Genomic DNA, 72,089 nt, shown 5'->3' on the forward strand with positions numbered 1-72,089 from the left:
CCTCTGATTCCATGCCTCTGATTCGCAACCTCTGATTCCCCACCTCTGATTCCCCATATCTGATTCCCCGCCTCTGTTTCCCCGCCTCTGATTCCCTGCCTCTGTTTCCTCATACCTGATTCCCCGCCTCTGATTCCCCAACACTGATTCCCCGCCTCTGATTCCCCAGCTCTGATTCACCACCTCTGATTCACCGCGTCTGATTCCCCGCATCTGATTACCCATCTCTGATTCCCTATCTCTGATTCCCCAATTCTGATTCCCCGCCTTTGAATCCCTGCCTCTGATTCCCAACCTCTGATTCCCGACCTCTGATTCCCCATATCTGATTCCCCGCCTCTGTTTCCCCGCCTCTTATTCCCCGCCTCTGATTCCCCATATCTGATTCCTGGCCTCTCATTCCCCAGCTCTGATTCCCCGCCTCTGATTCCCCATATCTGATTCCCCGCCGCTGATTCCCCAACTCTGATACCCCGCCTCTGATTCCCCAGCTCTGATTCCCCGCCTCTGATTCCAAGCGTCTGATTCCCTGCCTGTGATTCCCTGCGTCTGATTCCCCACCTCTGTTACCCCTCCTCTGATTCCCCAACTCTGATTCCCCGCCTCTGATTCCCCAGCTCTGATTCCCTGCCTCTGATTCCCCGCATCTGATTCCCCGTCTCTGATTCCCCATCTCTGATTCACCGCCTTTGATTCGCCACCTCTGATTCCCCATCTCTGATTCCCGGACTCTGATTCCCCACCTCTGATTCCCGGCCTCTTATTCCCGGCATCTGATTCCCGGCCTCTGATTCCCAGCCTCTGATTCCCCGCTTCTGATTCTGATTCCCTGCCTCTGATTCCCCATCTCTGATTCCACACATCTGATTCCCTGCCTCTGATTCCCCACTTCTGATTCCCCGCCTCTGATTCCCCACCTCTGTTTCCCCACCTCTGATTCCCCACCTCTGTTTCCCCATATCTAATTCCCCGCCTCTGATTCCCCAACTCTGATTCCCCGCTCTGATTCCCCAGCTCTGAATTCCCGCCTCTGATTCCCCGCATCTGATTCCCTGCCTCTGAATCCCCACCTCTGATTCCCTGCCTCTGATTCCCAACCTCTGATTCCCCTCCTCTGATTCCCCATATCTGATTCCCCTCCTCTGTTTCCCTGCCTCTGATTCCCCGCCTCTGTTACCCCATATCTGATTCCCCGCCTCTGATTCCCCAACCTCTGATTCTGCACATCTGATTCCCTGCCTCTTTTTTCCCACCTCTGATTCCCGGCCTCTGATTCCCGGCCTCTGATTCCCGGCCTCTAATTCCCGGCCTCTCATTCCCCGCCTCTGATTCCCAGCCTCTGATTCCCCGCCTCTGATTCCCCGCCTCTGATTCCCTGCCTCTGATTCCCCATCTCTGATTCCGCACATCTGATTCCCTGGCTCTGATTCCCCACCTCTGATTCCCCGCCTCTGATTCCCTGCCTCTGATTCCCAACCTCTGATTCCCCACCTCTGATTCCCCATATCTGATTCCCCGCCTCTGTTTCCCCGCCTCTGTTTCCCAGCCTCTGATTCCCAACCTCTGATTCCCCACCTCTGATTCCCCATATCTGATTCCCCGCCTCTGTTTCCCCGCCTCTGATTCCCCGCCTCTGTTTCCCCATATCTGATTCCCCGCCTCTGATTCCCCAACTCTGATTCCCCGCCTCTGAATCCCCAGCTCTGATTCCCTGCCTCTGATTCCCCGCCTCTGCTTCCCCATCTCTGATTCACCGCCTTTGATTCGCCACCTCTGATTCCCCATATGTGATTCCCCGCCTCTGTTTCCCCGCCTCTGATTCCCCGCCTCTGATTCCCCATATCTCATTCCCAGCCTCTGATTCCCCATCTCTGATTCCCGGACTCTGATTCCCCACCTCTGATTCCCGGCCTCTTATTCCCGGCATCTGATTCCCGGCCTCTGATTCCCGGCCTCTGATTCCCCGCTTCTGATTCTGATTCCCTGCCTCTGATTCCCCATCTCTGATTCCGCACATCTGTTTCCCTGCCTCTGATTTCCCACCTCTGATTACCCATATCTGATTCCCCGCCTCTGTTTCCCCGCCTCTGATTCCCCGCCTCTGTTTCCCCGCCTCTGATTCCCCGCCTCTGTTTCCTCATATCTAATTCCCCGCCTCTGATTCCCCGCCTCTGATTCCCCATCTCTGATTCCCGGACTCTGATTCCCCACCTCTGATTCCCCATCTCTGATTCCGCACATCCGAATCCCTGCCTCTGATTCCCCGCCTCTGATGCCCCGCCTCTGATTCCATGCCTCTGATTCGCAACCTCTGATTCCCAACCTCTGATTCCCCATATCTGATTCCCCGCCTCTGTTTCCCCGCCTCTGATTCCCTGCCTCTGTTTCCTCATACCTGATTCCCCGCCTCTGATTCCCCAACACTGATTCCCCGCCTCTGATTCCCCAGCTCTGATTCACCACCTCTGATTCACCGCGTCTGATTCCCCACATCTGATTACCCATCTCTGATTCCCTATCTCTGATTCCCCAATTCTGATTCCCCGCCTTTGAATCCCTGCCTCTGATTCCCAACCTCTGATTCCCGACCTCTGATTCCCCATATCTGATTCCCCGCCTCTGTTTCCCCGCCTCTTATTCCCCGCCTCTGATTCCCCATATCTGATTCCCGGCCTCTCATTCCCCAGCTCTGATTCCCCGCCTCTGATTCCCCATATCTGATTCCCCGCCGCTGATTCCCCAACTCTGATACCCCGCCTCTGATTCCCCAGCTCTGATTCCCCGCCTCTGATTCCAAGCGTCTGATTCCCTGCCTGTGATTCCCTGCGTCTGATTCCCCACCTCTGTTACCCCTCCTCTGATTCCCCAACTCTGATTCCCCGCCTCTGATTCCCCAGCTCTGATTCCCTGCCTCTGATTCCCCGCATCTGATTCCTTGTCTCTGATTCCCCATCTCTGATTCACCGCCTTTGATTCGCCACCTCTGATTCCCCATCTCTGATTCCCGGACTCTGATTCCCCACCTCTGATTCCCGGCCTCTTATTCCCGGCATCTGATTCCCGGCCTCTGATTCCCAGCCTCTGATTCCCCGCTTCTGATTCTGATTCCCTGCCTCTGATTCCCCATCTCTGATTCCACACATCTGATTCCCTGCCTCTGATTCCCCACTTCTGATTCCCCGCCTCTGATTCCCCACCTCTGTTTCCCCACCTCTGATTCCCCACCTCTGTTTCCCCATATCTAATTCCCCGCCTCTGATTCCCCAACTCTGATTCCCCGCTCTGATTCCCCAGCTCTGAATTCCCGCCTCTGATTCCCCGCATCTGATTCCCTGCCTCTGAATCCCCACCTCTGATTCCCTGCCTCTGATTCCCAACCTCTGATTCCCCTCCTCTGATTCCCCATATCTGATTCCCCTCCTCTGTTTCCCTGCCTCTGATTCCCCGCCTCTGTTACCCCATATCTGATTCCCCGCCTCTGATTCCCCAACCTCTGATTCTGCACATCTGATTCCCTGCCTCTTTTTCCCCACCTCTGATTCCCGGCCTCTGATTCCCGGCCTCTGATTCCCGGCCTCTAATTCCCGGCCTCTCATTCCCCGCCTCTGATTCCCAGCCTCTGATTCCCCGCCTCTGATTCCCCGCCTCTGATTCCCTGCCTCTGATTCCCCATCTCTGATTCCGCACATCTGATTCCCTGGCTCTGACTCCCCACCTCTGATTCCCCACCTCTGATTCCCCATATCTGATTCCCCGCCTCTGTTTCCCCGCCTCTGTTTCCCAGCCTCTGATTCCCAACCTCTGATTCCCCACCTCTGATTCCCCATATCTGATTCCCCGCCTCTGTTTCCCAGCCTCTGATTCCCCGCCTCTGTTTCCCCATATCTGATTCCCCGCCTCTGATTCCCCAACTCTGATTCCCCGCCTCTGAATCCCCAGCTCTGATTCCCTGCCTCTGATTCCCCGCCTCTGCTTCCCCATCTCTGATTCACCGCCTTTGATTCGCCACCTCTGATTCCCCATATGTGATTCCCCGCCTCTGTTTCCCCGCCTCTGATTCCCCATATCTCATTCCCAGCCTCTGATTCCCCATCTCTGATTCCCGGACTCTGATTCCCCACCTCTGATTCCCGGCCTCTTATTCCCGGCATCTGATTCCCGGCCTCTGATTCCCGGCCTCTGATTCCCCGCTTCTGATTCTGATTCCCTGCCTCTGATTCCCCATCTCTGATTCCGCACATCTGATTCCCTGCCTCTGATTTCCCACCTCTGATTACCCATATCTGATTCCCCGCCTCTGTTTCCCCGCCTCTGATTCCCCGCCTCTGTTTCCCCGCCTCTGATTCCCCGCCTCTGTTTCCTCATATCTAATTCCCCGCATCTGATTCCCCAACTCTGATTCCCCGCTCTGATTCCCCAGCTCTGAATCCCCGCCTCTGATTCCCCACATCTGATTCACTGCCTCTGAATCCCCACCTCTGATTCCCTGCCTCTGATTCACAACCTCTGATTCCCGACCTCTGATTCCCCATATCTGATTCCCCGCCTCTGTTTCCCCGCCTCTTATTCCCCGCCTCTGATTCCCCATATCTGATTCCCGGCCTCTCATTCCCCAGCTCTGATTCCCCGCCTCTGATTCCCCATATCTGATTCCCCGCCGCTGATTCCCCAACTCTGATACCCCGCCTCTGATTCCCCAGCTCTGATTCCCCGCCTCTGATTCCAAGCGTCTGATTCCCTGCCTGTGATTCCCTGCGTCTGATTCCCCACCTCTGTTACCCTCCTCTGATTCCCCAACTCTGATTCCCCGCCTCTGATTCCCCAGCTCTGATTCCCTGCCTCTGATTCCCCGCATCTGATTCCTTGTCTCTGATTCCCCATCTCTGATTCACCGCCTTTGATTCGCCACCTCTGATTCCCCATCTCTGATTCCCGGACTCTGATTCCCCACCTCTGATTCCCGGCCTCTTATTCCCGGCATCTGATTCCCGGCCTCTGATTCCCAGCCTCTGATTCCCCGCTTCTGATTCTGATTCCCTGCCTCTGATTCCCCATCTCTGATTCCACACATCTGATTCCCTGCCTCTGATTCCCCACTTCTGATTCCCCGCCTCTGATTCCCCACCTCTGTTTCCCCACCTCTGATTCCCCACCTCTGTTTCCCCATATCTAATTCCCCGCCTCTGATTCCCCAACTCTGATTCCCCGCTCTGATTCCCCAGCTCTGAATTCCCGCCTCTGATTCCCCGCCTCTGATTCCCTGCCTCTGAATCCCCACCTCTGATTCCCTGCCTCTGATTCCCAACCTCTGATTCCCCTCCTCTGATTCCCCATATCTGATTCCCCTCCTCTGTTTCCCTGCCTCTGATTCCCCGCCTCTGTTACCCCATATCTGATTCCCCGCCTCTGATTCCCCAACCTCTGATTCTGCACATCTGATTCCCTGCCTCTTTTTCCCCACCTCTGATTCCCGGCCTCTGATTCCCGGCCTCTGATTCCCGGCCTCTAATTCCCGGCCTCTCATTCCCCGCCTCTGATTCCCAGCCTCTGATTCCCCGCCTCTGATTCCCCGCCTCTGATTCCCTGCCTCTGATTCCCCATCTCTGATTCCGCACATCTGATTCCCTGGCTCTGACTCCCCACCTCTGATTCCCCACCTCTGATTCCCCATATCTGATTCCCCGCCTCTGTTTCCCCGCCTCTGTTTCCCAGCCTCTGATTCCCAACCTCTGATTCCCCACCTCTGATTCCCCATATCTGATTCCCCGCCTCTGTTTCCCAGCCTCTGATTCCCCGCCTCTGTTTCCCCATATCTGATTCCCCGCCTCTGATTCCCCAACTCTGATTCCCCGCCTCTGAATCCCCAGCTCTGATTCCCTGCCTCTGATTCCCCGCCTCTGCTTCCCCATCTCTGATTCACCGCCTTTGATTCGCCACCTCTGATTCCCCATATGTGATTCCCCGCCTCTGTTTCCCCGCCTCTGATTCCCCATATCTCATTCCCAGCCTCTGATTCCCCATCTCTGATTCCCGGACTCTGATTCCCCACCTCTGATTCCCGGCCTCTTATTCCCGGCATCTGATTCCCGGCCTCTGATTCCCGTCCTCTGATTCCCCGCTTCTGATTCTGATTCCCTGCCTCTGATTCCCCATCTCTGATTCCGCACATCTGATTCCCTGCCTCTGATTTCCCACCTCTGATTACCCATATCTGATTCCCCGCCTCTGTTTCCCCGCCTCTGATTCCCCGCCTCTGTTTCCCCGCCTCTGATTCCCCGCCTCTGTTTCCTCATATCTAATTCCCCGCATCTGATTCCCCAACTCTGATTCCCCGCTCTGATTCCCCAGCTCTGAATCCCCGCCTCTGATTCCCCACATCTGATTCACTGCCTCTGAATCCCCACCTCTGATTCCCTGCCTCTGATTCACAACCTCTGATTCCCCTCCTCTGATTCCCCATATCTGATTCCCCGCCTCCATTTCCCTGCATCTGATTCCCCGCCTCTGTTTCCCCATATCTGATTCCCCGCCTCTGATACCCCAACTCTGATTCCCCGCCTCTGATTCCCCAGCTCTGATTCCACGCCTCTGACTCCCCGCGTCTGATTCCCAGCCTCTGATTCCCCATGTCTGATTTCCTGCCTCTGATTCCCCGCCTCTGATTCGCCAGCTCTGATTCATCACCTCTGATTCCCCACCTCTGATTCCCCATATCTGATTCCCCACCTATGTTTCCCCGCCTCTGATTCCCCGCCTCTGATTCCCCATCTCTTATGGACTCTGATTCCCCACCTCTGATTCCCCATCTCTTATTCCGCACATCCAATTCCCTGCCTCTGATTCCCCGCCTCTGATGCCCCGCCTCTGATTCCATGCCTCTGATTCCCAACCTCTGATTCCCCACGTCTGATTTCCCATATCTGATTCCCCGCCTCTGTTTCCCCGCCTCTGATTCCCTGCATCTGTTTCCTCATATCTGATTCCCCTCCTCTGATTCCCCAACACTGATTCCCCGCTTCTGATTCCCCAGCTCTGATTCACCACCTCTGATTCCCCGCGTCTGATTCCCCGCCTCTGATTCCCCATCTCTGATTCCCTATCTCTGATTCCCCAATTCTGATTCCCCGCCTTTGATTCACTGCCTCTGATTAACAACCTCTGATTCCCGACCTCTGATTCCCCATATCTGATTCCCCGCCTCTGTTTCCCCGCCTCTTATTCCCCGCCGCTGATTCCCCAACTCTGATACCCCGCCTCTGATTCCCCAGCTCTGATTCCCCGCCTCTGATTCCCCATATCTGATTCCCCGCCGCTGATTCCCCAACTCTGATACCCCGCCTCTGATTCCCCAGCTCTGATTCCCCGCCTCTGATTCCACGCGTCTGATTCCCTGCCTGTGATTCCCTGCGTCTGATTCCCCACCTCTGTTACCCCTCCTCTGATTCCCCAACTCTGATTCCCCGCCTCTGATTCCCCAGCTCTGATTCCCTGCCTCTGATTCCCCGCATCTGATTCCCCGTCTCTGATTCCCCATCTCTGATTCACCGCCTTTGATTCGCCACCTCTGATTCCCCATCTCTGATTCCCGGACTCTGATTCCCCACCTCTGATTCCCGGCCTCTTATTCCCAGCATCTGATTCCCGGCCTCTGATTCCCAGCCTCTGATTCCCCGCTTCTGATTCTGATTCCCTGCCTCTGATTCCCCATCTCTGATTCCACACATCTGATTCCCTGCCTCTGATTCCCCACTTCTGATTCCCCGCCTCTGATTCCCCACCTCTGTTTCCCCACCTCTGATTCCCCGCCTCTGTTTCCCCATATCTAATTCCCCGCCTCTGATTCCCCAACTCTGATTCCCCGCTCTGATTCCCCAGCTCTGAATTCCCGCCTCTGATTCCCCGCATCTGATTCCCTGCCTCTGAATCCCCACCTCTGATTCCCTGCCTCTGATTCCCAACCTCTGATTCCCCTCCTCTGATTCCCCATATCTGATTCCCCTCCTCTGTTTCCCTGCCTCTGATTTCCCGCCTCTGTTACCCCATATCTGATTCCCCGCCTCTGATTCCCCAACCTCTGATTCTGCACATCTGATTCCCTGCCTCTTTTTCCCCACCTCTGATTCCCGGCCTCTGATTCCCGGCCTCTGATTCCCGGCCTCTCATTCCCGGCCTCTCATTCCCCGCCTCTGATTCCCAGCCTCTGATTCCCCGCGTCTGATTCCCCGCCTCTGATTCCCTGCCTCTGATTCCCCATCTCTGATTCCGCACATCTGATTCCCTGGCTCTGATTCCCGGCCTCTGATTCCCCGCCTCTGATTCCCGGCCTCTGATTCCCAGCCTCTGATTCCCCGCTTCTGATTCTGATTCCCTGCCTCTGATTCCCCATCTCTGATTCCACACATCTGATTCCCTGCCTCTGATTCCCCACTTCTGATTCCCCGCCTCTGATTCCCCACCTCTGTTGCCCCACCTCTGATTCCCCGCCTCTGTTTCCCCATATCTAATTCCCCGCCTCTGATTCCCCAACTCTGATTCCCCGCTCTGATTCCCCAGCTCTGAATTCCCGCCTCTGATTCCCCGCATCTGATTCCCTGCCTCTGAATCCCCACCTCTGATTCCCTGCCTCTGATTCCTAACCTCTGATTCCCCTCCTCTGATTCCCCATATCTGATTCCCCTCCTCTGTTTCCCTGCCTCTGATTCCCCGCCTCTGTTACCCCATATCTGATTCCCCGCCTCTGATTCCCCAACCTCTGATTCTGCACATCTGATTCCCTGCCTCTTTTTCCCCACCTCTGATTCCCGGCCTCTGATTCCCGGCCTCTGATTCCCGGCCTCTCATTCCCGGCCTCTCATTCCCCGCCTCTGATTCCCAGCCTCTGATTCCCCGCCTCTGATTCCCCGCCTCTGATTCCCTGCCTCTGATTCCCCATCTCTGATTCCGCACATCTGATTCCCTGGCTCTGATTCCCCACCTCTGATTCCCCGCCTCTGATTCCCTGCCTCTGATTCCCAACCTCTGATTCCCCACCTCTGATTCCCCATATCTCATTCCCCGCCTCTGTTTCCCCGCCTCTGATTCCCAGCCTCTGATTCCCAACCTCTGATTCCCCACCTCTGATTCCCCATATCTGATTCCCCGCCTCTGTTTCCCCGCCTCTGATTCCCCGCCTCTGTTTCCCCATATCTGATTCCCCGCCTCTGATTCCCCAACTCTGATTCCCCGCCTCTGAATCCCCAGCTCTGATTCCCTGCCTCTGATTCCCCGCCTCTGCTTCCCCATCTCTGATTCACCGCCTTTGATTCGCCACCTCTGATTCCCCATATGTGATTCCCCGCCTCTGTTTCCCCGCCTCTGATTCCCCGCCTCTGATTCCCCATATCTCATTCCCAGCCTCTGATTCCCCATCTCTGATTCCCGGACTCTGATTCCCCACCTCTGATTCCCGGCCTCTTATTCCCGGCATCTGATTCCCGGCCTCTGATTCCCGGCCTCTGATTCCCCGCTTCTGATTCTGATTCCCTGCCTCTGATTCCCCATCTCTGATTCCGCACATCTGATTCCCTGCCTCTGATTTCCCACCTCTGATTACCCATATCTGATTCCCCGCCTCTGTTTCCCCGCCTCTGATTCCCCGCCTCTGTTTCCCCGCCTCTGATTCCCCGCCTCTGTTTCCTCATATCTAATTCCCCGCATCTGATTCCCCAACTCTGATTCCCCGCTCTGATTCCCCAGCTCTGAATCCCCGCCTCTGATTCCCCACATCTGATTCACTGCCTCTGAATCCCCACCTCTGATTCCCTGCCTCTGATTCACAACCTCTGATTCCCCTCCTCTGATTCCCCATATCTGATTCCCCGCCTCCATTTCCCTGCATCTGATTCCCCGCCTCTGTTTCCCCATATCTGATTCCCCGCCTCTGATACCCCAACTCTGATTCCCCGCCTCTGATTCCCCAGCTCTGATTCCACGCCTCTGACTCCCCGCGTCTGATTCCCATCCTCTGATTCCCCATGTCTGATTTCCTGCCTCTGATTCCCCGCCTCTGATTCGCCAGCTCTGATTCATCACCTCTGATTCCCCACCTCTGATTCCCCATATCTGATTCCCCACCTATGTTTCCCCGCCTCTGATTCCCCGCCTCTGATTCCCCATCTCTTATGGACTCTGATTCCCCACCTCTGATTCCCCATCTCTTATTCCGCACATCCAATTCCCTGCCTCTGATTCCCCGCCTCTGATGCCCCGCCTCTGATTCCATGCCTCTGATTCCCAACCTCTGATTCCCCACGTCTGATTTCCCATATCTGATTCCCCGCCTCTGTTTCCCCGCCTCTGATTCCCTGCATCTGTTTCCTCATATCTGATTCCCCTCCTCTGATTCCCCAACACTGATTCCCCGCTTCTGATTCCCCAGCTCTGATTCACCACCTCTGATTCCCCGCGTCTGATTCCCCGCCTCTGATTCCCCATCTCTGATTCCCTATCTCTGATTCCCCAATTCTGATTCCCCGCCTTTGATTCACTGCCTCTGATTAACAACCTCTGATTCCCGACCTCTGATTCCCCATATCTGATTCCCCGCCTCTGTTTCCCCGCCTCTTATTCCCCGCCGCTGATTCCCCAACTCTGATACCCCGCCTCTGATTCCCCAGCTCTGATTCCCCGCCTCTGATTCCCCATATCTGATTCCCCGCCGCTGATTCCCCAACTCTGATACCCCGCCTCTGATTCCCCAGCTCTGATTCCCCGCCTCTGATTCCACGCGTCTGATTCCCTGCCTGTGATTCCCTGCGTCTGATTCCCCACCTCTGTTACCCCTCCTCTGATTCCCCAACTCTGATTCCCCGCCTCTGATTCCCCAGCTCTGATTCCCTGCCTCTGATTCCCCGCATCTGATTCCCCGTCTCTGATTCCCCATCTCTGATTCACCGCCTTTGATTCGCCACCTCTGATTCCCCATCTCTGATTCCCGGACTCTGATTCCCCACCTCTGATTCCCGGCCTCTTATTCCCAGCATCTGATTCCCGGCCTCTGATTCCCAGCCTCTGATTCCCCGCTTCTGATTCTGATTCCCTGCCTCTGATTCCCCATCTCTGATTCCACACATCTGATTCCCTGCCTCTGATTCCCCACTTCTGATTCCCCGCCTCTGATTCCCCACCTCTGTTTCCCCACCTCTGATTCCCCGCCTCTGTTTCCCCATATCTAATTCCCCGCCTCTGATTCCCCAACTCTGATTCCCCGCTCTGATTCCCCAGCTCTGAATTCCCGCCTCTGATTCCCCGCATCTGATTCCCTGCCTCTGAATCCCCACCTCTGATTCCCTGCCTCTGATTCCCAACCTCTGATTCCCCTCCTCTGATTCCCCATATCTGATTCCCCTCCTCTGTTTCCCTGCCTCTGATTTCCCGCCTCTGTTACCCCATATCTGATTCCCCGCCTATGATTCCCCAACCTCTGATTCTGCACATCTGATTCCCTGCCTCTTTTTCCCCACCTCTGATTCCCGGCCTCTGATTCCCGGCCTCTGATTCCCGGCCTCTCATTCCCGGCCTCTCATTCCCCGCCTCTGATTCCCAGCCTCTGATTCCCCGCGTCTGATTCCCCGCCTCTGATTCCCTGCCTCTGATTCCCCATCTCTGATTCCGCACATCAGATTCCCTGGCTCTGATTCCCCGCCTCTGATTCCCCGCCTCTGATTCCCGGCCTCTGATTCCCAGCCTCTGATTCCCCGCTTCTGATTCTGATTCCCTGCCTCTGATTCCCCATCTCTGATTCCACACATCTGATTCCCTGCCTCTGATTCCCCACTTCTGATTCCCCGCCTCTGATTCCCCACCTCTGTTGCCCCACCTCTGATTCCCCGCCTCTGTTTCCCCATATCTAATTCCCCGCCTCTGATTCCCCAACTCTGATTCCCCGCTCTGATTCCCCAGCTCTGAATTCCCGCCTCTGATTCCCCGCATCTGATTCCCTGCCTCTGAATCCCCACCTCTGATTCCCTGCCTCTGATTCCTAACCTCTGATTCCCCTCCTCTGATTCCCCATATCTGATTCCCCTCCTCTGTTTCCCTGCCTCTGATTCCCCGCCTCTGTTACCCCATATCTGATTCCCCGCCTCTGATTCCCCAACCTCTGATTCTGCACATCTGATTCCCTGCCTCTTTTTCCCCACCTCTGATTCCCGGCCTCTGATTCCCGGCCTCTGATTCCCGGCCTCTCATTCCCGGCCTCTCATTCCCCGCCTCTGATTCCCAGCCTCTGATTCCCCGCCTCTGATTCCCCGCCTCTGATTCCCTGCCTCTGATTCCCCATCTCTGATTCCGCACATCTGATTCCCTGGCTCTGATTCCCCACCTCTGATTCCCCGCCTCTGATTCCCTGCCTCTGATTCCCAACCTCTGATTCCCCACCTCTGATTCCCCATATCTCATTCCCCGCCTCTGTTTCCCCGCCTCTGATTCCCAGCCTCTGATTCCCAACCTCTGATTCCCCACCTCTGATTCCCCATATCTGATCCCCGCCTCTGTTTCCCCGCCTCTGATTCCCCGCCTCTGTTTCCCCATATCTGATTCCCCGCCTCTGATTCCCCAACTCTGATTCCCCGCCTCTGAATCCCCAGCTCTGATTCCCTGCCTCTGATTCCCCGCCTCTGCTTCCCCATCTCTGATTCACCGCCTTTGATTCGCCACCTCTGATTCCCCATATGTGATTCCCCGCCTCTGTTTCCCCGCCTCTGATTCCCCGCCTCTGATTCCCCATATCTCATTCCCAGCCTCTGATTCCCCATCTCTGATTCCCGGACTCTGATTCCCCACCTCTGATTCCCGGCCTCTTATTCCCGGCATCTGATTCCCGGCCTCTGATTCCCGGCCTCTGATTCCCCGCTTCTGATTCTGATTCCATGCCTCTGATTCCCCATCTCTGATTCCGCACATCTGATTCCCTGCCTCTGATTTCCCACCTCTGATTACCCATATCTGATTCCCCGCCTCTGTTTCCCCGCCTCTGATTCCCCGCCTCTGTTTCCCCGCCTCTGATTCCCCGCCTCTGTTTCCTCATATCTAATTCCCCGCATCTGATTCCCCAACTCTGATTCCCCGCTCTGATTCCCCAGCTCTGAATCCCCGCCTCTGATTCCCCACATCTGATTCACTGCCTCTGAATCCCCACCTCTGATTCCCTGCCTCTGATTCACAACCTCTGATTCCCCTCCTCTGATTCCCCATATCTGATTCCCCGCCTCCATTTCCCTGCATCTGATTCCCCGCCTCTGTTTGCCCATATCTGATTCCCCGCCTCTGATACCCCAACTCTGATTCCCCGCCTCTGATTCCCCAGCTCTGATTCCACGCCTCTGACTCCCCGCGTCTGATTCCCAGCCTCTGATTCCCCATGTCTGATTTCCTGCCTCTGATTCCCCGCCTCTGATTCGCCAGCTCTGATTCATCACCTCTGATTCCCCACCTCTGATTCCCCATATCTGATTCCCCACCTATGTTTCCCCGCCTCTGATTCCCCGCCTCTGATTCCCCATCTCTTATGGACTCTGATTCCCCACCTCTGATTCCCCATCTCTTATTCCGCACATCCAATTCCCTGCCTCTGATTCCCCGCCTCTGATGCCCCGCCTCTGATTCCATGCCTCTGATTCCCAACCTCTGATTCCCCACGTCTGATTTCCCATATCTGATTCCCCGCCTCTGTTTCCCCGCCTCTGATTCCCTGCATCTGTTTCCTCATATCTGATTCCCCTCCTCTGATTCCCCAACACTGATTCCCCGCTTCTGATTCCCCAGCTCTGATTCACCACCTCTGATTCCCCGCGTCTGATTCCCCGCCTCTGATTCCCCATCTCTGATTCCCTATCTCTGATTCCCCAATTCTGATTCCCCGCCTTTGATTCACTGCCTCTGATTAACAACCTCTGATTCCCGACCTCTGATTCCCCATATCTGATTCCCCGCCTCTGTTTCCCCGCCTCTTATTCCCCGCCGCTGATTCCCCAACTCTGATACCCCGCCTCTGATTCCCCAGCTCTGATTCCCCGCCTCTGATTCCCCATATCTGATTCCCCGCCGCTGATTCCCCAACTCTGATACCCCGCCTCTGATTCCCCAGCTCTGATTCCCCGCCTCTGATTCCACGCGTCTGATTCCCTGCCTGTGATTCCCTGCGTCTGATTCCCCACCTCTGTTACCCCTCCTCTGATTCCCCAACTCTGATTCCCCGCCTCTGATTCCCCAGCTCTGATTCCCTGCCTCTGATTCCCCGCATCTGATTCCCCGTCTCTGATTCCCCATCTCTGATTCACCGCCTTTGATTCGCCACCTCTGATTCCCCATCTCTGATTCCCGGACTCTGATTCCCCACCTCTGATTCCCGGCCTCTTATTCCCAGCATCTGATTCCCGGCCTCTGATTCCCAGCCTCTGATTCCCCGCTTCTGATTCTGATTCCCTGCCTCTGATTCCCCATCTCTGATTCCACACATCTGATTCCCTGCCTCTGATTCCCCACTTCTGATTCCCCGCCTCTGATTCCCCACCTCTGTTTCCCCACCTCTGATTCCCCGCCTCTGTTTCCCCATATCTAATTCCCCGCCTCTGATTCCCCAACTCTGATTCCCCGCTCTGATTCCCCAGCTCTGAATTCCCGCCTCTGATTCCCCGCATCTGATTCCCTGCCTCTGAATCCCCACCTCTGATTCCCTGCCTCTGATTCCCAACCTCTGATTCCCCTCCTCTGATTCCCCATATCTGATTCCCCTCCTCTGTTTCCCTGCCTCTGATTTCCCGCCTCTGTTACCCCATATCTGATTCCCCGCCTCTGATTCCCCAACCTCTGATTCTGCACATCTGATTCCCTGCCTCTTTTTCCCCACCTCTGATTCCCGGCCTCTGATTCCCGGCCTCTCATTCCCCGCCTCTGATTCCCAGCCTCTGATTCCCCGCGTCTGATTCCCCGCCTCTGATTCCCTGCCTCTGATTCCCCATCTCTGATTCCGCACATCTGATTCCCTGGCTCTGATTCCCCGCCTCTGATTCCCCGCCTCTGATTCCCGGCCTCTGATTCCCAGCCTCTGATTCCCCGCTTCTGATTCTGATTCCCTGCCTCTGATTCCCCATCTCTGATTCCACACATCTGATTCCCTGCCTCTGATTCCCCACTTCTGATTCCCCGCCTCTGATTCCCCACCTCTGTTGCCCCACCTCTGATTCCCCGCCTCTGTTTCCCCATATCTAATTCCCCGCCTCTGATTCCCCAACTCTGATTCCCCGCTCTGATTCCCCAGCTCTGAATTCCCGCCTCTGATTCCCCGCATCTGATTCCCTGCCTCTGAATCCCCACCTCTGATTCCCTGCCTCTGATTCCCAACCTCTGATTCCCCTCCTCTGATTCCCCATATCTGATTCCCCTCCTCTGTTTCCCTGCCTCTGATTCCCCGCCTCTGTTACCCCATATCTGATTCCCCGCCTCTGATTCCCCAACCTCTGATTCTGCACATCTGATTCCCTGCCTCTTTTTCCCCACCTCTGATTCCCGGCCTCTGATTCCCGGCCTCTGATTCCCGGCCTCTCATTCCCGGCCTCTCATTCCCCGCCTCTGATTCCCAGCCTCTGATTCCCCGCCTCTGATTCCCCGCCTCTGATTCCCTGCCTCTGATTCCCCATCTCTGATTCCGCACATCTGATTCCCTGGCTCTGATTCCCCACCTCTGATTCCCCGCCTCTGATTCCCTGCCTCTGATTCCCAACCTCTGATTCCCCACCTCTGATTCCCCATATCTCATTCCCCGCCTCTGTTTCCCCGCCTCTGATTCCCAGCCTCTGATTCCCAACCTCTGATTCCCCACCTCTGATTCCCCATATCTGATTCCCCGCCTCTGTTTCCCCGCCTCTGATTCCCCGCCTCTGTTTCCCCATATCTGATTCCCCGCCTCTGATTCCCCAACTCTGATTCCCCGCCTCTGAATCCCCAGCTCTGATTCCCTGCCTCTGATTCCCCGCCTCTGCTTCCCCATCTCTGATTCACCGCCTTTGATTCGCCACCTCTGATTCCCCATATGTGATTCCCCGCCTCTGTTTCCCCGCCTCTGATTCCCCGCCTCTGATTCCCCATATCTCATTCCCAGCCTCTGATTCCCCATCTCTGATTCCCGGACTCTGATTCCCCACCTCTGATTCCCGGCCTCTTATTCCCGGCATCTGATTCCCGGCCTCTGATTCCCGGCCTCTGATTCCCCGCTTCTGATTCTGATTCCCTGCCTCTGATTCCCCATCTCTGATTCCGCACATCTGATTCCCTGCCTCTGATTTCACACCTCTGATTACCCATATCTGATTCCCCGCCTCTGTTTCCCCGCCTCTGATTCCCCGCCTCTGTTTCCCCACCTCTGATTCCCCGCCTCTGTTTCCTCATATCTAATTCCCCGCATCTGATTCCCCAACTCTGATTCCCCGCTCTGATTCCCCAGCTCTGAATCCCCGCCTCTGATTCCCCACATCTGATTCACTGCCTCTGAATCCCCACCTCTGATTCCCTGCCTCTGATTCACAACCTCTGATTCCCCTCCTCTGATTCCCCATATCTGATTCCCCGCCTCCGTTTCCCTGCCTCTGATTCCCCACCTCTGTTTCCCCATATCTGATTCCCCGCCTCTGATACCCCAACTCTGATTCCCCGCCTCTGATTCCCCAGCTCTGATTCCACGCCTCTGACTCCCCGCGTCTGATTCCCAGCCTCTGATTCCCCATGTCTGATTTCCTGCATCTGATTCCCCGCCTCTGATTCGCCAGCTCTGATTCATCACCTCTGATTCCCCACCTCTGATTCCCCATATCTGATTCCCCACCTATGTTTCCCCGCCTCTGATTCCCCGCCTCTGATTCCCCATCTCTTATTCCCGGACTCTGATTCCCCACCTCTGATTCCCCATCTCTTATTCCGCACATCCAATTCCCTGCCTCTGATTCCCCACCTCTGATGCCCCGCCTCTGATTCCATGCCTCTGATTCCCAACCTCTGATTCCTTACCTCTGATTTCCCATATCTGATTCCCCGCCTCTGTTTCCCCACCTCTGATTCCCTGCATCTGTTTCCTCATATCTGATTCCCCTCCTCTGATTCCCCAACACTGATTCCCCGCCTCTGATTAACAACCTCTGATTCCCGACCTCTGATTCCCCATATCTGATTCCCCGCCTCTGTTTCCCCGCCTCTTATTCCCCGCCGCTGATTCCCCAACTCTGATACCCCGCCTCTGATTCCCCAGCTCTGATTCCCCGCCTCTGATTCCCGATATCTGATTCCCCGCCGCAGATTCCCCAACTCTGATACCCCGCCTCTGATTCCCCAGCTCTGATTCCCCGCCACTGATTCCACGCGTCTGATTCCCTGCCTGTGATTCCCTGCGTCTGATTCCCCACCTCTGTTACCCCTCCTCTGATTCCCCAACTCTGATTCCCCGCCTCTGATTCCCCAGCTCTGATTCCCTGCCTCTGATTCCCCGCATCTGATTCCCCGTCTCTGATTCCCCATCTCTGATTCACCGCCTTTGATTCGCCACCTCTGATTCCCCATCTCTGATTCCCGGACTCTGATTCCCCACCTCTGATTCCCGGCCTCTTATTCCCGGAATCTGATTCCCGGCCTCTGATTCCCAGCCTCTGATTCCCCGCTTCTGATTCTGATTCCCTGCCTCTGATTCCCCATCTCTGATTCCACACATCTGATTCCCTGCCTCTGATTCCCCACTTCTGATTCCCCGCCTCTGATTCCCCACCTCTGTTTCCCCACCTCTGATTCCCCGCCTCTGTTTCCCCATATCTAATTCCCCGCCTCTGATTCCCCAACTCTGATTCCCCGCTCTGATTCCCCAGCTCTGAATTCCCGCCTCTGATTCCCCGCATCTGATTCCCTGCCTCTGAATCCCCACCTCTGATTCCCTGCCTCTGATTCCCAACCTCTGATTCCCCTCCTCTGATTCCCCATATCAGATTCCCCTCCTCTGTTTCCCTGCCTCTGATTCCCCGCCTCTGTTACCCCATATCTGATTCCCCGCCTCTGATTCCCCAACCTCTGATTCTGCACATCTGATTCCCTGCCTCTTTTTCCCCACCTCTGATTCCCGGCCTCTGATTCCCGGCCTCTGATTCCCGGCCTCTCATTCCCGGCCTCTCATTCCCCGCCTCTGATTCCCAGCCTCTGATTCCCCGCCTCTGATTCCCCGCCTCTGATTCCCTGCCTCTGATTCCCCATCTCTGATTCCGCACATCTGATTCCCTGGCTCTGATTCCCCGCCTCTGATTCCCCGCCTCTGATTCCCTGCCTCTGATTCCCAACCTCTGATTCCCCACCTCTGATACCCCATATCTGATTGCCCGCCTCTGTTTCCCCGCCTCTGATTCCCAGCCTCTGATTCCCAACCTCTGATTCCCCACCTCTGATTCCCCATATCTGATTCCCCGCCTCTGTTTCCCCGCCTCTGAATCCCCGCCTCTGTTTCCCCATATCTGATTCCCCGCCTCTGATTCCCCAACTCTGATTCCCCGCCTCTGAATCCCCAGCTCTGATTCCCTGCCTCTGATTCCCCGCCTCTGCTTCCCCATCTCTGATTCACCGCCTTTGATTCGCCACCTCTGATTCCCCATATGTGATTCCCCGCCTCTGTTTCCCCGCCTCTGATTCCCCGCCTCTGATTCCCCATATCTCATTCCCAGCCTCTGATTCCCCATCTCTGATTCCCGGACTCTGATTCCCCACCTCTGATTCCCGGCCTCTTATTCCCGGCATCTGATTCCCGGCCTCTGATTCCCGGCCTCTGATTCCCCGCTTCTGATTCTGATTCCCTGCCTCTGATTCCCCATCTCTGATTCCGCACATCTGATTCCCTGCCTCTGATTTCCCACCTCTGATTACCCATATCTGATTCCCGCCTCTGTTTCCCCGCCTCTGATTCCCCGCCTCTGTTTCCCCGCCTCTGATTCCCCGCCTCTGTTTCCTCATATCTAATTCCCCGCATCTGATTCCCCAACTCTGATTCCCCGCTCTGATTCCCCAGCTCTGAATCCCCGCCTCTGATTTCCCACATCTGATTCACTGCCTCTGAATCCCCACCTCTGATTCCCTGCCTCTGATTCACAACCTCTGATTCCCCTCCTCTGATTCCCCATATCTGATTCCCCGCCTCCGTTTCCCTGCCTCTGATTCCCCGCATCTGTTTCCCCATATCTGATTCCCCGCCTCTGATACCCCAACTCTGATTCCCCGCCTCTGATTCCCCAGCTCTGATTCCACGCCTCTGACTCCCCGCGTCTGATTCCCAGCCTCTGATTCCCCATGTCTGATTTCCTGCCTCTGATTCCCCGCCTCTGATTCGCCAGCTCTGATTCATCACCTCTGATTCCCCACCTCTGATTCCCCATATCTGACTCCCCACCTATGTTTCCCCGCCTCTGATTCCCCGCCTCTGATTCCCCATCTCTTATTCCCGGACTCTGATTCCCCACCTCTGATTCCCCATCTCTTGTTCCGCACATCCAATTCCCTGCCTCTGATTCCCCGCCTCTGATGCCCCGCCTCTGATTCCATGCCTCTGATTCCCAACCTCTGATTCCCCACCTCTGATTTCCCATATCTGATTCCCCGCCTCTGTTTCCCCGCCTCTGATTCCCTGCACCTGTTTCCTCATATCTGATTCCCCTCCTCTGATTCCCCAAAACTGATTCCCCGCCTCTGATTCCCCAGCTCTGATTCACCACCTCTGATTCCCCGCGTCTGATTCCCCACCTCTGATTCCCCATCTCTGATTCCCTATCTCTGATTCCCCAATTCTGATTCCCCGCCTTTGATTCACTGCCTCTGATTAACAACCTCTGATTCCCGACCTCTGATTCCCCATATCTGATTCCCCGCCTCTGTTTCCCCGCCTCTTATTCCCCGCCGCTGATTCCCCAACTCTGATACCCCGCCTCTGATTCCCCAGCTCTGATTCCCCGCCTCTGATTCCCCGCGTCTGATTCCCTGCCTGTGATTCCCTGCGTCTGATTCCCCACCTCTGTTACCCCTCCTCTGATTCCCCAACTCTGATTCCCCGCCTCTGATTCCCCAGCTCTGATTCCCTGCCTCTGATTCCCCGCATCTGATTCCCCGTCTCTGATTCCCCATCTCTGATTCACCGCCTTTGATTCGCCACCTCTGATTCCCCATCTCTGATTCCCGGACTCTGATTCCCCACCTCTGATTCCCGGCCTCTTATTCCCGGCATCTGATTCCCGGCCTCTGATTCCCAGCCTCTGATTCCCCGCTTCTGATTCTGATTCCCTGCCTCTGATTCCCCATCTCTGATTCCACACATCTGATTCCCTGCCTCTGATTCCCCACTTCTGATTCCCCGCCTCTGATTCCCCACCTCTGTTTCCCCACCTCTGATTCCCCACCTCTTTTTCCCCATATCTAATTCCCCGCCTCTGATTCCCCAACTCTGATTCCCCGCTCTGATTCCCCAGCTCTGAATTCCCGCCTCTGATTCCCCGCATCTGATTCCCTGCCTCTGAATCCCCACCTCTGATTCCCTGCCTCTGATTCCCAACCTCTGATTCCCCTCCTCTGATTCCCCATATCTGATTCCCCTCCTCTGTTTCCCTGCCTCTGATTCCCCGCCTCTGTTACCCCATATCTGATTCCCCGCCTCTGATTCCCCAACCTCTGATTCTGCACATCTGATTCCCTGCCTCTTTTTCCCCACCTCTGATTCCCGGCCTCTGATTCCCGGCCTCTGATTCCCGGCCTCTAATTCCCGGCCTCTCATTCCCCGCCTCTGATTCCCAGCCTCTGATTCCCCGCCTCTGATTCCCCGCCTCTGATTCCCTGCCTCTGATTCCCCATCTCTGATTCCGCACATTTGATTCCCTGGCTCTGATTCCCCACCTCTGATTCCCCGCCTCTGATTCCCTGCCTCTGATTCCCAACCTCTGATTCCCCACCTCTGATTCCCCATACCTGATTCCCCGCCTCTGTTTCCCCGCCTCTGTTTCCCAGCCTCTGATTCCCAACCTCTGATTCCCCACCTCTGATTCCCCATATCTGATTCCCCGCCTCTGTTTCCCCGCCTCTGATTCCCCGCCTCTGTTTCCCCATATCTGATTCCCCGCCTCTGATTCCCCAACTCTGATTCCCCGCCTCTGAATCCCCAGCTGTGATTCCCTGCCTCTGATTCCCCGCCTCTGCTTCCCCATCTCTGATTCACCGCCTTTGATTCGCCACCTCTGATTCCCCATATGTGATTCCCCGCCTCTGTTTCCCCGCCTCTGATTCCCCGCCTCTGATTCCCCATATCTCATTCCCAGCCTCTGATTCCCCATCTCTGATTCCCGGACTCTGATTCCCCACCTCTGATTCCCGGCCTCTTATTCCCGGCATCTGATTCCCGGCCTCTGATTCCCGGCCTCTGATTCCCCGCTTCTGATTCTGATTCCCTGCCTCTGATTCCCCATCTCTGATTCCGCACATCTGATTCCCTGCCTCTGATTTCCCACCTCTGATTACCCATATCTGATTCCCCGCCTCTGTTTCCCCGCCTCTGATTCCCCGCCTCTGTTTCCCCGCCTCTGATTCCCAGCCTCTGTTTCCACATATCTAATTCCCCGCATCTGATTCCCCAACTCTGATTCCCCGCTCTGATTCCCCAGCTCTGAATCCCCGCCTCTGATTCCCCACATCTGATTCACTGCCTCTGAATCCCCACCTCTGATTCCCTGCCTCTGATTCACAACCTCTGATTCCCCTCCTCTGATTCCCCATATCTGATTCCCCGCCTCCATTTCCCTGCCTCTGATTCCCCGCCTCTGTTTCCCCATATCTGATTCCCCGCCTCTGATACCCCAACTCTGATTCCCCGCCTCTGATTCCCCAGCTCTGATTCCACGCCTCTGACTCCCCGCGTCTGATTCCCAGCCTCTGATTCCCCATGTCTGATTTCCTGCCTCTGATTCCCCGCCTCTGATTCGCCAGCTCTGATTCATCACCTCTGATTCCCCACCTCTGATTCCCCATATCTGATTCCCCACCTATGTTTCCCCGCCTCTGATTCCCCGCCTCTGATTCCCCATCTCTTATTCCCGGACTCTGATTCCCCACCTCTGATTCCCCATCTCTTATTCCGCACATCCAATTCCCTGCCTCTGATTCCCCGCCTCTGATTCCCCACGTCTGATTTCCCATATCTGATTCCCCGCCTCTGTTTCCCCGCCTCTGATTCCCTGCATCTGTTTCCTCATATCTGATTCCCCTCCTCTGATTCCCCAACACTGATTCCCCGCCTCTGATTCCCCATCTCTGATTCCCTATCTCTGATTCCCCAATTCTGATTCCCCGCCTTTGATTCACTGCCTCTGATTAACAACCTCTGATTCCCGACCTCTGATTCCCCATATCTGATTCCCCGCCTCTGTTTCCCCGCCTCTTATTCCCCGCCGCTGATTCCCCAACTCTGATACCCCGCCTCTGATTCCCCAGCTCTGATTCCCCGCCTCTGATTCCCCATATCTGATTCCCCGCCGCTGATTCCCCAACTCTGATACCCCGCCTCTGATTCCCCAGCTCTGATTTCCCGCCTCTGATTCCACGCGTCTGATTCCCTGCCTGTGATTCCCTGCGTCTGATTCCCCACCTCTGTTACCCCTCCTCTGATTCCCCAACTCTGATTCCCCGCCTCTGATTCCCCAGCTCTGATTCCCTGCCTCTGATTCCCCGCATCTGATTCCCCGTCTCTGATTCCCCATCTCTGATTCACCGCCTTTGATTCGCCACCTCTGATACCCCATCTCTGATTCCCGGACTCTGATTCCCCACTTCTGATTCCCCGCCTCTGATTCCCCACCTCTGTTTCCCCACCTCTGATTCCCCGCCTCTGTTTCCCCATATCTAATTCCCCGCCTCTGATTCCCCAACTCTGATTCCCCGCTCTGATTCCCCAGCTCTGAATTCCCGCCTCTGATTCCCCGCATCTGATTCCCTGCCTCTGAATCCCCACCTCTGATTCCCTGCCTCTGATTCCCAACCTCTGATTCCCCTCCTCTGATTCCCCATATCTGATTCCCCTCCTCTGTTTCCCTGCCTCTGATTCCCCGCCTCTGTTACCCCATATCTGATTCCCCACCTCTGATTCCCCAACCTCTGATTCTGCACATCTGATTCCCTGCCTCTTTTTCCCCACCTCTGATTCCCGGCCTCTGATTCCCGGCCTCTGATTCCCGGCCTCTCATTCCCGGCCTCTCATTCCCCGCCTCTGATTCCCAGCCTCTGATTCCCCGCCTCTGATTCCCCGCCTCTGATTCCCTGCCTCTGATTCCCCATCTCTGATTCCGCACATCTGATTCCCTGGCTCTGATTCCCCGCCTCTGATTCCCCGCCTCTGATTCCCTGCCTCTGATTCCCAACCTCTGATTCCCCACCTCTGATACCCCATATCTGATTCCCCGCCTCTGTTTCCCCGCCTCTGATTCCCAGCCTCTGATTCCCAACCTCTGATTCCCCACCTCTGATTCCCCATATCTGATTCCCCGCCTCTGTTTCCCCGCCTCTGAATCCCCGCCTCTGTTTCCCCATATCTGATTCCCCGCCTCTGATTCCCCAACTCTGATTCCCCGCCTCTGAATCCCCAGCTCTGATTCCCTGCCTCTGATTCCCCGCCTCTGCTTCCCCATCTCTGATTCACCGCCTTTGATTCGCCACCTCTGATTCCCCATATGTGATTCCCCGCCTCTGTTTCCCCGCCTCTGATTCCCCGCCTCTGATTCCCCATATCTCATTCCCAGCCTCTGATTCCCCATCTCTGATTCCCGGACTCTGATTCCCCACCTCTGATTCCCGGCCTCTTATTCCCGGCATCTGATTCCCGGCCTCTGATTCCCGGCCTCTGATTCCCCGCTTCTGATTCTGATTCCCTGCCTCTGATTCCCCATCTCTGATTCCGCACATCTGATTCCCTGCCTCTGATTTCCCACCTCTGATTACCCATATCTGATTCCCGCCTCTGTTTCCCCGCCTCTGATTCCCCGCCTCTGTTTCCCCGCCTCTGATTCCCCGCCTCTGTTTCCTCATATCTAATTCCCCGCATCTGATTCCCCAACTCTGATTCCCCACTCTGATTCCCCAGCTCTGAATCCCCGCCTCTGATTTCCCACATCTGATTCACTGCCTCTGAATCCCCACCTCTGATTCCCTGCCTCTGATTCACAACCTCTGATTCCCCTCCTCTGATTCCCCATATCTGATTCCCCGCCTCCGTTTCCCTGCCTCTGATTCCCCGCATCTGTTTCCCCATATCTGATTCCCCGCCTCTGATACCCCAACTCTGATTCCCCGCCTCTGATTCCCCAGCTCTGATTCCACGCCTCTGACTCCCCGCGTCTGATTCCCAGCCTCTGATTCCCCATGTCTGATTTCCTGCCTCTGATTCCCCGCCTCTGATTCGCCAGCTCTGATTCATCACCTCTGATTCCCCACCTCTGATTCCCCATATCTGACTCCCCACCTATGTTTCCCCGCCTCTGATTCCCCGCCTCTGATTCCCCATCTCTTATTCCCGGACTCTGATTCCCCACCTCTGATTCCCCATCTCTTGTTCTGCACATCCAATTCCCTGCCTCTGATTCCCCGCCTCTGATGCCCCGCCTCTGATTCCATGCCTCTGATTCCCAACCTCTGATTCCCCACCTCTGATTTCCCATATCTGATTCCCCGCCTCTGTTTCCCCACCTCTGATTCCCTGCATCTGTTTCCTCATATCTGATTCCCCTCCTCTGATTCCCCAAAACTGATTCCCCGCCTCTGATTCCCCAGCTCTGATTCACCACCTCTGATTCCCCGCGTCTGATTCCCCACCTCTGATTCCCCATCTCTGATTCCCTATCTCTGATTCCCCAATTCTGATTCCCCGCCTTTGATTCACTGCCTCTGATTAACAACCTCTGATTCCCGACCTCTGATTCCCCATATCTGATTCCCCGCCTCTGTTTCCCCGCCTCTTATTCCCCGCCGCTGATTCCCCATCTCTGATTCCACACATCTGATTCCCTGCCTCTGATTCCCCACTTCTGATTCCCCGCCTCTGATTCCCCACCTCTGTTTCCCCACCTCTGATTCCCCACCTCTGTTTCCCCATATCTAATTCCCCGCCTCTGATTCCCCAACTCTGATTCCCCGCTCTGATTCCCCAGCTCTGAATTCCCGCCTCTGATTCCCCGCATCTGATTCCCTGCCTCTGAATCCCCACCTCTGATTCCCTGCCTCTGATTCCCAACCTCTGATTCCCCTCCTCTGATTCCCCATATCTGATTCCCCTCCTCTGTTTCCCTGCCTCTGATTCCCCGCCTCTGTTACCCCATATCTGATTCCCCGCCTCTGATTCCCCAACCTCTGATTCTGCACATCTGATTCCCTGCCTCTTTTTCCCCACCTCTGATTCCCGGCCTCTGATTCCCGTCCTCTGATTCCCGGCCTCTAATTCCCGGCCTCTCATTCCCCGCCTCTGATTCCCAGCCTCTGATTCCCCGCCTCTGATTCCCCGCCTCTGATTCCCTGCCTCTGATTCCCCATCTCTGATTCCGCACATCTGATTCCCTGGCTCTGATTCCCCACCTCTGATTCCCCGCCTCTGATTCCCTGCCTCTGATTCCCAACCTCTGATTCCCCACCTCTGATTCCCCATACCTGATTCCCCGCCTCTGTTTCCCCGCCTCTGTTTCCCAGCCTCTGATTCCCAACCTCTGATTCCCCACCTCTGATTCCCCATATCTGATTCCCCGCCTCTGTTTCCCCGCCTCTGATTCCCCGCCTCTGTTTCCCCATATCTGATTCCCCGCCTCTGATTCCCCAACTCTGATTCCCCGCCTCTGAATCCCCAGCTCTGATTCCCTGCCTCTGATTCCCCGCCTCTGCTTCCCCATCTCTGATTCACCGCCTTTGATTCGCCACCTCTGATTCCCCATATGTGATTCCCCGCCTCTGTTTCCCCGCCTCTGATTCCCCGCCTCTGATTCCCCATATCTCATTCCCAGCCTCTGATTCCCCATCTCTGATTCCCGGACTCTGATTCCCCACCTCTGATTCCCGGCCTCTTATTCCCGGCATCTGATTCCCGGCCTCTGATTCCCGGCCTCTGATTCCCCGCCTCTGATTCTGATTCCCTGCCTCTGATTCCCCATCTCTGATTCCGCACATCTGATTCCCTGCCTCTGATTTCCCACCTCTGATTACCCATATCTGATTCCCCGCCTCTGTTTCCCCACCTCTGATTCCCCGCCTCTGTTTCCCCGCCTCTGATTCCCCGCCTCTGTTTCCTCATATCTAATTCCCCGCATCTGATTCCCCAACTCTGATTCCCCGCTCTGATTCCCCAGCTCTGAATCCCCGCCTCTGATTCCCCACATCTGATTCACTGCCTCTGAATCCCCACCTCTGATTCCCTGCCTCTGATTCACAACCTCTGATTCCCCTCCTCTGATTCCCCATATCTGATTCCCCGCCTCCATTTCCCTGCCTCTGATTCCCCGCCTCTGTTTCCCCATATCTGATTCCCCGCCTCTGATACCCCAACTCTGATTCCCCGCCTCTGATTCCCCAGCTCTGATTCCACGCCTCTGACTCCCCGCGTCTGATTCCCAGCCTCTGATTCCCCATGTCTGATTTCCTGCCTCTGATTCCCCGCCTCTGATTCGCCAGCTCTGATTCATCACCTCTGATTCCCCACCTCTGATTCCCCATATCTGATTCCCCACCTATGTTTCCCCGCCTCTGATTCCCCGCCTCTGATTCCCCATCTCTTATTCCCGGACTCTGATTCCCCACCTCTGATTCCCCATCTCTTATTCCGCACATCCAATTCCCTGCCTCTGATTCCCCGCCTCTGATGCCCCGCCTCTGATTCCATGCCTCTGATTCCCAACCTCTGATTCCCCACGTCTGATTTCCCATATCTGATTCCCCGCCTCTGTTTCCCCGCCTCTGATTCCCTGCATCTGTTTCCTCATATCTGATTCCCCTCCTCTGATTCCCCAACACTGATTCCCCGCTTCTGATTCCCCAGCTCTGATTCACCACCTCTGATTCCCCGCGTCTGATTCCCCGCCTCTGATTCCCCATCTCTGATTCCCTATCTCTGATTCCCCAATTCTGATTCCCCGCCTTTGATTCACTGCCTCTGATTAACAACCTCTGATTCCCGACCTCTGATTCCCCATATCTGATTCCCCGCCTCTGTTTCCCCGCCTCTTATTCCCCGCCGCTGATTCCCCAACTCTGATACCCCGCCTCTGATTCCCCAGCTCTGATTCCCCGCCTCTGATTCCCCATATCTGATTCCCCGCCACTGATTCCCCAACTCTGATACCCCGCCTCTGATTCCCCAGCTCTGATTCCCCGCCTCTGATTCCACGCGTCTGATTCCCTGCCTGTGATTCCCTGCGTCTGATTCCCCACCTCTGTTACCCCTCCTCTGATTCCCCAACTCTGATTCCCCAGCTCTGATTCCCTGCCTCTGATTCCCCGCATCTGATTCCCCGTCTCTGATTCCCCATCTCTGATTCACCGCCTTTGATTCGCCACCTCTGATTCCCCATCTCTGATTCCCGGACTCTGATTCCCCACCTCTGATTCCCGGCCTCTTATTCCCAGCATCTGATTCCCGGCCTCTGATTCCCAGCCTCTGATTCCCCGCTTCTGATTCTGATTCCCTGCCTCTGATTCCCCATCTCTGATTCCACACATCTGATTCCCTGCCTCTGATTCCCCACTTCTGATTCCCCGCCTCTGATTCCCCACCTCTGTTTCCCCACCTCTGATTCCCCGCCTCTGTTTCCCCATATCTAATTCCCCGCCTCTGATTCCCCAACTCTGATTCCCCGCTCTGATTCCCCAGCTCTGAATTCCCGCCTCTGATTCCCCGCATCTGATTCCCTGCCTCTGAATCCCCACCTCTGATTCCCTGCCTCTGATTCCCAACCTCTGATTCCCCTCCTCTGATTCCCCATATCTGATTCCCCTCCTCTGTTTCCCTGCCTCTGATTTCCCGCCTCTGTTACCCCATATCTGATTCCCCGCCTCTGATTCCCCAACCTCTGATTCTGCACATCTGATTCCCTGCCTCTTTTTCCCCACCTCTGATTCCCGGCCTCTGATTCCCCATATCTGATTCCCCGCCTCCATTTCCCTGCCTCTGATTCCCCGCCTCTGTTTCCCCATATCTGATTCCCCGCCTCTGATACCCCAACTCTGATTCCCCGCCTCTGATTCCCCAGCTCTGATTCCACGCCTCTGACTCCCCGCGTCTGATTCCCAGCCTCTGATTCCCCATGTCTGATTTCCTGCCTCTGATTCCCCGCCTCTGATTCGCCAGCTCTGATTCATCACCTCTGATTCCCCACCTCTGATTCCCCATATCTGATTCCCCACCTATGTTTCCCCGCCTCTGATTCCCCGCCTCTGATTCCCCATCTCTTATTCCCGGACTCTGATTCCCCACCTCTGATTCCCCATCTCTTATTCCGCACATCCAATTCCCTGCCTCTGATTCCCCGCCTCTGATGCCCCGCCTCTGATTCCATGCCTCTGATTCCCAACCTCTGATTCCCCACGTCTGATTTCCCATATCTGATTCCCCGCCTCTGTTTCCCCGCCTCTGATTCCCTGCATCTGTTTCCTCATATCTGATTCCCCTCCTCTGATTCCCCAACACTGATTCCCCGCTTCTGATTCCCCAGCTCTGATTCACCACCTCTGATTCCCCGCGTCTGATTCCCCGCCTCTGATTCCCCATCTCTGATTCCCTATCTCTGATTCCCCAATTCTGATTCCCCGCCTTTGATTCACTGCCTCTGATTAACAACCTCTGATTCCCGACCTCTGATTCCCCATATCTGATTCCCCGCCTCTGTTTCCCCGCCTCTTATTCCCCGCCGCTGATTCCCCAACTCTGATACCCCGCCTCTGATTCCCCAGCTCTGATTCCCCGCCTCTGATTCCCCATATCTGATTCCCCGCCGCTGATTCCCCAACTCTGATACCCCGCCTCTGATTCCCCAGCTCTGATTCCCCGCCTCTGATTCCACGCGTCTGATTCCCTGCCTGTGATTCCCTGCGTCTGATTCCCCACCTCTGTTACCCCTCCTCTGATTCCCCAACTCTGATTCCCCAGCTCTGATTCCCTGCCTCTGATTCCCCGCATCTGATTCCCCGTCTCTGATTCCCCATCTCTGATTCACCGCCTTTGATTCGCCACCTCTGATTCCCCATCTCTGATTCCCGGACTCTGATTCCCCACCTCTGATTCCCGGCCTCTTATTCCCAGCATCTGATTCCCGGCCTCTGATTCCCCAACCTCTGATTCTGCACATCTGATTCCCTGCCTCTTTTTCCCCACCTCTGATTCCCGGCCTCTGATTCCCGGCCTCTGATTCCCGGCCTCTCATTCCCGGCCTCTCATTCCCCGCCTCTGATTCCCAGCCTCTGATTCCCCGCGTCTGATTCCCCGCCTCTGATTCCCTGCCTCTGATTCCCCATCTCTGATTCCGCACATCTGATTCCCTGGCTCTGATTCCCCGCCTCTGATTCCCCGCCTCTGATTCCCGGCCTCTGATTCCCAGCCTCTGATTCCCCGCTTCTGATTCTGATTCCCTGCCTCTGATTCCCCATCTCTGATTCCACACATCTGATTCCCTGCCTCTGATTCCCCACTTCTGATTCCCCGCCTCTGATTCCCCACCTCTGTTGCCCCACCTCTGATTCCCCGCCTCTGTTTCCCCATATCTAATTCCCCGCCTCTGATTCCCCAACTCTGATTCCCCGCTCTGATTCCCCAGCTCTGAATTCCCGCCTCTGATTCCCCGCATCTGATTCCCTGCCTCTGAATCCCCACCTCTGATTCCCTGCCTCTGATTCCCAACCTCTGATTCCCCTCCTCTGATTCCCCATATCTGATTCCCCTCCTCTGTTTCCCTGCCTCTGATTCCCCGCCTCTGTTACCCCATATCTGATTCCCCGCCTCTGATTCCCCAACCTCTGATTCTGCACATCTGATTCCCTGCCTCTTTTTCCCCACCTCTGATTCCCGGCCTCTGATTCCCGGCCTCTGATTCCCGGCCTCTCATTCCCGGCCTCTCATTCCCCGCCTCTGATTCCCAGCCTCTGATTCCCCGCCTCTGATTCCCCGCCTCTGATTCCCTGCCTCTGATTCCCCATCTCTGATTCCGCACATCTGATTCCCTGGCTCTGATTCCCCACCTCTGATTCCCCGCCTCTGATTCCCTGCCTCTGATTCCCAACCTCTGATTCCCCACCTCTGATTCCCCATATCTGATTCCCCGCCTCTGTTTCCCCGCCTCTGATTCCCAGCCTCTGATTTCCAACCTCTGATTCCCCACCTCTGATTCCCCATATCTGATTCCCCGCCTCTGTTTCCCCGCCTCTGATTCCCCGCCTCTGTTTCCCCATATCTGATTCCCCGCCTCTGATTCCCCAACTCTGATTCCCCGCCTCTGAATCCCCAGCTCTGATTCCCTGCCTCTGATTCCCCGCCTCTGCTTCCCCATCTCTGATTCACCGCCTTTGATTCGCCACCTCTGATTCCCCATATGTGATTCCCCGCCTCTGTTTCCCCGCCTCTGATTCCCCGCCTCTGATTCCCCATATCTCATTCCCAGCCTCTGATTCCCCATCTCTGATTCCCGGACTCTGATTCCCCACCTCTGATTCCCGGCCTCTTATTCCCGGCATCTGATTCCCGGCCTCTGATTCCCGGCCTCTGATTCCCCGCTTCTGATTCTGATTCCCTGCCTCTGATTCCCCATCTCTGATTCCGCACATCTGATTCCCTGCCTCTGATTTCCCACCTCTGATTACCCATATCTGATTCCCCGCCTCCGTTTCCCTGCCTCTGATTCCCCGCCTCTGTTTCCCCATATCTGATTCCCCGCCTCTGATACCCCAACTCTGATTCCCCGCCTCTGATTCCCCAGCTCTGATTCCACGCCTCTGACTCCCCGCGTCTGATTCCCAGCCTCTGATTCCCCATGTCTGATTTCCTGCCTCTGATTCCCCGCCTCTGATTCGCCAGCTCTGATTCATCACCTCTGATTCCCCACCTCTGATTCCCCATATCTGATTCCCCACCTATGTTTCCCCGCCTCTGATTCCCCGCCTCTGATTCCCCATCTCTTATTCCCGGACTCTGATTCCCCACCTCTGATTCCCCATCTCTTATTCCGCACATCCAATTCCCTGCCTCTGATTCCCCACCTCTGATGCCCCGCCTCTGATTCCATGCCTCTGATTCCCAACCTCTGATTCCCCACCTCTGATTTCCCATATCTGATTCCCCGCCTCTGTTTCCCCGCCTCTGATTCCCTGCATCTGTTTCCTCATATCTGATTCCCCTCCTCTGATTCCCCAACACTGATTCCCCGCCTCTGATTAACAACCTCTGATTCCCGACCTCTGATTCCCCATATCTGATTCCCCGCCTCTGTTTCCCCGCCTCTTATTTCCCGCCGCTGATTCCCCAACTCTGATACCCCGCCTCTGATTCCCCAGCTCTGATTCCCCGCCTCTGATTCCCCATATCTGATTCCCCGCCGCTGATTCCCCAACTCTGATACCCCGCCTCTGATTCCCCAGCTCTGATTCCCCGCCACTGATTCCACGCGTCTGATTCCCTGCCTGTGATTCCCTGCGTCTGATTCCCCACCTCTGTTACCCCTCCTCTGATTACCCAACTCTGATTCCCCGCCTCTGATTCCCCAGCTCTGATTCCCTGCCTCTGATTCCCCGCATCTGATTCCCCGTCTCTGATTCCTCATCTCTGATTCACCGCCTTTGATTCGCCACCTCTGATTCCCCATCTCTGATTCCCGGACTCTGATTCCCCACCTCTGATTCCCGGCCTCTTATTCCCGGAATCTGATTCGCGGCCTCTGATTCCCAGCCTCTGATTCCCCGCTTCTGATTCTGATTCCCTGCCTCTGATTCCCCATCTCTGATTCCACACATCTGATTCCCTGCCTCTGATTCCCCACTTCTGATTCCCCGCCTCTGATTCCCCACCTCTGTTTCCCCACCTCTGATTCCCCGCCTCTGTTTCCCCATATCTAATTCCCCGCCTCTGATTCCCCAACTCTGATTCCCCGCTCTGATTCCCCAGCTCTGAATTCCCGCCTCTGATTCCCCGCATCTGATTCCCTGCCTCTGAATCCCCACCTCTGATTCCCTGCCTCTGATTCCCAACCTCTGATTCCCCTCCTCTGATTCCCCATATCTGATTCCCCTCCTCTGTTTCCCTGCCTCTGATTCCCCGCCTCTGTTACCCCATATCTGATTCCCCGCCTCTGATTCCCCAACCTCTGATTCTGCACATCTGATTCCCTGCCTCTTTTTCCCCACCTCTGATTCCCGGCCTCTGATTCCCGGCCTCTCATTCCAGGCCTCTCATTCCCGGCCTCTCATTCCCCGCCTCTGATTCCCAGCCTCTGATTCCCCGCCTCTGATTCCCCGCCTCTGATTCCCCACCTCTGATTCCCCATCTCTGATTCCGCACATCTGATTCCCTGGCTCTGATTCCCCGCCTCTGATTCCCCGCCTCTGATTCCCTGCCTCTGATTCCCAACCTCTGATTCCCCACCTCTGATACCCCATATCTGATTCCCCGCCTCTGTTTCCCCGCCTCTGATTCCCAGCCTCTGATTCCCAACCTCTGATTCCCCACCTCTGATTCCCCATATCTGATTCCCCGCCTCTGTTTCCCCGCCTCTGAATCCCCGCCTCTGTTTCCCCATATCTGATTCCCCGCCTCTGATTCCCCAACTCTGATTCCCCGCCTCTGAATCCCCAGCTCTGATTCCCTGCCTCTGATTCCCCGCCTCTGCTTCCCCATCTCTGATTCACCGCCTTTGATTCGCCACCTCTGATTCCCCATATGTGATTCCCCGCCTCTGTTTCCCCGCCTCTGATTCCCCGCCTCTGATTCCCCATATCTCATTCCCAGCCTCTGATTCCCCATCTCTGATTCCCGGACTCTGATTCCCCACCTCTGATTCCCGGCCTCTTATTCCCGGCATCTGATTCCCGGCCTCTGATTCCCGGCCTCTGATTCCCCGCTTCTGATTCTGATTCCCTGCCTCTGATTCCCCATCTCTGATTCCGCACATCTGATTCCCTGCCTCTGATTTCCCACCTCTGATTACCCATATCTGATTCCCGCCTCTGTTTCCCCGCCTCTGATTCCCCGCCTCTGTTTCCCCGCCTCTGATTCCCCGCCTCTGTTTCCTCATATCTAATTCCCCGCATCTGATTCCCCAACTCTGATTCCCCGCTCTGATTCCCCAGCTCTGAATCCCCGCCTCTGATTTCCCACATCTGATTCACTGCCTCTGAATCCCCACCTCTGATTCCCTGCCTCTGATTCACAACCTCTGATTCCCCTCCTCTGATTCCCCATATCTGATTCCCCGCCTCCGTTTCCCTGCCTCTGATTCCCCGCATCTGTTTCCCCATATCTGATTCCCCGCCTCTGATACCCCAACTCTGATTCCCCGCCTCTGATTCCCCAGCTCTGATTCCACGCCTCTGACTCCCCGCGTCTGATTCCCAGCCTCTGATTCCCCATGTCTGATTTCCTGCCTCTGATTCCCCGCCTCTGATTCGCCAGCTCTGATTCATCACCTCTGATTCCCCACCTCTGATTCCCCATATCTGACTCCCCACCTATGTTTCCCCGCCTCTGATTCCCCGCCTCTGATTCCCCATCTCTTATTCCCGGACTCTGATTCCCCACCTCTGATTCCCCATCTCTTGTTCCGCACATCCAATTCCCTGCCTCTGATTCCCCGCCTCTGATGCCCCGCCTCTGATTCCATGCCTCTGATTCCCAACCTCTGATTCCCCACCTCTGATTTCCCATATCTGATTCCCCGCCTCTGTTTCCCCGCCTCTGATTCCCTGCATCTGTTTCCTCATATCTGATTCCCCTCCTCTGATTCCCCAAAACTGATTCCCCGCCTCTGATTCCCCAGCTCTGATTCACCACCTCTGATTCCCCGCGTCTGATTCCCCACCTCTGATTCCCCATCTCTGATTCCCTATCTCTGATTCCCCAATTCTGATTCCCCGCCTTTGATTCACTGCCTCTGATTAACAACCTCTGATTCCCGACCTCTGATTCCCCATATCTGATTCCCCGCCTCTGTTTCCCCGCCTCTTATTCCCCGCCGCTGATTCCCCAACTCTGATACCCCGCCTCTGATTCCCCAGCTCTGATTCCCCGCCTCTGATTCCCCTCGTCTGATTCCCTGCCTGTGATTCCCTGCGTCTGTTTCCCCACCTCTGTTACCCCTCCTCTGATTCCCTAACTCTGATTCCCCGCCTCTGATTCCCCAGCTCTGATTCCCTGCCTCTGATTCCCCGCATCTGATTCCCCGTCTCTGATTCCCCATCTCTGATTCACCGCCTTTGATTCGCCACCTCTGATTCCCCATCTCTGATTCCCGGACTCTGATTCCCCACCTCTGATTCCCGGCCTCTTATTCCCGGCATCTGATTCCCGGCCTCTGATTCCCAGCCTCTGATTCCCCGCTTCTGATTCTGATTCCCTGCCTCTGATTCCCCATCTCTGATTCCACACATCTGATTCCCTGCCTCTGATTCCCCACTTCTGATTCCCCGCCTCTGATTCCCCACCTCTGTTTCCCCACCTCTGATTCCCCGCCTCTGTTTCCCCATATCTAATTCCCCGCCTCTGATTCCCCAACTCTGATTCCCCGCTCTGATTCCCCACTTCTGATTCCCCGCCTCTGATTCCCCACCTCTGTTTCCCCACCTCTGATTCCCCGCCTCTGTTTCCCCATATCTAATTCCCCGCCTCTGATTCCCCAACTCTGATTCCCCGCTCTGATTCCCCAGCTCTGAATTCCCGCCTCTGATTCCCCGCATCTGATTCCCTGCCTCTGAATCCCCACCTCTGATTCCCTGCCTCTGATTCCCAACCTCTGATTCCCCTCCTCTGATTCCCCATATCTGATTCCCCTCCTCTGTTTCCCTGCCTCTGATTCCCCGCCTCTGTTACCCCATATCTGATTCCCCGCCTCTGATTCCCCAACCTCTGATTCTGCACATCTGATTCCCTGCCTCTTTTTCCCCACCTCTGATTCCCGGCCTCTGATTCCCGGCCTCTGATTCCCGGCCTCTCATTCCCGGCCTCTCATTCCCCGCCTCTGATTCCCAGCCTCTGATTCCCCGCCTCTGATTCCCCGCCTCTGATTCCCTGCCTCTGATTCCCCATCTCTGATTCCGCATATCTGATTACCTGGCTCTGATTCCCCGCCTCTGATTCCCCGCCTCTGATTCCCTGCCTCTGATTCCCAACCTCTGATTCCCCACCTCTGATTTCCCATATCTGATTCCCCGCCTCTGTTTCCCCGCCTCTGATTCCCAGCCTCTGATTCCCAACCTCTGATTCCCCACCTCTGATTCCCCATATCTGATTCCCCGCCTCTGTTTCCCCGCCTCTGATTCCCCGCCTCTGTTTCCCCATATCTGATTCCCCGCCTCTGATTCCCCAACTCTGATTCCCCGCCTCTGAATCCCCAGCTCTGATTCCCTGCCTCTGATTCCCCGCCTCTGCTTCCCCATCTCTGATTCACCGCCTTTGATTCGCCACCTCTGATTCCCCATATGTGATTCCCCGCCTCTGTTTCCCCGCCTCTGATTCCCCGCCTCTGATTCCCCATATCTCATTCCCAGCCTCTGATTCCCCATCTCTGATTCCCGGACTCTGATTCCCCACCTCTGATTCCCGGCCTCTTATTCCCGGCATCTGATTCCCGGCCTCTGATTCCCGGCCTCTGATTCCCCGCTTCTGATTCTGATTCCCTGCCTCTGATTCCCCATCTCTGATTCCGCACATCTGATTCCCTGCCTCTGATTTCCCACCTCTGATTACCCATATCTGATTCCCCGCCTCTGTTTCCCCGCCTCTGATTCCCCGCCTCTGTTTCCCCGCCTCTGATTCCCCGCCTCTGTTTCCCCATATCTAATTCCCCGCATCTGATTCCCCAACTCTGATTCCCCGCTCTGATTCCCCAGCTCTGAATCCCCGCCTCTGATTCCCCACATCTGATTCACTGCCTCTGAATCCCCACCTCTGATTCCCTGCCTCTGATTCACAACCTCTGATTCCCCTCCTCTGATTCCCCATATCTGATTCCCCGCCTCTGTTTCCCCGCCTCTGATTCCCCTCCTCTGTTTCCCCGCCTCTGATTCCCCGCCTCTGTATCCCCATATCTAATTCCCCGCATCTGATTCCCCAACTCTGATTCCCCGCTCTGATTCCCCAGCTCTGAATCCCCGCCTCTGATTCCCCACATCTGATTCACTGCCTCTGAATCCCCACCTCTGATTCCCTGCCTCTGATTCACAACCTCTGATTCCCCTCCTCTGATTCCACATATCTGATTCCCCGCCTCCGTTTCCCTGCCTCTGATTCCCCGCCTCTGTTTCCCCATATCTGATTCCCCACCTCTGATACCCCAACTCTGATTCCCCGCCTCTGATTCCCCAGCTCTGATTCCACGCCTCTGACTCCCCGCGTCTGATTCCCAGCCTCTGATTCCCCATGTCTGATTTCCTGCCTCTGATTCCCCGCCTCTGATTCGCCAGCTCCGATTCATCACCTCTGATTCCCCACCTCTGATTCCCCATATCTGATTCCCCACCTATGTTTCCCCGCCTCTGATTCCCCGCCTCTGATTCCCCATCTCTTATTCCCGGACTCTGATTCCCCACCTCTGATTCCCCATCTCTTATTCCGCACATCCAATTCCCTGCCTCTGATTCCCCGCCTCTGATGCCCCGCCTCTGATTCCATGCCTCTGATTCCCCACCTCTGATTTCCCATATCTGATTCCCCGCCTCTGTTTCCCCGCCTCTGATTCCCTGCATCTGTTTCCTCATATCTGATTCCCCTCCTCTGATTCCCCAACACTGATTCCCCGCCTCTGATTCCCCAGCTCTGATTCACAACCTCTGATTCCCCGCATCTGATTCCCCGCCTCTGATTCCCCATCTCTGATTCCCTATCTCTGATTCCCCAATTCTGATTCCCCGCCTTTGATTCACTGCCTCTGATTAACAACCTCTGATTCCCGACCTCTGATTCCCCATATCTGATTCCCCGCCTCTGTTTCCCCGCCTCTTATTCCCCGCCTCTGTTTCCCCATATCTGATTCCCGGCCTGTCATTCCCCAGCTCTGATTCCCCGCCTCTGTTTCCCCATATCTGATTCCCCGCCGCTGATTCCCCAACTCTGATACCCCGCCTCTGATTCACCAGCTCTGATTCCCCGCCTCTGATTCCCCGCGTCTGATTCCCTGCCTCTGATTCCCCGCCTCTGATTCCCCATCTCTGATTCACCACCTCTGATCTCCCGCCTCTGATTCCCCATGTCTGAATCCCCGCCTCTGTTTCCCTGCCTCTGATTCCCCGCCTCTGATTCCCCATATCTGAATCCCCGCCTCTGATTCCCCAACTCTGATTCCCCGCCTGTGATTCTCCAGCTATGATTCCCCGCCTCTGATTCCCCGCGTCTGATTCCCTGCCTGTGATTCCCTGCCTCTGATTCCCCACCTCTGTTACCCCGCCTCTGATTCCCCGCCTCTGATTCCCCATATCTGATTCCCCTCCTCTGATTGCCCAACTCTGATTCCCAGCCTCTGATTCCCCAGCTCTGATTCCCCGCCTCTGTTTCCCCGCGTCTGATTCCCTGCCTCTGATTCCCCACTCTGATTCCCCATCTCTGATTCACCACCTCTGATTCCCCACCTATGATTCCCCATATCTGATTCCCCGCCTCTGTTTCCCCGCCTCTGATTCCCCGCCTCTGATTCCCCACCTATGATTTTCCAACACTGATTCCCCGCCTCTGATTCACCAGCTATGATTCCCCGCCTCTGATTCCCCGCGTCTGAATCCCTGCCTCTGATTCCCCGCCTCTGATTCCCAATATCTGATTCCCCGCCTCCGTTTCCCTGCCTCTGATACCCCGCCTCTGTTTCCCCATATCTGATTCTCCGCCTCTGATTCCGCAACTCTGATTCCCCGCCTCTGATTCCCCAGCTCTGATTCCCCGCCTCAGACTCCACGCGTTTGATTCCCAGCCTCTGATTCCCCATGTCTGATTTCCTGCCTCTGATTCCCCGCCTCTGATTCGCCATCTATGATTCATCGCCTCTAATTCCCCACCTCTGATTCCCCATATCTGATTCCCCACCTATGTTTCCCCGCCTCTGATTCCCCGCCTCTGATTCCCCATCTCTGATTCCAGGACTCTGATTCCCCACCTCTGATTCCCTATCTCTGATTCCGCACATCCGATTCCCTGCCTCTAATTCCCCGCCTCTGATGCCCCGCCTCTGATTCCATGCCTCTGATTCCCAACCTCTGATTCCCCACCTCTGATTCCCCATATCTGATTCCCCGCCTCTGTTTCTCCGCCTCTGATTCCCTGCCCCTGATTCCTCATATCTGATTCCCCGCCTCTGATTCCCCAACACTGATTTCCCGCCTCTGATTCCCCAGCTCTGATACCCCAGCTCTGATTCCCCACGTCTGATTCCCCGCCTCTGATTCCCCATCTCTGATTCCCTATCTCTGATTCGCCAATTCTGATTCCCTGCCTTTGATTCCCTGCCTCTGATTCCCAACATCTGATTCCCGACCTCTGATTCCCCATATCTGATTCCCCGCCTCTGTTTCCCCGCCTCTTATTCCCCGCCTCTGTTTCCCCATATCTGATTCCCCGCCTTTCATTCCCCAGCTCTGATTCCCCGCCTCTGACTCCCCGCGTCTGATTCCCAGCCTCTGATTCCACATGTCTGATTTCCTGCCTCTGATTCCCCGCCTCTGATTCGCCATCTCTGATTCATCGCCTCTGATTCCCCACCTCTGATTCCCCATATCTGATTCCCCACCTATGTTTCCCTGCCTCTGATTCCCCGCCTCTGATTCCCCATCTCTGATTCCCGGACTCTGATTCCCCACCTCTGATTCCCCATCTCTGATTCCGCACATCCGATTCCCTGCCTCTGATTCCCCGCCTCTGATGCCGCGCCTCTGATTCCATGCCTCTGATTCCCAACCTCTGATTCCCCACCTCTGATTCCCCATATCTGATTCCCCGCCTTTGTTTCCCCGCCTCTGATTCCCTGCCCCTGTTTCCTCATATCTGATTTCCCGCCTCTGATTCCGCAGCTCTGATTCACCACCTCTGATTCCCCACGTCTGATTCCCCGCCTCTGATTCCCCATCTCTGATTCCCTATCTCTGATTCCCCAATTCTGATTCCCCGCCTTTGATTCCCTGCCTCTGATTCCCAACCTCTGATTCCCGACCTCTGATTCCCCATATCTGATTCCCCGCCTCTGTTTCCCCGCCTCTTATTCCCCGCCTCTGTTTCCCCATATCTGATTCCCTGCCTTTCATTCCCCAGCTCTGATTCCCCGCCTCTGGCTCCCCGCGTCTGATTCCCAGCCTCTGATTCCCAATGTCTGATTTCCTGCCTCTGATTCCCCGCCTCTGATTCCCCACCTCTGATTCCCCATATCTGATTCCCCACCTATGTTTCCCCGTCTCTGATTCCCCGCCTCGGATTCCCCATCTCTGATTCTCGGACTCTGATTCCCCACCTCTGATTCCCCATCTCTGATTCCGCACATCCGATTCCCTGCCTCTGATTCCCCGCCTCTGATGCCCCACCTCTGATTCCCCATCTCTGATTCCGCACATCCAATTCCCTGCCTCTGATTCCCCGCCTCTGATGCCCCGCCTCTGATTCCATGCCTCTGATTCCCAAACTCTGATTCCCCACCTCTGATTTCCCATATCTGATTCCCCGCCTCTGTTTGCCCGCCTCTGATTTTCTGCATCTGTTTCCTCATATCTGATTCCCCTCCTCTGATTCCCCAACACTGATTCCCCGCCTCTGATTCCCCAGCTCTGATTCACCACCTCTGATTCCCCGCGTCTGATTCCACGCCTCTGATTCCCCATCTCTGATTCCCTATCTCTGATTCCCCAATTCTGATACCCCGCCTTTGATTCCCTGCCTCTGATTAACAACCTCTGATTCCCGACCTCTGATTCCCCATATCTGATTCCCCGCCTCTGTTTCCCCGCCTCTTATTCCCCGCCTCTGTTTCCCCATATCTGATTCCCGGCCTCTCATTCCCCAGCTCTGATTCCCCACCTCTGATTCCCCATATCTTATACCCCGCCGCTGATTCCCCAACTCTGATACCCCGCCTCTGATTCACCAGCTCTGATTCCCCGTCTCTGATTCCCCGCGTCTGATTCCCTGCCTCTGATTCCCTGCCTCTGATTCCCCATCTCTGATTCACCACCTCTGATCCCCCGCCTCTGATTCCCCATGTCTGATTCCCCGCCTCTGTTTCCCTGCCTCTGATTCCCCGCCTCTGATTCCCCATATCTGATTCCCTGCCTCTGATTCCCCAACTCTGATTCCCCGCATGTGATTCGCCAGCTATGATTCCCCGCCTCTGATTCCCCGCGTCTGATTCCCTGCCTGTGATTCCCTGCCTCTGATTCCCCACCTCTGTTACCCCGCCTATGATTCCACGCCTCTGATTCCCCATATCTGATTCCCCTCCTCTGATTGCCCAACTCTGATTCCCCGCCTCTGATTCCCCATCTCTGATTCCCCGCCTCTGTTTCCCCGCGTCTGATTCCTTGCCTCTGATTCCCCACCTCTGATTCCCCATCTCTGATTCACCACCTCTGATTCCCCACCTATGATTCCCCATATCTGATTCCCCGCCTCTTTTTCCCCGCCTCTGATTCCCCGCCTCTGATTCCCCACCTATGATTTCCCAACTCTGATTCCCCGCCTCTGATTCACCAGCTATGATTCCCCGCCTCTGATTCCCCGCGTCTGAATCCCTGCCTCTGATTCCCCGCCTCTGATTCCCAATATCTGATTCCCCGCCTCCGTTTCCCTGCCTCTGATTCCCCGCCTCTGTTTCCCCATATCTGATTCTCCGCCTCTGATTCCCCAACTCTGATTCCCCGCCTCTGATTCCCCAGCTCTGATTCCCCGCCTCTGACTCCCCGCGTCTGATTCCCAGCCTCTGATTCCCCATGTCTGATTTCCTGCCTCTGATTCCCCGCCTCTGATTCGCCATCTATGATTCATCGCCTCTAATTCGCCACCTCTGATTCCCCATATCTGATTCCCCACCTATGTTTCCCCGCCTCTGATTCCCCGCCTCTGATTCCCCATCTCTGATTCCCGGACTCTGATTCCCCACCTCTGATTCCCCATCTCTGATTCCGCACATCCGATTCCCTGCCTCTAATTCCCAGCCTCTGATGCCCCGCCTCTGATTCCATGCTTCTGATTCCCAACCTCTGATTCCCCACCTCTGATTCCCCATATCTGATTCCCCGCCTCTGTTTCCCCGCCTCTGATTCCCTGCCCCTGATTCCTCATATCTGATTCCCCGCCTCTGATTCCCCAACACTGAATTCCCGCCTCTGATTCCCCAGCTCTGATTCCCCAGCTCTGATTCCCCACGTCTGATTCCCCGCCTCTGATTCCCCATCTCTGATTCCCTATCTCTGATTCGCCAATTCTGAATCCCTGCTTCTGATTCCCAACATCTTATTCCCTGCCTTTCATTCCCCAGCTCTGATTCCCCGCCTCTGACTCCCCGCGTCTGATTCCCAGCCTCTGATTCCCCATGTCTGATTTCCTGCCTCTGATTCCCCGCCTCTGATTCGCCATCTCTGATTCATCGCCTCTGATTCCCCACCTCTGATTCCCCATATCTGATTCCCCACCTATGTTTCCCCGCCTCTGATTCCCCGCCTCTGATTCCCCATCTCTGATTCCCGGACTCTGATTCCCCACCTCTGATACCCCATCTCTGATTCCGCACATCCGATTCCCTGCCTCTGATTCCCCGCCTCTGATGCCCCGCCTCTGATTCCATGCCTCTGATTCCCAACCTCTGATTCCCCACCTCTGATTCCCCATATCTGATTCCCCGCCTTTGTTTCCCCGCCTCTGATTCCCTGCCCCTGTTTCCTCATATCTGATTTACCGCCTCTGATTCCCCAGCTCTGATTCACCACCTCTGATTCCCCGCGTCTGATTCCCCGCCTCTGATTCCCCATCTCTGATTCCCTATCTCTGATTCCCCAATTCTGATTCCCCGCCTTTGATTCCCTGCCTCTGATTCCCAACCTCTGATTCCCGACCTCTGATTCCCCATATCTGATTCCCCGCCTCTGTTTCCCCGCCTCTTATTCCCCGCCTCTGTTTCCCCATATCTGATTCCCTGCCTTTCATTCCCCAGCTCTGATTCATCGCCTCTGACTCCCCGCGTCTGATTCCCAGCCTCTGATTCCCAATGTCTGATTTCCTGCCTCTGATTCCCCGCCTCTGATTCCCCACCTCTGATTCCCCATATCTGATTCCCCACCTATGTTTCCCCGTCTCTGATTCCCCGCCTCGGATTCCCCATCTCTTATTCTCGGACTCTGATTCCCCACCTCTGATTCCCCATCTCTGATTCCGCACATCCGATTCCCTGCCTCTGATTCCCCGCCTCTGATGCCCCACCTCTGATTCCCCATCTCTGATTCCGCACATCCAATTCCCTGCCTCTGATTCCCCGCCTCTGATGCCCCGCCTCTTATTCCATGCCTCTGATTCCCAAACTCTGATTCCCCACCTCTGATTTCCCATATCTGATTCCCCGCCTCTGTTTCCCCGCCTCTGATTCCCTGCATCTGTTTCCTCATATCTGATTCCCCTCCTCTGATTCCCCAACACTGATTCCCCGCCTCTGATTCCCCAGCTCTGATTCACCACCTCTGATTCCCCGCGTCTGATTCCACGCCTCTGATTCCCCATCTCTGATTCCCTATCTCTGATTCCCCAATTCTGATACCCCGCCTTTGATTCCCTGCCTCTGATTCTCCAGCTATGATTCCCCGCCTCTGATTCCCCGCGTCTGAATCCCTGCCTCTGATTCCCCACCTCTGATTCCCAATATCTGATTCCCCGCCTCCGTTTCCCTGCCTCTGATTCCCCGCCTCTGTTTCCCCATATCTGATTCTCCGCCTCTGATTCCCCAACTCTGATGCCCCGCCTCTGATTCCCCATCTCTGATTCCCCGCCTCTGACTCTCCGCGTCTGATTCCCAGCCTCTGATTCCCCATGTCTGATTTCCTGCCTCTGATTCCCCGCCTCTGATTCGCCATCTCTGATTCATCGCCTCTAATTCCCCACCTCTGATTCCCCATATCTGATTCCCCACCTATGTTTCCCCGCCTCTGATTCCCCGCCTCTGATTCCCCATCTCTGATTCCCGGACTCTGATTCCCCACCTCTGATTCCCCATCTCTGATTCCGCACATCCGATTCCCTGCCTCTGATTCCCCGCCTCTGATGCCCCGCCTCTGATTCCATGCCTCTGATTCCCAACCTCTGATTCCCCACCTCTGATTCCCCATATCTGATTCCCCGCCTCTATTTCCCCGCCTCTGATTCCCTGCCCCTGTTTCCTCATATCTGATTCCCCGCCTCTGATTCCCCAACACTGATTTCCCGCCTCTGATTCCCCAGCTCTGATGCACCACCTCTGATTCCCCGTGTCTGATTCCCCGCCTCTGATTCCCCATCTCTGATTCCCTATCTCTGTTCCGCAATTCTGATTCCCCGCCTTTGATTCCCTGCCTCTGATTCCCAACCTCTGATTCCCAACCTCTGATTCCCCATATCTGATTCCCCGCCTCTGTTTCCCGCCTCTTATTCCCCGCCTCTGTTTCCCCTTATCTGATTCCCTGCCTTTCATTCCCCAGCTCTGATTCCCCGCCTCTGACTCCCCGCTTCTGATTCCCAGCCTCTGATTCCCCATGTCTGATTTCCTGCCTCTGATTCCCCGCCTCTGATTCGCCATCTCTGATTCATCGCCTCTGATTCCCCACCTCTGATTCCCCATATCTGATTCCCCACCTATGTTTCCCCGCCTCTGATTCCCCGCCTCTGATTCCCCATCTCTGATTCTCGTACTCTGATTCCCCACCTCTGATTCCCCATCTCTGATAACGCACATCCGATTCCCTGCCTCTGATTCCCCGCCTCTGATGCCCCGCCTCTGATTCCATGCCTCTGATTCCCAACCTCTGATTCCCCACCTCTGATTCCCCATATCTGCTACCCGCCTCTGTTTCCCCGCCTCTGATTCCCTGCCTCTGTTTCCTCATATCTGATTCCCCGCCTCTGATTCCCCAACACTGATTCCCCGCCTCTGATACCCCAGCTCTGATTCACCACCTCTGATTCCCCGCGTCTGATTCCCCGCCTCTGATTACCCATCTCTGACTCCCTATCTCTGATTCCCCAATTCTGATTCCCCGCCTTTGATTCCCTGCCTCTGATTCCCAACCTCTGATTCCCGACCTCTGATTCCCCATATCTGATTCCCCGCCTCTGTTTCCCCGCCTCTTATTCCCCGCCTCTGTTTCCCCATATCTGATTCACGGCCTCTCATTCCCCAGCTCTGATTCTCCGCCTCTGATTCCCCATATCTGATTCCCCGCCTCTGTTTCCCCGCCTCTGATTCCCCGCCTCTGTTTCCCCGCCTCTGATTCCCCGCCTCTGTTTCCTCATATCTAATTCCCCGCATCTGATTCCCCAACTCTGATTCCCCGCTCTGATTCCCCAGCTCTGAATCCCCGCCTCTGATTTCCCACATCTGATTCACTGCCTCTGAATCCCCACCTCTGATTCCCTGCCTCTGATTCACAACCTCTGATTCCCCTCCTCTGATTCCCCATATCTGATTCCCCGCCTCCGTTTCCCTGCCTCTGATTCCCCGCATCTGTTTCCCCATATCTGATTCCCCGCCTCTGATACCCCAACTCTGATTCCCCGCCTCTGATTCCCCAGCTCTGATTCCACGCCTCTGACTCCCCGCGTCTGATTCCCAGCCTCTGATTCCCCATGTCTGATTTCCTGCCTCTGATTCCCCGCCTCTGATTCGCCAGCTCTGATTCATCACCTCTGATTCCCCACCTCTGATTCCCCATATCTGACTCCCCACCTATGTTTCCCCGCCTCTGATTCCCCGCCTCTGATTCCCCATCTCTTATTCCCGGACTCTGATTCCCCACCTCTGATTCCCCATCTCTTGTTCCGCACATCCAATTCCCTGCCTCTGATTCCCCGCCTCTGATGCCCCGCCTCTGATTCCATGCCTCTGATTCCCAACCTCTGATTCCCCACCTCTGATTTCCCATATCTGATTCCCCGCCTCTGTTTCCCCGCCTCTGATTCCCTGCATCTGTTTCCTCATATCTGATTCCCCTCCTCTGATTCCCCAAAACTGATTCCCCGCCTCTGATTCCCCAGCTCTGATTCACCACCTCTGATTCCCCGCGTCTGATTCCCCACCTCTGATTCCCCATCTCTGATTCCCTATCTCTGATTCCCCAATTCTGATTCCCCGCCTTTGATTCACTGCCTCTGATTAACAACCTCTGATTCCCGACCTCTGATTCCCCATATCTGATTCCCCGCCTCTGTTTCCCCGCCTCTTATTCCCCGCCGCTGATTCCCCAACTCTGATACCCCGCCTCTGATTCCCCAGCTCTGATTCCCCGCCTCTGATTCCCCGCGTCTGATTCCCTGCCTGTGATTCCCTGCGTCTGATTCCCCACCTCTGTTACCCCTCCTCTGATTCCCTAACTCTGATTCCCCGCCTCTGATTCCCCAGCTCTGATTCCCTGCCTCTGATTCCCCGCATCTGATTCCCCGTCTCTGATTCCCCATCTCTGATTCACCGCCTTTGATTCGCCACCTCTGATTCCCCATCTCTGATTCCCGGACTCTGATTCCCCACCTCTGATTCCCGGCCTCTTATTCCCGGCATCTGATTCCCGGCCTCTGATTCCCAGCCTCTGATTCCCCGCTTCTGATTCTGATTCCCTGCCTCTGATTCCCCATCTCTGATTCCACACATCTGATTCCCTGCCTCTGATTCCCCACTTCTGATTCCCCGCCTCTGATTCCCCACCTCTGTTTCCCCACCTCTGATTCCCCGCCTCTGTTTCCCCATATCTAATTCCCCGCCTCTGATTCCCCAACTCTGATTCCCCGCTCTGATTCCCCACTTCTGATTCCCCGCCTCTGATTCCCCACCTCTGTTTCCCCACCTCTGATTCCCCGCCTCTGTTTCCCCATATCTAATTCCCCGCCTCTGATTCCCCAACTCTGATTCCCCGCTCTGATTCCCCAGCTCTGAATTCCCGCCTCTGATTCCCCGCATCTGATTCCCTGCCTCTGAATCCCCACCTCTGATTCCCTGCCTCTGATTCCCAACCTCTGATTCCCCTCCTCTGATTCCCCATATCTGATTCCCCTCCTCTGTTTCCCTGCCTCTGATTCCCCGCCTCTGTTACCCCATATCTGATTCCCCGCCTCTGATTCCCCAACCTCTGATTCTGCACATCTGATTCCCTGCCTCTTTTTCCCCACCTCTGATTCCCGGCCTCTGATTCCCGGCCTCTGATTCCCGGCCTCTCATTCCCGGCCTCGCATTCCCCGCCTCTGATTCCCAGCCTCTGATTCCCCGCCTCTGATTCCCCGCCTCTGATTCCCTGCCTCTGATTCCCCATCTCTGATTCCGCATATCTGATTACCTGGCTCTGATTCCCCGCCTCTGATTCCCCGCCTCTGATTCCCTGCCTCTGATTCCCAACCTCTGATTCCCCACCTCTGATTTCCCATATCTGATTCCCCGCCTCTGTTTCCCCGCCTCTGATTCCCAGCCTCTGATTCCCAACCTCTGATTCCCCACCTCTGATTCCCCATATCTGATTCCCCGCCTCTGTTTCCCCGCCTCTGATTCCCCGCCTCTGTTTCCCCATATCTGATTCCCCGCCTCTGATTCCCCAACTCTGATTCCCCGCCTCTGAATCCCCAGCTCTGATTCCCTGCCTCTGATTCCCCGCCTCTGCTTCCCCATCTCTGATTCACCGCCTTTGATTCGCCACCTCTGATTCCCCATATGTGATTCCCCGCCTCTGTTTCCCCGCCTCTGATTCCCCGCCTCTGATTCCCCATATCTCATTCCCAGCCTCTGATTCCCCATCTCTGATTCCCGGACTCTGATTCCCCACCTCTGATTCCCGGCCTCTTATTCCCGGCATCTGATTCCCGGCCTCTGATTCCCGGCCTCTGATTCCCCGCTTCTGATTCTGATTCCCTGCCTCTGATTCCCCATCTCTGATTCCGCACATCTGATTCCCTGCCTCTGATTTCCCACCTCTGATTACCCATATCTGATTCCCCGCCTCTGTTTCCCCGCCTCTGATTCCCCGCCTCTGTTTCCCCGCCTCTGATTCCCCGCCTCTGTTTCCCCATATCTAATTCCCCGCATCTGATTCCCCAACTCTGATTCCCCGCTCTGATTCCCCAGCTCTGAATCCCCGCCTCTGATTCCCCACATCTGATTCACTGCCTCTGAATCCCCACCTCTGATTCCCTGCCTCTGATTCACAAACTCTGATTCCCCTCCTCTGATTCCCCATATCTGATTCCCCGCCTCTGTTTCCCCGCCTCTGATTCCCCTCCTCTGTTTCCCCGCCTCTGATTCCCCGCCTCTGTTTCCCCATATCTAATTCCCCGCATCTGATTCCCCAACTCTGATTCCCCGCTCTGATTCCCCAGCTCTGAATCCCCGCCTCTGATTCCCCACATCTGATTCACTGCCTCTGAATCCCCACCTCTGATTCCCTGCCTCTGATTCACAACCTCTGATTCCCCTCCTCTGATTCCACATATCTGATTCCCCGCCTCCGTTTCCCTGCCTCTGATTCCCCGCCTCTGTTTCCCCATATCTGATTCCCCACCTCTGATACCCCAACTCTGATTCCCCGCCTCTGATTCCCCAGCTCTGATTCCACGCCTCTGACTCCCCGCGTCTGATTCCCAGCCTCTGATTCCCCATGTCTGATTTCCTGCCTCTGATTCCCCGCCTCTGATTCGCCAGCTCCGATTCATCACCTCTGATTCCCCACCTCTGATTCCCCATATCTGATTCCCCACCTATGTTTCCCCGCCTCTGATTCCCCGCCTCTGATTCCCCATCTCTTATTCCCGGACTCTGATTCCCCACCTCTGATTCCCCATCTCTTATTCCGCACATCCAATTCCCTGCCTCTGATTCCCCGCCTCTGATGCCCCGCCTCTGATTCCATGCCTCTGATTCCCAACCTCTGATTCCCCACCTCTGATTTCCCATATCTGATTCCCCGCCTCTGTTTCCCCGCCTCTGATTCCCTGCATCTGTTTCCTCATATCTGATTCCCCTCCTCTGATTCCCCAACACTGATTCCCCGCCTCTGATTCCCCAGCTCTGATTCACAACCTCTGATTCCCCGCATCTGATTCCCCGCCTCTGATTCCCCATCTCTGATTCCCTATCTCTGATTCCCCAATTCTGATTCCCCGCCTTTGATTCACTGCCTCTGATTAACAACCTCTGATTCCCGACCTCTGATTCCCCATATCTGATTCCCCGCCTCTGTTTCCCCGCCTCTTATTCCCCGCCTCTGTTTCCCCATATCTGATTCCCGGCCTGTCATTCCCCAGCTCTGATTCCCCGCCTCTGTTTCCCCATATCTGATTCCCCGCCGCTGATTCCCCAACTCTGATACCCCGCCTCTGATTCACCAGCTCTGATTCCCCGCCTCTGATTCCCCGCGTCTGATTCCCTGCCTCTGATTCCCCGCCTCTGATTCCCCATCTCTGATTCACCACCTCTGATCTCCCGCCTCTGATTCCCCATGTCTGAATCCCCGCCTCTGTTTCCCTGCCTCTGATTCCCCGCCTCTGATTTCCCATATCTGAATCCCCGCCTCTGATTCCCCAACTCTGATTCCCCGCCTGTGATTCTCCAGCTATGATTCCCCGCCTCTGATTCCCCGCGTCTGATTCCCTGCCTGTGATTCCCTGCCTCTGATTCCCCACCTCTGTTACCCCGCCTCTGATTCCCCGCCTCTGATTCCCCATATCTGATTCCCCTCCTCTGATTGCCCAACTCTGATTCCCAGCCTCTGATTCCCCAGCTCTGATTCCCCGCCTCTGTTTCCCCGCGTCTGATTCCCTGCCTCTGATTCCCCACTCTGATTCCCCATCTCTGATTCACCACCTCTGATTCCCCACCTATGATTCCCCATATCTGATTCCCCGCCTCTGTTTCCCCGCCTCTGATTCCCCGCCTCTGATTCCCCACCTATGATTTCCCAACACTGATTCCCCGCCTCTGATTCACCAGCTATGATTCCCCGCCTCTGATTCCCCGCGTCTGAATCCCTGCCTCTGATTCCCCGCCTCTGATTCCCAATATCTGATTCCCCGCCTCCGTTTCCCTGCCTCTGATTCCCCGCCTCTGTTTCCCCATATCTGATTCTCCGCCTCTGATTCCGCAACTCTGATTCCCCGCCTCTGATTCCCCAGCTCTGATTCCCCGCCTCAGACTCCACGCGTTTGATTCCCAGCCTCTGATTCCCCATGTCTGATTTCCTGCCTCTGATTCCCCGCCTCTGATTCGCCATCTATGATTCATCGCCTCTAATTCCCCACCTCTGATTCCCCATATCTGATTCCCCACCTATGTTTCCCCGCCTCTGATTCCCCGCCTCTGATTCCCCATCTCTGATTCCAGGACTCTGATTCCCCACCTCTGATTCCCTATCTCTGATTCCGCACATCCGATTCCCTGCCTCTAATTCCCCGCCTCTGATGCCCCGCCTCTGATTCCATGCCTCTGATTCCCAACCTCTGATTCCCCACCTCTGATTCCCCATATCTGATTCCCCGCCTCTGTTTCTCCGCCTCTGATTCCCTGCCCCTGATTCCTCATATCTGATTCCCCGCCTCTGATTCCCCAACACTGATTTCCCGCCTCTGATTCCCCAGCTCTGATACCCCAGCTCTGATTCCCCACGTCTGATTCCCCGCCTCTGATTCCCCATCTCTGATTCCCTATCTCTGATTCGCCAATTCTGATTCCCTGCCTTTGATTCCCTGCCTCTGATTCCCAACATCTGATTCCCGACCTCTGATTCCCCATATCTGATTCCCCGCCTCTGTTTCCCCGCCTCTTATTCCCCGCCTCTGTTTCCCCATATCTGATTCCCCGCCTTTCATTCCCCAGCTCTGATTCCCCGCCTCTGACTCCCCGCGTCTGATTCCCAGCCTCTGATTCCACATGTCTGATTTCCTGCCTCTGATTCCCCGCCTCTGATTCGCCATCTCTGATTCATCGCCTCTGATTCCCCACCTCTGATTCCCCATATCTGATTCCCCACCTATGTTTCCCTGCCTCTGATTCCCCGCCTCTGATTCCCCATCTCTGATTCCCGGACTCTGATTCCCCACCTCTGATTCCCCATCTCTGATTCCGCACATCCGATTCCCTGCCTCTGATTCCCCGCCTCTGATGCCGCGCCTCTGATTCCATGCCTCTGATTCCCAACCTCTGATTCCCCACCTCTGATTCCCCATATCTGATTCCCCGCCTTTGTTTCCCCGCCTCTGATTCCCTGCCCCTGTTTCCTCATATCTGATTTCCCGCCTCTGATTCCGCAGCTCTGATTCACCACCTCTGATTCCCCACGTCTGATTCCCCGCCTCTGATTCCCCATCTCTGATTCCCTATCTCTGATTCCCCAATTCTGATTCCCCGCCTTTGATTCCCTGCCTCTGATTCCCAACCTCTGATTCCCGACCTCTGATTCCCCATATCTGATTCCCCGCCTCTGTTTCCCCGCCTCTTATTCCCCGCCTCTGTTTCCCCATATCTGATTCCCTGCCTTTCATTCCCCAGCTCTGATTCCCCGCCTCTGGCTCCCCGCGTCTGATTCCCAGCCTCTGATTCCCAATGTCTGATTTCCTGCCTCTGATTCCCCGCCTCTGATTCCCCACCTCTGATTCCCCATATCTGATTCCCCACCTATGTTTCCCCGTCTCTGATTCCCCGCCTCGGATTCCCCATCTCTGATTCTCGGACTCTGATTCCCCACCTCTGATTCCCCATCTCTGATTCCGCACATCCGATTCCCTGCCTCTGATTCCCCGCCTCTGATGCCCCACCTCTGATTCCCCATCTCTGATTCCGCACATCCAATTCCCTGCCTCTGATTCCCCGCCTCTGATGCCCCGCCTCTGATTCCATGCCTCTGATTCCCAAACTCTGATTCCCCACCTCTGATTTCCCATATCTGATTCCCCGCCTCTGTTTGCCCGCCTCTGATTTTCTGCATCTGTTTCCTCATATCTGATTCCCCTCCTCTGATTCCCCAACACTGATTCCCCGCCTCTGATTCCCCAGCTCTGATTCACCACCTCTGATTCCCCGCGTCTGATTCCACGCCTCTGATTCCCCATCTCTGATTCCCTATCTCTGATTCCCCAATTCTGATACCCCGCCTTTGATTCCCTGCCTCTGATTAACAACCTCTGATTCCCGACCTCTGATTCCCCATATCTGATTCCCCGCCTCTGTTTCCCCGCCTCTTATTCCCCGCCTCTGTTTCCCCATATCTGATTCCCGGCCTCTCATTCCCCAGCTCTGATTCCCCACCTCTGATTCCCCATATCTTATACCCCGCCGCTGATTCCCCAACTCTGATACCCCGCCTCTGATTCACCAGCTCTGATTCCCCGTCTCTGATTCCCCGCGTCTGATTCCCTGCCTCTGATTCCCTGCCTCTGATTCCCCATCTCTGATTCACCACCTCTGATCCCCCGCCTCTGATTCCCCATGTCTGATTCCCCGCCTCTGTTTCCCTGCCTCTGATTCCCCGCCTCTGATTCCCCATATCTGATTCCCTGCCTCTGATTCCCCAACTCTGATTCCCCGCATGTGATTCGCCAGCTATGATTCCCCGCCTCTGATTCCCCGCGTCTGATTCCCTGCCTGTGATTCCCTGCCTCTGATTCCCCACCTCTGTTACCCCGCCTATGATTCCACGCCTCTGATTCCCCATATCTGATTCCCCTCCTCTGATTGCCCAACTCTGATTCCCCGCCTCTGATTCCCCATCTCTGATTCCCCGCCTCTGTTTCCCCGCGTCTGATTCCTTGCCTCTGATTCCCCACCTCTGATTCCCCATCTCTGATTCACCACCTCTGATTCCCCACCTATGATTCCCCATATCTGATTCCCCGCCTCTTTTTCCCCGCCTCTGATTCCCCGCCTCTGATTCCCCACCTATGATTTCCCAACTCTGATTCCCCGCCTCTGATTCACCAGCTATGATTCCCCGCCTCTGATTCCCCGCGTCTGAATCCCTGCCTCTGATTCCCCGCCTCTGATTCCCAATATCTGATTCCCCGCCTCCGTTTCCCTGCCTCTGATTCCCCGCCTCTGTTTCCCCATATCTGATTCTCCGCCTCTGATTCCCCAACTCTGATTCCCCGCCTCTGATTCCCCAGCTCTGATTCCCCGCCTCTGACTCCCCGCGTCTGATTCCCAGCCTCTGATTCCCCATGTCTGATTTCCTGCCTCTGATTCCCCGCCTCTGATTCGCCATCTATGATTCATCGCCTCTAATTCGCCACCTCTGATTCCCCATATCTGATTCCCCACCTATGTTTCCCCGCCTCTGATTCCCCGCCTCTGATTCCCCATCTCTGATTCCCGGACTCTGATTCCCCACCTCTGATTCCCCATCTCTGATTCCGCACATCCGATTCCCTGCCTCTAATTCCCAGCCTCTGATGCCCCGCCTCTGATTCCATGCTTCTGATTCCCAACCTCTGATTCCCCACCTCTGATTCCCCATATCTGATTCCCCGCCTCTGTTTCCCCGCCTCTGATTCCCTGCCCCTGATTCCTCATATCTGATTCCCCGCCTCTGATTCCCCAACACTGAATTCCCGCCTCTGATTCCCCAGCTCTGATTCCCCAGCTCTGATTCCCCACGTCTGATTCCCCGCCTCTGATTCCCCATCTCTGATTCCCTATCTCTGATTCGCCAATTCTGAATCCCTGCTTCTGATTCCCAACATCTTATTCCCTGCCTTTCATTCCCCAGCTCTGATTCCCCGCCTCTGACTCCCCGCGTCTGATTCCCAGCCTCTGATTCCCCATGTCTGATTTCCTGCCTCTGATTCCCCGCCTCTGATTCGCCATCTCTGATTCATCGCCTCTGATTCCCCACCTCTGATTCCCCATATCTGATTCCCCACCTATGTTTCCCCGCCTCTGATTCCCCGCCTCTGATTCCCCATCTCTGATTCCCGGACTCTGATTCCCCACCTCTGATACCCCATCTCTGATTCCGCACATCCGATTCCCTGCCTCTGATTCCCCGCCTCTGATGCCCCGCCTCTGATTCCATGCCTCTGATTCCCAACCTCTGATTCCCCACCTCTGATTCCCCATATCTGATTCCCCGCCTTTGTTTCCCCGCCTCTGATTCCCTGCCCCTGTTTCCTCATATCTGATTTACCGCCTCTGATTCCCCAGCTCTGATTCACCACCTCTGATTCCCCGCGTCTGATTCCCCGCCTCTGATTCCCCATCTCTGATTCCCTATCTCTGATTCCCCAATTCTGATTCCCCGCCTTTGATTCCCTGCCTCTGATTCCCAACCTCTGATTCCCGACCTCTGATTCCCCATATCTGATTCCCCGCCTCTGTTTCCCCGCCTCTTATTCCCCGCCTCTGTTTCCCCATATCTGATTCCCTGCCTTTCATTCCCCAGCTCTGATTCATCGCCTCTGACTCCCCGCGTCTGATTCCCAGCCTCTGATTCCCAATGTCTGATTTCCTGCCTCTGATTCCCCGCCTCTGATTCCCCACCTCTGATTCCCCATATCTGATTCCCCACCTATGTTTCCCCGTCTCTGATTCCCCGCCTCGGATTCCCCATCTCTTATTCTCGGACTCTGATTCCCCACCTCTGATTCCCCATCTCTGATTCCGCACATCCGATTCCCTGCCTCTGATTCCCCGCCTCTGATGCCCCACCTCTGATTCCCCATCTCTGATTCCGCACATCCAATTCCCTGCCTCTGATTCCCCGCCTCTGATGCCCCGCCTCTTATTCCATGCCTCTGATTCCCAAACTCTGATTCCCCACCTCTGATTTCCCATATCTGATTCCCCGCCTCTGTTTCCCCGCCTCTGATTCCCTGCATCTGTTTCCTCATATCTGATTCCCCTCCTCTGATTCCCCAACACTGATTCCCCGCCTCTGATTCCCCAGCTCTGATTCACCACCTCTGATTCCCCGCGTCTGATTCCACGCCTCTGATTCCCCATCTCTGATTCCCTATCTCTGATTCCCCAATTCTGATACCCCGCCTTTGATTCCCTGCCTCTGATTCTCCAGCTATGATTCCCCGCCTCTGATTCCCCGCGTCTGAATCCCTGCCTCTGATTCCCCACCTCTGATTCCCAATATCTGATTCCCCGCCTCCGTTTCCCTGCCTCTGATTCCCCGCCTCTGTTTCCCCATATCTGATTCTCCGCCTCTGATTCCCCAACTCTGATGCCCCGCCTCTGATTCCCCATCTCTGATTCCCCGCCTCTGACTCTCCGCGTCTGATTCCCAGCCTCTGATTCCCCATGTCTGATTTCCTGCCTCTGATTCCCCGCCTCTGATTCGCCATCTCTGATTCATCGCCTCTAATTCCCCACCTCTGATTCCCCATATCTGATTCCCCACCTATGTTTCCCCGCCTCTGATTCCCCGCCTCTGATTCCCCATCTCTGATTCCCGGACTCTGATTCCCCACCTCTGATTCCCCATCTCTGATTCCGCACATCCGATTCCCTGCCTCTGATTCCCCGCCTCTGATGCCCCGCCTCTGATTCCATGCCTCTGATTCCCAACCTCTGATTCCCCACCTCTGATTCCCCATATCTGATTCCCCGCCTCTATTTCCCCGCCTCTGATTCCCTGCCCCTGTTTCCTCATATCTGATTCCCCGCCTCTGATTCCCCAACACTGATTTCCCGCCTCTGATTCCCCAGCTCTGATGCACCACCTCTGATTCCCCGTGTCTGATTCCCCGCCTCTGATTCCCCATCTCTGATTCCCTATCTCTGTTCCGCAATTCTGATTCCCCGCCTTTGATTCCCTGCCTCTGATTCCCAACCTCTGATTCCCAACCTCTGATTCCCCATATCTGATTCCCCGCCTCTGTTTCCCGCCTCTTATTCCCCGCCTCTGTTTCCCCTTATCTGATTCCCTGCCTTTCATTCCCCAGCTCTGATTCCCCGCCTCTGACTCCCCGCTTCTGATTCCCAGCCTCTGATTCCCCATGTCTGATTTCCTGCCTCTGATTCCCCGCCTCTGATTCGCCATCTCTGATTCATCGCCTCTGATTCCCCACCTCTGATTCCCCATATCTGATTCCCCACCTATGTTTCCCCGCCTCTGATTCCCCGCCTCTGATTCCCCATCTCTGATTCTCGTACTCTGATTCCCCACCTCTGATTCCCCATCTCTGATAACGCACATCCGATTCCCTGCCTCTGATTCCCCGCCTCTGATGCCCCGCCTCTGATTCCATGCCTCTGATTCCCAACCTCTGATTCCCCACCTCTGATTCCCCATATCTGATACCCGCCTCTGTTTCCCCGCCTCTGATTCCCTGCCTCTGTTTCCTCATATCTGATTCCCCGCCTCTGATTCCCCAACACTGATTCCCCGCCTCTGATACCCCAGCTCTGATTCACCACCTCTGATTCCCCGCGTCTGATTCCCCGCCTCTGATTACCCATCTCTGACTCCCTATCTCTGATTCCCCAATTCTGATTCCCCGCCTTTGATTCCCTGCCTCTGATTCCCAACCTCTGATTCCCGACCTCTGATTCCCCATATCTGATTCCCCGCCTCTGTTTCCCCGCCTCTTATTCCCCGCCTCTGTTTCCCCATATCTGATTCACGGCCTCTCATTCCCCAGCTCTGATTCTCCGCCTCTGATTCCCCATATCTGATTCCCCGCCGCTGATTCCCCAACTCTGATACCACGCCTCTGATTCCCCAGCTCTGATTCTCCGCCTCTGATTCCCAGCGTCTGATTCCCTGCCTCTGATTCCCCGCCTCTGATTCCCCATCTCTGATTCACCACCTATGATACCCCGCCTCTGATTCCCCATGTCTGAGTCCCCGCCTCTGTTTCCCTGCCTCTGATTCCCCGCCTCTGATTCCCAATATCAGATTCCCCGCCTCTGATTCCCCAACTCTGATTCCCCGCCTGTGATTCGCCAGCTATGATTCCCCGCCTATGATTCCCCGCCTCTGATTCCCCACCTATGATTTCCCAACACTGATTCCCCGCCTCTGATTCGCCAGCTATGATTCCCCGCCTCTGATTCCCCGCGTATGAATCCCTGCCTCTGATTCCCCGCTTCTGATTCCCAATATCTGATTCCCCGCCTCCGTTTCCCTGCCTCTGATTCCCCGCCTCTGTTTCCCCATATCTGATTCCCCGCCTCTGATTCCTCAACTCTGACTCCCCGCGTCTGATTCCAAGCCTCTGATTCCCCATGTCTGATTTCCTGCCTCTGATTCCCCGCCTCTGATTCGCCATCTCTGATTCATCGCCTCTGATTCCCCACCTCTGATTCCCCATATCTGATTCCCCACCTATGTTTCCCAGCCTCTGATTCCCCGCCTCTGATTCCCCATCTCTGATTCCCGGACTCTGATTCCCACCTCTGATTCACCATCTCTGATTCCGCACATCCGATTCCCTGCCTCTGATTCCCCGCCTCTGATGCCCCGCCACTGATTTCATGCCTCTGATTCCCAAACTCTGATTCCCCACCTCTGATTCCCCATATCTGATTCCCCGCCTCTGTTTCCCCCCTCTGATTCCCTGCCTCTGTTTCCTCATATCTGATTCCCCGCCTCTGATTCCCCAACACTGATTTCCCGCCCCTGATTCCCCAGCTCTGATTCACCACCTCTGATTCCCCGCGTCTGATTCCCCGCCTCTGATTCCCCATCTCTGATTCCCTATCTCTGATTCCCCAATTCTGATTCCCCGCCTTTGATAACCTGCCTCTGATTCCCAACCTCTGATTCACGACCTCTGATTCCCCATATCTGATTCCCCGCCTCTGTTTCCACGCCTCTTATTCCCCACCTCTGTTTCCCCATATCTGATTCCCTGCCTCTCATTCCCCAGATCTGATTCACCACCTCTGATTCCCCGCGTCTGATTCCCCGCGTCTGATTCCCCATCTCTGATTCCCTATCTCTGATTCCCCAATTCTGATTCCCCGCCTTTGATTCCCTGCCTCTGATTCCCAACCTCTGATTCCCGACCTCTTATTCCCCATATCTGATTCCCTGCCACTGTTTCCCCGCCTCTTATTCCCCGCCTCTGTTTCCCCATATCTGATTCCCTGCCTCTCATTCCCCAGCTCTGATTCCCCGCCTCTGATTCCCCAGCTCTGATTCCCCGCCTCTGACTCCCCGCGTCTGATTCCCAGCCTCTGATTCCCCATGTTTGATTTCCTGCCTCTGATTCCCCGCCTCTGATTCGCCATCTCTGATTCATCGCCTCTGATTCCCCACCTCTGATTCCCCATATCTGATTCCCCACCTATGTTTCCCCGCCTCTGATTCCCCGCCTCTGATTCCCCATCTCTGATTCCCGGACTCTGATTCCCCACCTCTGATTCCCCATCTCTGATTCCGCACATCCGATTCCCTGCCTCTGATTCCCCGCCTCTGATGCCCCGCCTCTGATTCCATGCCTCTGATTCCCAACCTCTGATTCCCCACCTCTGATTCCCCATATCTGATACCCCGCCTCTGTTTCCCTGCCTCTGATTCCCTGCCTCTGTTTCCTCATACCTGCTTTCCCGCCTCTGATTCCCCAACACTGATTCCCCGCCTCTGATTCCCCAGCTCTGATTCACCACCTCTGATTCCCCGCGTCTGATTCCCCGCCTCTGATTACCCATCTCTGATTCCCTATCTCTGATTCCCCAATTCTGATTCCCCGCCTTTGGTTCCCTGCCTCTGATTCCCAACCTCTGATTCCCGACCTCTGATTCCCCATATCTGATTCCCCGCCTCTGTTTCCCCGCCTCTTATTCCCCGCCTCTCTTTCCCCATATCTGATTCCCGGCCTCTCATTCCCCAGCTCTGATTCCCCGCCTCTGATTCCCCATATCTGATTCCCCGCCGCTGATTCCCCAACTTTGATACCCCGCCTCTGATTCCCCAGCTCTGATTCCCCGCCTATGATTCCCCGCGTCTGATTCCCTGCCTCTGATTCCCCGCCTCTGATTCCCCATCTCTGATTCACGACCTCTGATCCCCCGCCTCTGATTACCCATGTCTGATTCCCCGCCTCTGTTTCCCCGCCTCTGAATCCCCGCCTCTGATTCCCCATATCTGATTCCCCGCCTCTGATTCCCCAACTCTGATTCCCCGCCTGTGATTCGCCAGCTATGATTCCCCGCCTCTGATTCCCCGCATCTGATTCCTTGCCTGTGATTCCCTGCCTCTGATTCCCCACCTCTGTTACCCCGCCTCTAATTCCCCGCCTCCGATTCCCCATATATGATTCCACTCCTCTCATTCCCCAACTCTGATTCCCCGCCTCTGATTCCCCATCTCAGATTCCCTGCCTCTGATTCCCCACGTCTGATTCCCTGCCTCTGATTCCCCATCTCTGATTCACCTCCTTTGTTTCGCCACCTCTAATTCCCCAACTCTGATTCCCGGCCTCTTATTCCCGGCATCTGATTCCCGGCCTCTGCTTTCCAGCCTCTGATTCCCCGCTTCTGATTCTGATTCCCTGCCTCTGATTCCCCATCTCTGATTCCACACATCTGATTCCCTGCCTCTGATTCCCCACTTCTGATTCCCCGCCTCTGTTTCCCCACCTCTGTTTCCCCACCTCTGATTCCCCGCCTCTGTTTCCCCATATCTAATTCCCCGCCTCTGATTCCCCAACTCTGATTCCCCGCTCTGATTCCACAGCTCTGAATTCCCGCCTCTGATTCCCCACATCTGATTCCCTGCCTCTGAATCCCCACCTCTGATTCCCAACCTCTGATTCCCCTCCTCTGATTCCCCATATCTGATTTCCCTCCTCTGTTTCCCTGCCTCTGATTCCCCGCCTCTGTTACCCCATATCTGATTCCCCGCCTCTGATTCCCCAACTCTGATTCTGCACATCTGATTCCCTGCCTCTTATTCCCCACCTCTGATTCCCGGCCTCTGATTCCCGGCCTCTCATTCCCGGCCTCTCATTCCCCGCCTCTGATTCCCGGCCTCAGATTCCCCGCCTCTGATTCCCTGCCTGTGATTCCCCATCTCTGATTCCGCACATCTGATTCCATGCCTCTAATTCCCCGCCTCTGATTCCCCGCCTCTGATTCCCTGCCTCTGATTCCCAACCTCTGATTCCCCACCTCTGATTACCCATATCTGATTCCCCGCCTCTGTTTCCCCGCCTCTGATTCCGGGCCTCTGTTTCCCCCTATCTGATGCCCCGCCTCTGATTCCCAAACTCTGATTCCCCGCCTCTGATTCCCTAGCTCTGAATCCCCGCCTCTGATTCACCGTGTTTGATTCCCTGCCTCTGATTCCCCGCCTCTGCTTCCCCATCTCTGATCCACCGCCTTTGATTCGCCACCTCTGATTCCCCATATGTGATTTCCCGCCTCTGTTTCCCCGCTCTGATTCCCCGCCTCTGATTCCCCATATCTCATTCCCAGCCTCTGATTCCCCACCTCTGATTCCCGGCCTCTTATTCCCGGTATCTGATTCCCGGCCTCTGATTCCCGGCCTCTGATTCCCCGCTTCTGATTCTGATTCCCTGCCTCTGATTCCCCATCTCTGATTCCGCACATCTGATTCCCTGCCTCTGATTTCCCACCTCTGATTACCCATATCTGATTCCCCGCCTCTGTTTCCCCGCCTCTGATTCCCCGCCTCTGTTTCCCCGCCTCTGATTCCCCTCCTCTGTTTCCCCATATCTAATTCCCCGCCTCTGATACCCCAACTCTGATTCCCCGCTCTGATTCCCCAGCTCTGAATCCCCGACTCTGATTCCCCGCATCTGATTCACTGCCTCTGAATCCCCACCTCTGATTACCTGCCTCTGATTCCCAACCTCTGATTCCCCTCCTCTGATTCCCCATATCTGATTCCCCGCCTCCGTTTCCCTGCCTCTGATTCCCCGCCTCTGTTTCCCCATATCTGATTCCCCGCCTCTGATACCCCAACTCTGATTCCCCGCCTCTGATTCCCCAGCTCTGATTCCCCGCCTCTGACTCCACGCGTCTGATTCCCAGCCTCTGATTCCCCATGTCTGATTTCCTGCCTCTGATTCCCCGCCTCTGATTCCCCGCCTCTGATTCCCCATCTCTGATTCCCGGACTCTGATTCCCCACCTCTGATTCCCCATCTCTGATTCCGCACATCCGATTCCCTGCCTCTGATTCCCCGCCTCTGATGCCCCGCCTCTGATTCCATGCCTCTGATTCCCAACCTCTGATTCCCCACCTCTGATTCCCCATATCTGATTCCCCGCCTCTGTTTCCCCGCCTCTGATTCCCTGCCTCTGTTTCCTCATACCTGATTCCCCGCCTCTGATTCCCCAACACTGATTCCCCGCCTCTGATTCCCCAGCTCTGATTCACCACCTCTGATTCCCCGCGTCTTATTCCCCGCATCTGATTACCCATCTCTGATTCCCTATCTCTGATTCCCCAATTCTGATTCCCCACCTTTGATTCCCTGCCTCTGATTCCCAACCTCTGATTCCCGACCTCTGATTCCCCATATCTGATTCCCCGCCTCTGTTTCCCCGCCTCTTATTCACCGCCTCTGATTCCCCATATTTGATTCCCGGCCTCTCATTCCCCAGCTCTGATTCCCCGCCTCTGATTCACCATATCTGATTCCCCGCCGCTGATTCCCCAACTCTGATACCCCGCCTCTGATTCCCCAGCTCTGATTCCCCATATCTGATTCCCAGCCTCTGATTGCCCATCTCTGATTCCCTGACTCTGAATCCCCACCTCTGATTCCCGGCCTCTCATTCCCGGCCTTTGATTCCCGCTTCTGATTCCCTGCCTCTGATTCCCTGCCTTTGATTCCCCATGTCTGATTCCCCACATCTGATTCCCTGCCTCTGATATCCCGCCTCTGATTCCCCGCCTCTGATTCCCTGCCACTAATTCCCCGCCTCTGATTACCCTATCTGATTCCCTGCCTCTGATGCCCCATATCTGATTCCCTGCCTCTGATTCCCCAACTCTGATTCCCCGCCTCTGATTCCTCAGCACTGATTCCCCACCTCTGATTCCCCGTGTCTAATTCCCTGCCTCTGATTCCCCGCCTCTGACTCCCCATCTTGGATTCACCACCACTGATTCCCCGCGTCTGATTCCCTGCCTGTGATTCCCCGCCTCTGATTCACCATCTCTGATTCACTGCCGTTGATTCCCTTCTCTGATTCCCCATGTCTGATTCCCCAATTCTGATTCCCGCCTCTGATGCCCAACCTCTGATTCCCCTCCTCTGATTGCCCATATCTGATTCCCCGACTCTGATTCCCCATATCTTATTCTCCGCCTCTGATTCCCAAACTCAGATTCCCCGCCTCTGATTCCCCAGCACTGATTCCCCACATCTGATTCTCTGCCTCTGATTCCCCACCTCTGATTCCCCGCCTCTGTTTCCCCATATCTGATTACCCACCTCTGATTCCCCAACTCTGATTCCCCGCCTCTGATTCCCCAGCTCTGATTCCCCGCCTCTGATTCCCCGTGTCTGATTCCCTGCCTCTGATTCCCCGCCTCTGATTCCACATCTCTGATTCACCGCCTCTGATTCCCCACCTCTGATTCCCCATATCTGATAAGCCATCTCTGTTTCCCCGCCTCTGATTCCCCACCTCTGATTCCCCATATCTGATTCCCCGCCTCTGATTCCCCATCTCTGATTCCCGGACTCAGATTCCCCACCTCTGATTCCCCGCCTCTGATTCCCTGCTTCTGATTCCCCATCTCTGATTTCCCATATCTGATTCCCCAGCTCTGATTCCCAATATCTGATTCCCTGCCTCTGATTCCCCACCTCTGATTCCCAATATCTGATTCCCTGCCTCTGTTTCCCCACTTCTGATTCCCCGCCTCTGTTTCCCCATATCTGATTCCCCACCTCTGATTCCCCAACTCTGATTCCCCGCCTCTGATTTCCCAGCTCTGATTCCCCGCCTCTGATTCCCCGTGTCTGTTTCCTTGCCTCTGATTCCCCGCCTCTGATTCCCCATCTCTGATTCACCACCACTGATTCCCTGCGTCTGATTCCCTGCCTGTGATTCCCCGCCTCTGATTCACCATCTCTGATTCACTGCCTCTGATTCCCCTTCTCTGATTCCCCATGTGTGATTCCCCAATTCTGATTCCCGCCTCTGATTCCCCACTACTGATTCCCGGCCTCTGATTCCCGGCCTCTGATTCCCAGCCTCTGATTCCCCATCTCTGATTCCCCGCCTCTGATTCCCCGACTCTGATTCCCCGCCTCTGATTCCCCAGCTCTGATTCCCCGCCTCTGATTCCCCGCGTCTGATTCCCCGCCTCTGAATCCCCGCCTCTGATTCCCCATCTCTGATTCACCACCGCTAATTCCCGGCCTCTGATTCCCCACTACTGATTCCTGGCCTCTGATTCCCGGCCTCTGATTCCCCGCCTCTGATTCCCCATCTCTTATTCCCGGCCTCTGATTCCCCGACTCTGATTCCCTGCCTCTGATTCCCCAGCTCTGATTCCCCACCTCTGATTACCCGCGTCTGATTCCCTGACTCTAATTCCCGGCCTCTGATTCCCCATCTCTGATTCACCGCCTCTGATTCCCCACCTCTGATTCCCCATATCTGATTCCCCGCCTCAGTTTCCCCGCCTCTGATTCCCCGCCTCTGATTCCCCATATCTGATACCCCGCCTCTGATTCCCCAACTCTGATTCCCCGCCTCTGATTCCCCAGTTATGATTCCCCACTTCTGATTCCCCGCGTCTGATTCCCTGCTTCTGATTCCCTGCCTCTGATTCCCCATCTGTGATTAACCACCTCTGATTCTCCGCATCTGATTCCCCGCCTCAGTTTCCCCGCCTCTGATTCCCCATCTCTGATTCACCACCACTGATTCCCTGCGTCTGATTCCCTGCCTGTGATTCCCCGCCTCTGATTCACCATCTCTGATTCACTGCCTCTGATTCCCCTTCTCTGATTCCCCATGACTGATTCACCACCGCTAATTCCCGGCCTCTGATTCCCCACTACTGATTCCCGGCCTCTGATTCCCGGCCTCGGATTCCCCGCCTCTGATTCCCCATCTCTGATTCCCCGCCTCTGATTCCACATCTCTGATTCACCGCCTCTGATTCCCCACCTCTGATTCCCCATATCTGATAAGCCATCTCTGTTTCCCCTCCTCTGATTCCCCACCTCTGATTCCCCATATCTGATTCCCCGCCTCTGATTCCCCATCTCTGATTCTCGGACTCAGATTCCCCACCTCTGATTCCCCGCCTCTGATTCCCTGCCTCTGATTCCCCATCTCTGATTTCCCATATCTGATTCCCCAGCTCTGATTCCCAACATCTGATTCCCTGCCTCTGATTCCCCACCTCTGATTCCCAATATCTGATTCCCTGCCTCTGTTTCCCAACTTCTGATTCCCCGCCTCTGTTTCCCCATATCTGATTCCCCACCTCTGATTCCCCAACTCTGATTCCTCGCCTCTGATTCCCCAGCTCTGATTCCCCGCCTCTGATTCCCCGTGTCTGATTCCTTGCCTCTGATTCCCCGCCTCTGATTCCCCATCTCTGATTCACCACCACTGATTCCCTGCGTCTGATTCCCTGCCTGTGATTCCCCGCCTCTGATTCACCATCTCTGATTCACTGCCTCTGATTCCCCTTCATGATTCCCCATGTCTGATTCCCCAATTCTGATTCCCGCCTCTGATGCCCCACCTCTGATTCCCCGCCTCTGATTCCCCATATCTTATTCCCCGCCTCTGATTCCCAAACTCAGATTTCCCGCCTCATATTCCCCAGCTCTGATTCCCCGCCTCTGATTCCCCGCGTCTGATTCGCCGCCTCTGAATCCACGCCTCTGATTCCCCATCTCTGATTCACCACCGCTAATTCCCGGCCTCTGATTCCCCACTACTGATTCCCGGCCTCTGATTCCCGGCCTCTGATTCCCCGCCTCTGATTCCCCATCTCTGATTCCCCGCCTCTGATTCCCCGACTCTGATTCCCTGCCTCTGATTCCCCAGCTCTGATTCCCCACCTCTGATTACCCGCGTCTGATTCCCTGACTCTAATTCCCGGCCTCTGATTCCCCATCTCTGATTCACCGCCTCTGATTCCCCACCTCTGATTCCCCATATCTGATTCCCCGCCTCAGTTTCCCCGCCTCTGATTCCCCGCCTCTGATTCCCCATATCTGATACCCCGCCTCTGATTCCCCAACTCTGATTCCCCGCCTCTGATTCCCCAGTTATGATTCCCCACTTCTGATTCCCCGCGTCTGATTCCCTGCTTCTGATTCCCTGCCTCTGATTCCCCATCTGTGATTAACCACCTCTGATTCTCCGCGTCTGATTCCCCGCCTCAGTTTCCCCGCCTCTGATTCCCCATATCTGATTCCCGGCCTCTGATTCCCGGCCTATGATTCACCGCTTCTAATTCCCCGCCTCTGATTCCCTGCCTCTGATTCCCCATCTCTGATTCACGAGCTCTGATTCCCCACCTCTGATTACCCGCGTCTGATTCCCTGATTCTAATTCCCCGCCTCTGATTCCCCATCTCTGATTCACCGCCTCTGATTCCCCACCTCTGTTTCCCCATATCTGATTCCCCACCTCTGATTCCCCAACTCTGATTCCCCGCCTCTGATTCCCCAGCTCTGATTCCCCGCCTCTGATTCCCCGTGTCTGATTCCTTGCCTCTGATTCCCCGCCTCTGATTCCCCATCTCTGATTCACCACCACTGATTCCCTGCGTCTGATTCCCTGCCTGTGATTCCCCGCCTCTGATTCACCATCTCTGATTCACTGCCTCTGATTCCCCTTCATGATTCCCCATGTCTGATTCCCCAATTCTGATTCCCGCCTCTGATGCCCCACCTCTGATTCCCCGCCTCTGATTCCCCATATCTTATTCCCCGCCTCTGATTCCCAAACTCAGATTTCCCGCCTCATATTCCCCAGCTCTGATTCCCCGCCTCTGATTCCCCGCGTCTGATTCCCCGCCTCTGAATCCCCGCCTCTGATTCCCCATCTCTGATTCACCACCGCTAATTCCCGGCCTCTGATTCCCCACTACTGATTCCCGGCCTCTGATTCCCGGCCTCTGATTCCCCGCCTCTGATTCCCCATCTCTGATTCCCCGCCTCTGATTCCCCGACTCTGATTCCCTGCCTCTGATTCCCCAGCTCTGATTCCCCACCTCTGATTACCCGCGTCTGATTCCCTGACTCTAATTCCCGGCCTCTGATTCCCCATCTCTGATTCACCGCCTCTGATTCCCCAGCTCTGATTCCCCATATCTGATTCCCCGCCTCAGTTTCCCCGCCTCTGATTCCCCATATCTGATACCCCGCCTCTGATTCCCCAACTCAGATTCCCCGCCTCTGATTCCCCAGTTATGATTCCCCACTTCTGATTCCCCGCGTCTGATTCCCTGCTTCTGATTCCCTGCCTCTGATTCCCCATCTGTGATTAACCACCTCTGATTCTCCGCGTCTGATTCCCCGCCTCAGTTTCCCCGCCTCTGATTTCCCATATCTGATTCCCGGCCTCTGATTCCCGGCCTGTGATTCCCCGCTTCTAATTCCCCGCCTCTGATTCCCTGCCTCTGATTCCCCATCTCTTATTCACGAGCTCTGATTCCCCACCTCTGATTACCCGCGTCTGATTCCCTGATTCTAATTCCCCGCCTCTGATTCCCCATCTCTGATTCACCGCCTCTGATTCCCCACCTCTGATTCCCCATATCTGATACCCCGCCTCGGATTCCCCAACTCTGATTCCCCAACTCTGATTCCCCGCCTCTGATTCCCCAGCTATGATTCCCCACCTCTGATTCCCCGCGTCTGATTCCCTGCTTCTGATTCCCTGCCTCTGATTCCCCATCTGTGATTAACCACCTCTGATTCTCCACGTCTGATTCCGCGCCTCTGATTCCCCAGCTCTGATTCCCCATCTCTGATTCCCAAATTCTGATTCCCTGCCTCTGATTCCCCACCTCTGATTCCCAATATCTGATTCCCCGCCTCTGTTTCCCCGCCTCTGATTCCCCGCCTCTGTTTCCCCATATCTGATTCCCCACCTATGATTCCCCAACTCTGATTCCCCGCCTCTGATTCCCCAGCTCTGATTCCCCGCCTCTGATTCCACGTGTCTGATGCCCTGCCTCTGATTCCCCGCCTCTGATTTCCCATCTCTGATTCACTGCCTCTGATTCCCCACCTCTGATTCCCCATATCTGATTAGCCACCTCTGTTTCCCCGCCTCTGATTCCCAGCCTCTGATTCCCCATATCTGATTCCCAGCCTCTGATTCCCCATCTCTGATTCCCGGACTCTGAATCCCCACCTCTGATTCCCGGCCTCTCATTCCCGGCCTTTGATTCCCGCTTCTGATTCCCCGCCTCTGATTCCCTGCCTCTGATTCCCCATGTCTGATACCCCATATCTGATACCCCGCCTTGGATTCCCCAACTCTGATTCCCCAACTCTGATTCCCCGCCTCTGATTCCCCAGCTATGATTCCCCACCTCTGATTCCCGGCGTCTGATTCCCTGCTTCTGATTCCCTGCCTCTGATTCCCCATCTGTGATTAACCACCTCTGATTCTCCACGTCTGATTCTGCGCCTCTGATTCCCCATCTCTGAATCCCCATCTCTGATTCCCAAATTCTGATTCCCCGCCTCTGATTCCCCAGCTCTGATTCCCCATCTCTGATTCCCAAATTCTGATTCCCTGCCTCTGATTCCCCACCTCTGATTCCCAATATCTGATTCCCCGCCTCTCTTTCCCCGCCTCTGATTCCCCGCCTCTGTTTCCCCATCTGATTCCCCACCTCTGATTCCCCAACTCTGATTCCCCGCCTCTGATTCCCCAGCTCTGATTCCCGCCTATGATTCCACATGTCTGATGCCCTGCCTCTGATTCCCCGCCTCTGATTTCCCATCTCTGATTCACTGCCTCTGATTCCCCACCTCTGATTCCCCATATCTGATTAGCCACCTCTGTTTCCCCGCCTCTGATTCCCAGCCTCTGATTCCCCATATCTGATTCCCAGCCTCTGATTCCCCACCTCTGATTCCCGAACTCTCATTCCCGGCCTTTGATTCCCGCTTCTGATTCCCCGCCTCTGATTCCCTGCCTCTGATTCCCCATGTCTGATTCCCCACATCTGATTCCCTGCCTCTGATATCCCGCCTCTGATTCCCTGCCTCTGATTCCCTGCCACTAATTCCCCGCCTCTGATTCCCCTATCTGATTCCCTGCCTCTGATGCCCCATATCTGATTCCCAGCCTCTGATTCCCCAACTCTGATTCCCCGCCTCTAATTCCTCAGCTCTGATTCCCCACCTCTGATTCCCCGTGTCTAATTCCCTGCCTCTGATTCCCCGCCTCTGATTCCCCATCTTGTATTCACCACCACTGATTTCCTGCGTCTGATTCCCTGCCTGTGATTCCCCGCCTCTGATTCACCATCTCTGATTCACTGCCTCTGATTCCCCTTCTCTGATTCCCCATGTCTGATTCCCCAATTCTGATTCCCGCCTCTGATGCCCAACCTCTGATTCCCCTCCTCTGATTGCCCATATCTGATTCCCCGCCTCTGATTCCCGATCTCTGATTCACCACCGCTAATTCCCTGCATCTGATTCCCCACTACTGATTCCCGGCCTCTGATTCCCGGCCTCTGATTCCCCGCCTCTGATTCCCCATCTCTGATTCCCCGCCTCTGATTCCCCGACTCTGATTCCCTGCCTCTGATTCCCCAGCTCTGATTCCCCACCTCTGATTACCCGCGTCTGATTCCCTGACTCTAATTCCCGGCCTCTGATTCCCCATCTCTGATTCACCGCCTCTGATTCTCCACCTCTGATTCCCCAATTCTGATTCCCGCCTCTGATGCCCCACCTCTGAATCCCCTCCTCTGATTCCCCATATCTGATTCCCCGCCTCTGATTCCCCATATCTTATTCCCCGCCTCTGATTCCCAAACTCAGATTCCCCGCCTCTGATTCCGCAGCTCTGATACCCCGCCTCAGATTCCCCGCGTCTGATTCCCCGCCTTTGAATCCCTGCCTCTGATTCCCCATCTCTGATTCACCACCGCTAATTCCCGGCGTCTGATTCCCGGCCTCTGATACCCCGCCTCTGATTCCCCATCTCTGATTCCCCACCTCTGATTCCCCGACTGTGATTCCCCGCCTCTGATTCCCCAGCTCTGATTCCCCACCTCTGATTACCCGCATCTGATTCCCTGACTCTAATTCCCGGCCTCTGATTCCCCATCTCTCATTCACCGCCTCTGATTACCCACCTCTGATTCCCCATATCTGATTCCCCGCCTCTGATTCCCCGCCTCTGATTCCCCATATCTGATACCCCGCCTCTGATTCCCCAACTCTGAATCCCCGCCTCTGATTCCCCAGCTATGATTCCCCGCCTCTGATCCCCCGCGTCTGAATCCCTGCTTCTGATTCCCTGCCTCTGTTTCCCCATCTGTGATTAACCACCTTTGATTCTCCGCGTCTGTTTCCCCGCCTCTGATTCCCCATCTCTGATTCCCCATCTCTGATTCCCAAATTCTGATTCCCCGCCTCTGATTCCCCAGCTCTGACTCCCCACATCTGATTCCCTGCCTCTGATTCCCCAACTCTGATTCCCAATATCTAATTCCCCGCCTCTTGTTTCCCCGCCTCTGATTCCCCGCCTCTGTTTCCCCATATCTGATTCCCCACCTCTGATTCCTCAACTCTGATTCCCCGCATCTGATTCCCCAGCTCTGATTCCCCGCCTTTGATTCCCCGTGTCTGATTCCCTGCCTCTGATTCCCCGCCTCTGATTCCCCACCTCTGATTCACCGCCTCTGATTCCCCATCTCTGATTCCCCATATCTAATTAGCCACCTCTGTTTCCCCGCCTCTGATTCCCCGCCTCTGATTCCCCATATCTGATTCCCCACCTCTGATTCCCCATCTCTGATTCACGGACTCACATTCCCCACCTCTGATTCACAGCCTCTGAATCCCGGCCAATGATTCCCCGCTTCTGATTCCCCGCCTCTGATTCCCTGCCTCTGATTCCCCATCTCTGATTCACTGCCTCTGATTCCCCACCTCTGATTCCCCATATCTGATTAGCCACCTCTGTTTCTCAGCCTCTGATTCCCGCCTCTGATTCCCCATATCTGATTCCCCGCCTCTGATTCCCCATCTCTGATTCCCGTACTCTGATTCCCCACCTCTGATTCCCTGCCTCTGATTCCCGGCCTATGATTCCCCGCTTCTGATTCCCCGCCTCTGATTCCCTGCCTCTGATTCCCCATGTCTGATTCCCCACATCTGATTCCCTGCCTCTGATACCCCACCTCTGATTACCCGCCTCTGATTCCCTGCCACTAATTCCCCGCCTCTGATTCCCCATATCTGATTCCCTGCCTCTGATGCCCCATATCTGCTTCCCTGCCTCTGATTCCTCAGCTCTGATTCCCCACCTCTGATTCCCCGTGTCTGATTCCCCAATTCTGATTCCCGCCTCTGATGCCAAACCTCTGATTCCCCTCCTCTGATTGCCCATATCTGATTCCCCGCCTTTGATTCCCGATCTCTGATTCACCACCGCTAATTCCCGGCCTCTGATTCCCCACTACTGATTCCCGGCCTCTGATTCCCGGCCTCTGATTCCCCGCCTCTGATTCCCCATCTCTGATTCCCCGCCTCTGATTCCCCGACTCTGATTCCCTGCCTCTGATTCCCCAGCTCTGATTCCCCACCTCTGATTACCCGCGTCTGATTCCCTGACTCTAATTCCCGGCCTCTGATTCCCCATCTCTGATTCACCGCCTCTGATTCCCCACCTCTGATTCCCCAATTCTGATTCCCGCCTCTGATGCCACACCTCTGAATCCCCTCCTCTGATTCCCCATATCTGATTCCCCGCCTCTGATTCCCCATATCTTATTCCCCGCCTCTGATTCCCAAACTCAGATTCCACGCCTCTGATTCCCCAGCTCTGATACCCCGCCTCAGATTCCCCGCGTCTGATTCCCCGCCTCTGAATCCCTGCCTCTGATGCCCCACCTCTGAATCCCCTCCTCTGATTCCCCATATCTGATTCCCCGCCTCTGATTCCCCATATCTTATTCCCCGCCTCTGATTCCCAAACTCAGATTCCACGCCTCTGATTCCCCAGCTCTGATACCCCGCCTCAGATTCCCCACCTCTGATTCCCCGACTCTGATTCCCCGCCTCTGATTCCCCAGCTCTGATTCCCCACCTCTGATTACCCGCATCTGATACCCTGACTCTAATTCCCGGCCTCTGATTCCCCATCTCTCATTCACCGCCTCTGATTACCCACCTCTGATTCCCCATATCTGATTCCCCGCCTCTGATTCCCCGCCACTGATTCCCCATATCAGATACCCCGCCTCTGATTCCCCAACTCTGAATCCCCGCCTCTGATTCCCCAGCTATGATTCCCCGCCTCTGATCCCCCGCGTCTGAATCCCTGCTTCTGATTCCCTGCCTCTGTTTCCCCATCTGTGATTAACCACCTTTGATTCTCCGCGTCCGTTTCCCCGCCTCTGATTCCCCATCTCTGATTCCCCATCTCTGATTCCCAAATTCTGATTCCCCGCCTCTGATTCCCCAGCTCTGACACCCCACATCTGATTCCCTGCCTCTGATTCCCCAACTCTGATTCCCAATATCTGATTCCCCGCCTCTGTTTCCCGGCCTCTGATTCCCCGCCTCTGTTTCCCCAGCTCTGATTCCCCGTGTCTGATTCCCTGCCTCTGATTCCCCGCCTCTGATTCCCCATCTCTGATTCACCGCCTCTGATTCCCCACCTCTGATTCCCCATATCTAATTAGCCACCTCTGTTTCCCCGCCTCTGATTCCCCGCCTCTGATTCCCCATATCTGATTCCCCACCTCTGATTCCCCATCTCTGATTCACGGACTCACATTCCCCACCTCTGATTCACAGCCTCTGATTCCCGGCCAATGATTCCCCGCTTCTGATTCCCCGCCTCTGATTCCCCATCTCTGATTCACTGCCTCTGATTCCCCACCTCTGATTTCCCATATCTGATTAGCCACCTCTGTTTCTCAGCCTCTGATTCCCGCCTCTGATTCCCCATATCTGATTCCCCGCCTCTGATTCCCCATCTCTGATTCCCGTACTCTGATTCCCCACCTCTGATTCCCTGCCTCTGATTCCCGGCCTATGATTCCCCGCTTCTGATTCCCCGCCTCTGATTCCCTGCCTCTGATTCCCCATGTCTGATTCCCCACATCTGATTCCCTGCCTCTGATACCCCACCTCTGATTCCCCGCCTCTGATTCCCTGCCACTAATTCCCCGCCTCTGATTCCCCATATCTGATTCCCTGCCTCTGATGCCCCATATCTGCTTCCCTGCCTCTGATTCCTCAGCTCTGATTCCCCACCTCTGATTCCCCGTGTCTAATTCCCTGCCTCTGATTCCCCATCTTGGATTCACCACCACTGATTCCCTGCGTCTGATTCCCTGCCTGTGATTCCCCGCCTCTGATTCACCATCTCTGATTCACTGCCTCTGATTCCCCTTCTCTGATTCCCCATGTCTGATTCCCCAATTCTGATTCCCGCCTCTGATGCCCCACCTCTGATTCCCCTCCTCTGATTGCCCATATCTGATTCCCCGCCTCTGATTCCCCATATC

The sequence above is a fragment of the Narcine bancroftii genome, chromosome 1, assembly GCF_036971445.1.
Source record: "Narcine bancroftii isolate sNarBan1 chromosome 1, sNarBan1.hap1, whole genome shotgun sequence".
Taxonomy (NCBI): Eukaryota; Metazoa; Chordata; class Chondrichthyes; order Torpediniformes; family Narcinidae; genus Narcine; species Narcine bancroftii.